The following is a 72,089-nucleotide window of genomic DNA, read 5'->3' as shown; positions in this document are numbered from 1 at the left end:
ATGCTAGGTTCCAGTTTGGCATTGTGCAAATTAGTTACAAAATTATGTGCAACAAAAACAAAATTAACAACTTATAAAACTGGCTGGATAGAGTTCATGTTTATCCTGTTTTTTAATCTGAAACCTAGCTGCTATGAGGAAGCAAGCTCTGAGCTAGAGGATAAGGTTTTTTACAGGAAATAGGGTTGGTTTTATGTAGCCCTAGGGATATGGTTGTGAGAAAAAAGAATCATTTAGCCATTTTCTGCTTTTCGGCTTTAGATTATGGAGAAGTTTGAAAGGTTCTGATGGCTGATTGAACTGGTGTAAGAACCTCTATTAGGTGTGCAAAGTATATAATTAAACACAGAAGAAAATGCTGATGTAAAAATGATGTAAACTTATGTAGGGAAGTAACAGTGTCATGTTAGTACAACAAGTGTCAGATTTTAAACAACTATTAACTATTAGTATCACCCAACTAGTGGACTAATTCAAATCCTGCATTTTGATTGGCTACGCTACTAGGGGACTTTTAGTGATAGTCATCGAGTAGCGAAATTGGCGCCATCGAGCGTGAGGCTTTCTTTCGTTTTATTCCCAAATAAATATTTCTTCAACTTGCATTTGCTAACTTTATTATTACCTTTTCTGTCCGACTAGTTGGGTGATACTAAAACAATTAGACCCTTCGCCCTCAAGGGCCACGGGTCAATAGCCCATTCGGCTTCGCCTCATGGGCTATTGACCCGTAGCCCTTGCGGGCTACGGGTCTAATTGTTAATTAACTTAATTAGATAATAGCGTGCTGGCTTTTTAAGTGAGAATATAATTAACAAGTCATGCATTTAAGAGTGTTAAGGGAGGCATTGTGGCGTCATGGTTAGTGCGCCCGTCTCCGGATCAAGCAGTCTGGGGTCAAGCCCTGGCTGGGGACATTGCTTTGTGTTCTTGAGCCGGACAAGACACTTTGCTCTCACAGTGTCCCTCTCCACCCAGCTGTATAAATGGGTACTGGTGAGCTTAATGCTGGGGGAAATCCTGCTGTGGGCTCTAGCACCCCATCCAATACTCCTAGCTGCTTCATGCTACTCCGGCCTGATGGGCCACTTTGCTCGTATACAGACTTTACTTTTACCATGCATTCAAGACAATAAGTAGCAGATTGTGAGGATGAATGCTATTTAGAACTTTTTATCTCCAGCAAGGGCCATGCATGTTCTACCTGTGATGCAATAAGCAAAATCTACTAATATTCAGCAATTTGTTAACTTAGCTTTAACTTTTTTTGTATTCTCACAAGTTCCTGTGCGTTTAAATGGTACAAATCTAGAATATGGCGGGAGAGTTGAAATATTTTACAATGGAAAGTGGGGAAAGATCTGTCCTAACAAATGGAGTTTTGAAGATGTAACAGTTATTTGTCGTCAACTTGGCTTCAAACGTGCAGTGGCTGAATTTGTTGTGGCAGATGTCAAGGATGAGGACAGTCCTTTTGTAATGTCTGATGTAGCCTGCAATGGAAATGAAACTGAGCTGGCATCCTGCCCAAGAACTGATGGAAAGCTTAATGTTGACTGTCAAAATGATGACAAAGGTGCTCAGGCATTGTGTGAACCAAAAAGTAAGTGACCATTTTGGCAAAGATTTGAAGGTCTTAATTTTTTACATGTAGGTCTTTGCATGTCTTAGTTTTTAGAGATCTTAGTTGGTTATAACAAGAACGTTTTTCACAACAGATTTTTCTTTCCATTTTGTTTGATCAGCATGCAACCATGACATAAATTGATAATACATTCAAGTCTTTTATTAAGCCCACGTTAAGTGAATTGCAATTTCTAGTAAAAGTTCAAAAAGGCAGAAGATAAATTATAAGGGTATATCATATTTACCAAGTTTGAGGGTCATACTTGGAGAGTACCTTGTCATACTTGGAGAATACCTGCCTGGGTTCTTGACAGAATGGACTGAGGGCAGCGGGGTGTGCATAAAAAAGACCGAGGGCCACAATCATGGACTGTAAACATCGAAAACTTCAAACACGCAATCCTGGTTAGGAGACGGCCAGGCTTGTACACGTCTGTCATGTCTGATGTTAAATAAAACAGAAGGGAAAGAGAGTTGGAGCAGAAAGAACGGGAATCTTGTATGTGACAGCACTTTCTTTCAAAACTGTAAGCCTTATGGCTTACATTTTTGAAAGAACTTGCTGAAAAACTAGAGAAAATCTTCAAGAGTGATTGTCTGGGATCATTGGACAGTGCATAGTCCAGAACTTAGAGAATACTGGACTAGCAATTGAGCAATCTGATTGGTTGGTCTTAATTGGCCCCTGAACTAACTTTGTTTTGCAATAAAATAATGCACATGTACCATACCTTTTTGGGCATTTTGATGCGTACACCAGAACCCAATTCAGTGCAATGATGTCAATCAGAATTTTTATACCTGTCATAGGATGGAAATGTGGGAAGACATTAAGGCAGTATATTATTATCTGAATTTCTTAGCAAAACTATGTGATCACAATATTTAGCTTATTGGCAACAAGTCAACGTACCCCCTTGTAACACAAATGGTTGCTGACTCCTTGTAGTATTTTGTTTCAGCAAAATCTATTTTGTGTCAATTATATTTAAAGCATGCTGGGATTTTGAATCTTGTGCATATCACAATGTGTCAAGTGTAAGTCTTTTCTTTCAGAGGACAAAACTATCTTGGACGTGGGTCGAGAGTTTTTGGATGTCGACAGCAGTGAAATTATTCGCTGCTCCTTAGAAAGTGAAACCAATCACATAACTTGGTTCAATAACAAACATCAAGAGATTAATTCTACATCTGAGACAAGGATAAAGGCAAACAAAAATGGTGAATTGACCATAAAAAACGTTCAGTTTTCTGATGGAGGAACGTATGAATGCAGGGGATTAGAATACACTCGATACTACACCATCTATGTCAATGGTAGGCCAACTTATTTTTGCTAGGTACAGTTATTGGATCATTTAGCCTATCCATATGTGTCTGTCTGAAAATGTGCACCCTCACTACCTTTGGGGGGAATGAGATTCTCAAATGAATAGGTCGGGGATGTTCATCAGAAAGTATGAATTAAACCCCAAAAGGAGACCAATCTGGTCATTGCTCGAGCTTTATTTGACCCTTAAAAGATTTACATGTAAACCGGAATAGGCTCGATTACCAGCTGCTGTTCAGGAAGGAAGCCCGTGTCAGTAGACCGGACTTGTGAGACTGGTGGAAATCGAGCTGAACAACGGAAATAAGAGCTTTTCTTTCGTAATAACTTGTTCAAGTGGACACTAAAAGATACTTTGACAGCTGAAAATAATGGCGTTTTGTCATCAACACCCTAAGTGAGACCAGAATCCTTGATGTATACTCCTAAATGAGAGCATCCCGACCTTTTCACGGGGAGTTCCCTCAGGCTGTAAATGCATACGATTTTGTCTCCATAAAGCCAAGCAATGTTCAACAGATTGTGTACACCTGTCACACATAAATATAGGTGATCTCATTTACAGGATGTTCAACAACACAATTAACCAATGGTACAGTAGAAAACACTTATTTATCTTAAATGAAGGTAACCGATAAATTGGGCTAGGTCAGAAAAGAAATAATTAACAAGTATAATACTTTTCAACTTCTTCAGATCTGGTAGTTAAATGATTGACATGCATTGCATAATGTAATTAACTTTTTAAAGCAGTTTTCAATTAAGTGCTGGTTTGGTTAAGAGCTTACTGAAATAAACTTTCCCTTAGCATAGACACGTTTTTGCTCACTGTAAAGGATCTTCATTTGAGCAAGGAAACTTTCATTTCATTTTCCTTGTTTTCTATAAGTAAACTTTTATTTATACTCCAAATGAAGTTATTGTTCAGTCAAACCAAACTTTGGGAACATTTGCTGTTTAGCTCAGCAAAAGGTCACCAAAATGTAAACAACGTGCGAAGATCTGCAAAGTCTCGACAAGATTTAGGGTTTATATTTTGTCCCTGAAATTGCATAAACTGACGATTTTACTTCTGATGCCCTTAAGTCTGATTTCAATAAACATTAATGTTTCTCTTTTTCAATAAGTCCATGTAAATGTAAATCTAAAATTCAATTAATTGTTAACCACTGGGATAAAATTAAACTTGTTTCAAGATACAGTAGCAATCGAAGGCTTTTGAACTGCAGATATTTATCAAAACAATGTTACTGTTTCTTCTAATAGCAATGTTTACTGAGGTAAACCCTAAACAAATTATTAGTGCTGGTGCTTCTGGGATTATAAGCTGTAGTGCTGAGGGAACTCCAACCCCGCAGATTGAGTGGAAGAGACAAGATAAAGTACTACTGGACCAGGGAAGATTTACACAACTTTCTAATGGAAGTTTGTACATCAATCCAGTTCACCCACAAGACAAGGGAACATACATCTGCACCTTCAGACAAAGTAAAGGAAGTAAAAGGGTTACAACAAAAGAACAAACCATCAATGTTCTTGTCATAAGTGAGTGAGAAATACAGCGTACTTAAATCAAGCATTTTGACAGACAACTTTATAAATGATATTCATGAACAGCTGTATTTAGAAGGCACTACCATGCAATGTATGGATGGACTGAGAGTTATGAACTGTTGTTTATTGCTCAAAAGAAATCCTTGGTTTAATATTTCCAAATAGAAATAAATGATTCATTGTAGAGTAGGCATATTGATTGCAATGAAATTGGAAACCTAGAATGGGGTATGGGGAGATTCTACCTATTCTCCTTTTTTCATACTGGAGTTTCGGACTTTTTATTTAAAGGGCCACTCAGTCCACGATTGTAGAAAAGGGATGTAGTGTTCCTACCATCTAGATATATGAAACGAAAGGGGTGCCATTTTCAATGGAAGATATGTAACAGGGGTACTTTTTCCGTCATAAAGGATATATAAAAGGGTATGATGGAGCCCTGGGGGTAAAGTCTCCATATATTTAACTTTTTTCCATAAACCTCCTTGGCTAGAAATCTAGTTGCTGGTTTTGGACATTGCTTAAACCAAAAAACTTATCAAGATTTATATCTTTATCTTCCAATGCTGTTTAATTGTTTTACTGTTGTTTTCTGTAGTTCGCCCAGTTATTGAGATGTTCGGGCCAAGCAAGCCCTTGCAAGAAGGAGAAAGTGCCAACCTGACTTGTAACATTATTAAAGGCTTCCCTAAACCAGAACTATCAATTGTTAAAACTGGAGACCCTGAAGGACAATCAACCATTTCTAAATATGGATACCTTCTGGTTGACGAGTTGAAGAGAACTCTGCTCTTAACAAATATAACAGACAGAGTCGAAGGGAGATACACCTGTATAGCACAAAATGCTGGTGGTAATTTCACTGACAGCAAACTTATAAGAGTTAAAAGTAAGTTAAAAATAATTATCATGAATATACTAACCATCACGAGTATTATTTAGAATTTTATGTTGCTCACTCCAACAAATTAAAACCTTACTCCCAAGAGAAACAAGGGTGCTTTTCATCAAGGCCACGGCAATGCAAATCCTTGACTATGCAGATGTCACTTGGAGGGGGTACAATTGAATGTCACACTCATGGGCTGCCAAGATTACTCGAGACAAACTTAAGCACTTCTTGAGCAGCAACCAATGCTCTTACACAGCTTGTCTAGGTTAGCATGGCCACAAGGGGTAAACTTCACCATTTGCTGCTGTTTTTTAAAATTAAAATTCCAGGCAACCAAGCAATTTAAAACCTTAAAGGCTTTAAATTGTTTAGTTGACGGGAATTTTAATTTCAAACATTCTAAAGATATTCATCCTTATAATACATGCCAAAACATAGGATCTGTAAACCTGAAACCAGTTGAAACCAGTTAAATGCAGGGCATGCGTAGTTAGTAAAAAAAGTGGGAGTGAGTGCAGAATAGCTTTCTCGGAAATAAGCCTATTTCTTAAAAACATCTCATTAGAATTTCACAACATTTTGGCAAGAATATACTTTTGGAAATACGCAACTGGAGTATTGAAAAAATAAAAAGAAATTTAACAGGAAAAAATTCCAGATATTCCTGTTTTCTTTCAACAAGGTATAATTAAAAATCCCTTTATCTATTATTATTAAAACAGTTTAACTTGTGGGATTGTAACGAGCTTGGTGCATGCAAATAGTGAATTTTATGCAGAGACAAAACTGATTTTTTTACGCCTGTTTATATTTATTTGTGTCGCCATGGCAATGGCACATACGTCAGCTAAACTATCAAACAAACGTCAGTGTTGTTAACTTGGGTGTTGCCAATTTTGGCGACTATAGTATCAAGGGTTTCTAAAACAAGATAGTGAATGAAACACGGGTATCATAAACTGTATTTGGCCACCTTGACTGAGTTAGTGTACTTATTTAGTTTTAAAAAGCAACATGAAGGCTTGGAAATTACACGAAAACAACAAATTCAATTCTTCAGTTAATTCTTTTGCTTTTCAAGCTCCACCTGAACTACATCCTGAACTCAGAAATCGATCCGTTGAACTGAATTCCACATTTACTATGAAATGCACTGGAAGGGGAGATCATCCGCTGCAGATTAACTGGACTAAGAATGGCGTGGATCTTGGTAACAATAACACATACACTGTAAATCACGTGACTTTCGACCATGCAGGCTTGTATGAATGTACAGCTGTAAACTGGGCAGGGAAGACTAACGCATTTTTTTGGATTGACGTAACAGGTAATGCAAATGACTTGTGAGTAAAAGTGTTAAGAGGATGGTTTCCTATCAATTACTGAACTGGTTTAATGGAAACTTTGGTTCAGTTGTTCAAAGTTATTGCACTTTCTAATCAAGTGATGTCATCAATAGCTTTAGTTTAAGAATAGGGTTGGTGTACTCATTGTACACAAAAAGTATACTTGTGTAGCATTTTCATTTTCCCCCCCATTGGAAACTGAACATTATTTTTAAACTTTTATCTGTGCCAATCAAGACTAATTTTAATTTCTTATAAATGTTCAAAGCAACAATCCTCATTCCTTTGAATAAAGAAATCTTTTCTTACTACTTTCAGGGGTTGGAGAAAAGGATAACCTTAAATTTTAATTAAGTTAATAAGTTACCGTAACAAAGGTGAAAACATGTCACCTGATTTTGATTTTATAAAGACATTGATTTGGTTTCTAGGATCTTTTGTTTTCAATGCCATTTGGAAGAAATTGTTCCTTTTCTTCCACTCTTTATCCTCTTATAGTTAAGTTTAAGTGAAACTTGTATCTTTTGTAAGTTGGCTTTAGATAGTGCTGTGAGCTTTTGGAACAAGTAAATGAAATCAGAATTATTATTTTAAACTTGGAAAAAAAACATAACACAAAACAGTGGACCTATGGGCAAGGCTGTAAGCAAATATTTTGTACTTGGCCATATTGTTAAGTAACCCTATTCACCTTGAAGCGTGCCTAAAGTCCCTTTTGATTTCAAACTTTTCTAACTTAGACAGCATTGAAGTTATTTGTGATGTCAAACTTTTTGACTTTTTCGTGAAAGTTAAGCTGTGTTAATGGTTTGGTTAGGTTTCTTGACGCGTCTTTGGCAACCATATGTTTTCAAAGGATGTTTTATTCGAAGTTTAAGCTCAAATGTATGTTTCAGGCTCACAAAAAGAACAAAGGCGAAATATGTTTAATAGCTGAATTATTTGATTGCCCTACATGTAGCTTAGACCATCAGTTTAAAATAGTTTGTTTGGCCAATAGTCTCTCCTCAGATTTGTGTTTCTCCAAGAAACAAGTCTGTTCCTGAAGGCTACCCAGCAGACTTTAGCTGCAAAGCGACAGGTGTTCCCAAGCCAACACTGACCTGGACATTCAATGATGGGGACCTTCCATCAGCTGTCAATCAAACCAGTCTTGATAAAGGATCATTCCTGGAGTTACCTCACACTACGAAACAAATGGAAGGCATCTACAAGTGTTTAGCAGAAAACAAAGCAAACTCAACAACTTCCTCTGCATATCTTCATGTTTTTGGTAAGCAGAAAAACAGTCTACCTTATATACGATCATTGTAGTTACAAAATAAAATTAATTAGTTCTAAAGAAAGATAACTTCAGGCCTGGATGTATCTGGATATCTAGTCAATCAGAAGTTCATGTAACTCGCGCGATACTTTCAATTGCGTATAGTGTCGTTTCAAGTAAACCTCAAGAGTACTTACTGATGTCTTATTCTCCTAACTCGAGTCTTAATTTTAAACTTTTTCCTTTGTCTTTGATGTTCACTTAATAAATGCATGTAGAATTCATAATATTATGCTTAGAATCTATACTATACCTTAGTCCACACTATACCTTTGTACACTAACCTTTTTCATACACGACATCATTTCCGAATATAAACCCAAATAGTTTTGAGGTGCAACATTCCAAAAATAAAAATAAAAAATAAAAAAATTGCCCCCTCTCCCTTCACTTTTTATACTAAGCTCTTCCCAAAATAAATGCACCAAAAAGTCTTTTGAACATATATGCCCATGAATGACTGGAATGTTTTGAATCTCTTAACCTTTGTCTATTGTTGGATTATTTGACTAAAAAGAAAAACCCAGCGCCGAAGTGAGCCCAAGGCCTTATCCAAAACTGACAGTAGGAGATGAGCTCAGATTAACTTGTAAAGTCAATAAAGTAACTGTGGCAATCAAATGGAAGAAAAATGATGATGAAGTAATCCCAAGAGCACAGATTGATACACGAGTAGATGATAAATTGAGCGAACTTTTTATTGAGGATGTTGTGGAAGGTGATAGCGGGGAATATTCTTGTGAAGCACGTAACAGACCAGGTATTGGGGCCCGTTCCACTGTGAAGATCAATGTCAATGGTAAGATGACTTTTCCATTCATTAAACACAGAATAATTTTTAATTATTTTGTCCACAGAGATACATGCAGTGAAACATGTTGCAATTGGTCTTGCCCTGTCACTGTTAAGTTATGACTTAATGGATAGAACTAGCTGTGACTAAATTTTGTAGAATGATGGCAGAGGAGTTTACAATGCTGTAATATTACATATATTATATGATTTCATAATGTACATGTAATCAACTGGGCATTAATGTTGCCTTGTCCTACATTTTTGCAAGCTTCAGGCTATCTATTAAAGGAACAACCCTTTTTATCGTACCTTATCAGTTCATGTTATAGTGTGACTAACTGCCTTCTATTTGAAAATAAACTATGTGGATTTTGTTGTATGGGAAGTCCAGACACCTCCACATTTAGGTTCCTCTTGGGTTGGTTCTAATTAGCTTTTGAACAATCAAGGCTGGGTTGACAGTGGCAAAGTGAGTGTAGAGTGTCTTTCCCAAGATCACAATGTAATGATCCTGGCCACGACTGCTTGGTCTCAAGTCCAGTGGGCTAACCATTCAGTGTTTTTCCCACTAGAATAACAATAAGTAGCATAGAAAACTTTGAAAATGAAGGCTTGTATAATAATACTAAAGGCTCCCTTTTCAGGTTCTATTGCCAGGCTGGCTGTGGAGTGGTATTATATTGTGGGATCCCTGTTTGGTTGCGTTGTTATATTTGCCGTTGGTTGGTGCATTTGCAAACGTCGAAGAGCAAGTAAAAACCATAACTGATTAACATTTTTTTTTATCTTAGTTTTCTGTTTTTCTTTTCAGATTTTGTTTTAAGGAAGAAAAAGTCGATGTTGATTTACCATGCACACATTCAACGATTCATGACAAATAGACCATTTTTGAGTTGCCTTTTGCCGCTATGTCAAAACAAGTCTGTGCGAAACCATTCAAATGAAAAAGTGTTTCCCTTACAGGTACATTTTCATGCAAATCCAACTCATTATCATATGAAAGTTTTTGCACAAGCACTCGTTTTGAAACAGAGGCTCAAGGTAACTTGGAAATGGCGTATTCAATTTCAGTGTAATGTAAAACACATGACTTTAGTAAAACTGCTTACCCTTAGAGATAAATTGTTGCCCGCTGATTTAGCTACATTATATACAGCAAATACCAATTTTTAGAGCATGGGTGTCCTTCTCCATCAAATGTCTTTGGCAAAATGATAGTTGTTGTTGTTAATTAAACTCACCCTCTGACTCTGTATAGAGTATTTCAAGGTCTGGCCTATATTAAACCTGGTTTTATTGTGTTTGTTTCTTCTGTTTCTTTCATACAAACGTATCTTTCGTTATCCTTCACTGGGTATATACAGCTGTGGCAAGACTGTAAGTCGAAAGTGAACTCTTATTTTTATTTTACTACTTTTTTGCTTCACTCTTTTTGCCTATCCACCTAAAACCACCAATAAACATTTATTTTCAAAGGGGCACTATCATCAGAATGTCTTCGAAGTGACAAAATCCAAAAGATACATTCGCCTCAATGATAACCTACATGTAAAAGCAGTGGTGTCTTTTGTGAGAAATTACTATACCACTATACACTGAAGCTGTCAAAGAGGTGTTATCATGAGTTCTGATATTGAAATTCTAAACCCTTGTGTTTTAGAAAAATATTACAAAACTGATCTGAATAATTGCCTCTACCTTTAAATAAAAAAGCTCTTTAGAATTTTAATAATTATAGGTGCAGGCTAGGGTCGACCTTTCGTCTTTGAGTACTTAGTCATATATATTGGCCGAGCAAGATTCTCTTTAACAATTTATTCAAAGAGTGATGATAAAGTATTGGGTAAAATTGTTTAGATTTGATCAAGAGCAAGCAGTTGAGATGCAGTTCTGTAACGTTGAAGTGGATGAATGGGAGATTGCAGTTGGCCGTTTACAACTTCAAGAGGTCATTGGTAAGGGGGCATTTGGAGCAGTCTGGAAAGCACTTTTGAGTGAACCGGATGGAAAACCTGGAAATCGGACAGTTGCTGCAAAATGCTTTACACGTAAGATCATGTAGGAGTGGCAGGTTAAACTCAGACATGTGCGATTCTATTTGGTGATGTACACACAGACTCTATCTGTTTAGCAGTCAGGCAGTCAGTGGCTGTTTTGCATCATAGCACAAAAATGATTCCCTTGTTTCATTTCAGAAGCGCTGGTGACAATGGTACTAATTTCACACTTGTATCTATTCAGTTGTCCAGTTACGCTCCTTTCCACTGTAAATTCCATTTACAGAAGCAGGAATATTTTAAAAATTTTGTTGTCTCTTACTACAGGCTTACTGTCCTCTGTGTGTGGTCAAAGGTCTCCAAGATACTCAAACTTCTTAGTTATTGTTCTATATTAAATATATATTAAATATTTAATTACATTAAAATGATATTTATGTACAGCAGTGTAGATGCAACGAAATGAAGCAAAAATAGTTGTGCATTGTTTTTGTTTGCTTTTTGCAACTTGAAGCATATGAGAGTAGTTTTGCGAGTTTAAAGCCCCGGCCAAACGATTGCAACATTTCAACGCAACATTGTTGGGTGCAACGTGTTGCACACTATTGGCCACCCTGTTGTGGCATGTTGCGACGTGTTGAGTGTTGTTGCATCTAATTTGACCATATTCAAACTTGTAGTTTTGTAGTTCTGATTCCCCATGACCACAAAAAGATGATGGTAGTTACAGTACTCGCTGAACCGTTGCATGGCAGTTGTATTTTTTCAATAGTTTATTTAACAACTATTCCAAGAGGGCGCATCGAATATGAGATGGTAGATAGCCAATGAGGCGTATAGCGTCGAGTTGGCTATAATCATGTCATATCCAACAAGCGCGAGTGGAATAGTTGTAAACACCCCCAAAATATAGAAAACTAGACTAAAATAAAAAAGAGACCGCCCCAAAAATTCACGCGTATGCTCACCATATTTGTGGAGCATGGTATAATGGCTCATAACCCATGATGGCTAAGCCAATTAAAACTCTCGAATTGTATTATCCAATGATTCAGTTTTTAATGAATAACTACATACCATAAGTGATTTGTACCTTATTTTATATTGTGGTCTTACGTTGTAGCCACTTCTGGGAAAGATGGAAGGAAGTCTCTGATGAGAGAAATTGAGCTGGGAAAACTTCTTGGAGTTAACCGTCAGGCAAACATTGTTCAGTTTATTGGCTGTGTTACAACCCAAGGTAAAAAGATGCAATAACTGAGATTAAATGTTAATATTTTTAGGTTTATGCCCTACTGTCACTACATTGAAACTTTAGTTTAACCATCTGCACATGAAACCTAAACTGGTAATTTTTTCGGAAGTATCTGTTTTAGCTTGTTTTAACGAGAAAAAAGCAGGAAAAAGACTTCAAATTAAAAGACTTCTGTGGCCACTGGATTCTGTAGCCACTTAGTTATGTTAGTTAAGTCACTGGATTCTAGAACCATTTGATTCTGTAGTCACTTCATTCTGTAGTCACTGGATTCGGAAGTCACTTAATTTTTTTTCCACTGGATTCTGCAAGAAGTGACTTGCACTATTGCTCCTTCCCCTGAATCGGATGATAGTCATTTACAGTTTACCCCCAACGTGGCCATCTTACGTTAAGTTGTTTTTCTGTAAATAGTGTGCGATAATAATAATAAAAAAACTGAAATATGAAAACGTGGCCAAACACGGTCCTTCTGTATATTACGTCTAAGTAAGTAGGTTTCATGAGGGTAAATGTCTTGCCCAACCGCCAGCGCATTGACATCTCCGAGGGCCTACACCTGGACTACTTGATCCTTTGTACTTAACAGTACTCTTATCATTAGGCCGCTTCTTCTATCAAATGTCGCAAACATATAGAGTACCTCAAAAGATGACTTGATTGTAGATAAGTAGTGTTTAGTGTTTACCACTTTCTCTGCTCTCAGTTCATCCAATGATGATCATGGAGTACTTGGCGTGTGGTGACCTGCTGGGTTATCTGAGGAAAAGTCGTGGAGTTCATGATAAGTATCATCTTGGACAGGGGGGTGTTCCAGAGCTGGAAATATATGACCTAGTGCTGTTTGCCAAACAAATTGCTGCTGGTATGGTGTTTCTTGGATCAAGAGGCGTAAGTAAACATCTCTCAGAAATCTGACTGCGACAAAATTGCACAAGCTAAGACTCCAACACTTAAAATTCCTACTGAATCTGAATTTTACACCACATTTGGACAAACCCTAAATCTTTAACTGGTAGAACAGTATGTTAGTTGTTTTGGGATTTTCTTAAGCTTATTTTCAGTTATTTGCAGTTTTCAACTGCACATGGTGTAAAGTCTGTGTCAGAGTCTATTGACCCACTAGGCCAGTGACTAGGAGTATTTCTACACCCTCCTGGAAGGAATGGTAGTCCTTCGCAGATTTGCCCTCAGCATTAAATTTGCTGGTACCCGTTTTATGCACCTTGGGTGGGAGAGGCATTGCGAGAGTAAAGTGCCTTGAGCTGAAGGCACTACAGGATGTTGTAGTCAGGTCTGGATCCCACACCAGTTGATCTGGAGTCCAGCACAGTGATATGTACTGGAAGTGGAAATATATTACCTTGTTAATGCTCGAACATTGCAGAGGTTGTTAAGTGTCTTCAATCAACTTTTTAAAATGCTGATTGCAGCTTTTGCAATTATTTTAGTGTTTAACTCATCTCCTATCCCTGAATTGTAATCTACCGCTGACTTCTTCGGAAGATTTGATTAAGAATTAAGGTCCCCAGTTCCAAACATTATAGAAAAGGCATAGGCTTCTGTAAAATTGATGTTTTTTGTTTCAAAAGGGTAATAACTAAATGATTCTTTTTGACAAGAGTTATCATATTCAAAATCTAAGATAATACCTTTTTGTAGATAATCCATCGTGACCTTGCAGCTCGTAATGTTCTTCTTGATGACAACTTTGTTTGCAAAGTTACCGACTTTGGTCTGGCTTATCAAGATTTCAAATATGGACATGGAAATGCTAAAAAGGTATCTCAATTTGTAATTTTAAACAGCCACATCAATTAACACAGGGGAGCTCACAGCTGTGCCCAGCATTTTTCAGTATTTCTTTGATGAATACTACCTCTCTTTTTAGTTGAAAGCTGGTGCAATAGTGACATCAAATGAACATTCAATCATTCGTAAACGAGTTGTAGTTCTTTTCCTTACGTAAAAGGTTACCATAGGAATAGCATAGGCCGTTATAACCCTCGATTTTATCTTTCAACTGCTCATAACTCAAAAAAGGTTCCACAACCTCCAATTTTTTTTTTATCAAATTGTAATCAGCTTGTGTTACATCCATTTGTTTACCAAGCCACTTCGAGTTTTCGAATATTTATTTGGTTAATAAGATTTCCAACAGGTCGTAGTTCATGGGTTTATATTGATTGTATTTTCAGGGCTGTATGCCGATTAAATGGACTGCACCTGAGATTCTTTCAGGAGATCTTTCTGCGCTCTCAACCCAAAGTGATGTGTATGTACAATATTACCCTTCCAGTTCTGCCTCACTGAGTTAAGACACTGCTACACTACACGATTTTTTTTGCAAATTGTCTCGCAATTCTGTCGCACCGTTTCAAGACAAGTTGCGCGAGACGTTGCGTAGTATAATGCCTCCTGAAATAAACGAGTTTCACAACATTTTCTTCCCAGTCAACGTTGCAAAAAGTGCAATATGATTCTACTTCGTGCAACGTTTGCTGCAAGAACAACGTTTCCAGACATGTTTTGTAACATTCCTTGAAATTTTAATTTTAATGTTACAAAAGGCGTTTTCAGGCGACTTTGTTGCAACCAAATTGGAAGGTAAGTTGTAATAAAAATTACCTAGTGTAGCCGCGCTTTTAATCTCCCTATAACTTGCAACGACTCTACAAATACTGCTAGCCATTACTGCAACACATTCTCGCTGGATTTGAAAGCCAGACTTGATGAGGTAAGGCAATACCAACACAATGAGCATGCGTGACGCCTGTTAGTTAAGACCGTAGGAGGCAAATTCATGGTTAAATAATGATGTTTTTTTGATAGTCCTAAGTCAGTGCAAATTAGTGTACTAGGGATTCCATCTGTAGTTTACCATTAGCTGAATAAATTTCGAAGAATTTGAAAAGAACGCGAGAGAAATTAATTAAAAGCCATAATTTTGCTATAATTTTACATTTCACTCTCTAATTTGCAGAATGGTAGTATACAATTTTGCCTCGTCTATAAAGCCGCGCTTAATTATCATCCATTTTATCTCTTCCGGTCTTTGTAAATAGTACACTAGTATATCCAGCTCTGATCTATATTACTAATCTACAGGTGGTCTTATGGAATTGTCTTGTATGAGATCTTCACCATCGGTAAGTTTAAAAATTTGTTGAATAACGACTGCAACAAAAAAGCGAAACAGAACAGAACCCAAAAGCCAAACAACTAGCCAGCAGATCGCAGCACACTTATATTGGCAGATAGGTTGATGAAACATGAAAGAGTATTTTCCTAAAGAATAACTTGTAACTGAGTTAAAACACACCTGTATTCCTTGACAGGAGGAATTCCATACCCAGGATGGTCAGAAGGAAGAGTGGTTCAAGCAGTCCTGAATGGATATCAAATGCCAAGGCCTGACCATATTGACGACCAATTGTAAGTCTGTTTGCTAGCCATTATATACGTTTTTACGTTAAGTTATACTCAGTAACTGTGAGCGCGTTGCGATTGTTTAACACGCCCACGAGAAATTTTCAAATATTATCATGTTATCTGGGAATCTGATTGGGTCTGTCTCCACTGAGTATTAACCGCCTACTGACCGAACATGAGGGCCGTACTAGGGAATGTTAGTTCTTGTGCAGCGAGGTCCGTACAAAAACGACCGAAGGCCTGGAAATGTTGGGCCAATATTTCCAGGTACGACCGGAACAAGCCTGGCAAGTAAGTAGTTTATTATATGGCACTCCATGGAAGTTGCTAATTTTGAATTCGCCGGCTTTCAAAAACGGAAAATACATGATTTTTGACCTTTTCCATGGAAAGGTCCGCATGGAAAAATCCCAACTAAGAAAGGACCAATCAGAATGTTTGGATTTTCCTCAAGACTGCCTTGCCATATTACAATTGCCGTATGCCACGATTTGCACACATTGCCCTTGATAGGGTTTGTCTATTCTTGACTTTGGCTAAAAAAAAAATATCTAAACAATTGTATTTATCTTCCTCATTGTCTTCAGCAGAGGTCAAGCACTTTTCACCGAATTGATTATTTTCCCAGTCTAATTGGCTCAATATTCAAAGGATGTTGAGAAGTCCGTGACTATTTGCTACAGATGTTTCGGTGTCTTGTTAAATGTACGCAAGTTTTTGTCAATCATGCTATGTGGCAAAAATTGCTTAACTTAAATTAAATTTAAATTGCTTAACCCTTTGAATACCAAACTTTCGCCAAAAAATACCGTTTTTAACCGTTTAGTCAGGTTTTTTAGCTGCCACGACGCTAAATAAGCCTAAGTTTTGCTAAAAAAGCTTTTTTTACTAAAAGGAGAGATTTTGCGAGGATTAGGTACAAAATTGAGCAAAACTTCAATTTCGGGCATGCGCATAAGCCAAAATTTGGACTTCTTTTTTATTTTTTGCCATTAACCGTTCTCGATTTCGTTTGTTGGCCCTTTCCTTTCTGTTTTTCTCGGCCCTTTTACACTGGCTACCTTTTGCATTGTATGTTCTTTCTGGCTGTAGTGAAAAGTTGGATGTTAATTACGGGCAAAGCCTAGAAATGGACCTTGATCAATCATAGGCGTAGTGGACCATTTTACCACCGTTTTTGCACCAAAACTGATAACGTTGTTTTTCGATTTGCGACGTCGGAATGTCGTCGATATCTAAACCTGACCATTGTGCGGAAAGGGCTAGCCTAGCACTACTATTTGCTTATCAAGAATATCTGACGACATTTAAATTGATGACGTCACAAGTGGTACAAAGGACACGACCATTAATTACGTATATATGCGTAGTTGGTATTCAAAGGGTTAAGGGGAAGATTATCAGTCATTTTAACTTAATCATTCTCTCGGGCTGTTTCAAAATAAAATGAGTCTGGCAATCATGGGCAATGGTTATAACTTTTTTTGTTTTTTTTTCTAGGTATGATATAATGATTAGGTGCTGGAACTTAAACCCTGACTTCCGTCCTCCTTTTGAAAACCTACGACAAAGAATGGATACATACCTTCGTGAGGAGGTTTGTAATAATGAGTCAATCAATAATCCAGGTTAACAAAATCTTATGGACTTGCTCTAGGACCATAATGATGATAACAATTGTAGAAATATTTTCTGATTTAAAATTTTCGAAAAAAATAAGCTTCCTATTGTAGAAATTTTTAAGGGTAGAAATCAACAGCTGCGAACAGCCAAGATTTTAGCCACTGAACATTTTTACATTTTCAATCACTAACCCCATCCGGTTCATTCTGCGTTAATGATTGATACTTAATACCTTTTGTAGTACTAATTTTTTACTATTATTTCTTTCAGACATACACGGAACTGGTCAACATGGGGAAATATGACAGCGTGAAATACTCCAAGGTTGAAGATCTTGGAGCTCAAGATGAACCAGCAAGTGAGCAAGTCAAGACGAGCACCACTACAAAGAAATTAGGAAAATGGTCAAGTGTCTGTTAAATAAGAGTAAATATGACTTACTGGTGGCTATTATAGCTTTTATGCACGGCAATCGTTAAGTGTGTGTGTGTGTGTGTGTGTGTGTGTTGTGTTCAGGATGAAATAGTATTTTTATTTAACAAACTTTATCCTTGATGAGCTGTCACTGAGTAAGATATAGTTACATATATATCAAAGTACGTGTTAAGTTTAACGTGTACACTTCATTAAATGTAACGGTTTGCAAATGTTAACTTACGATTTCAAGTCTCAAGTTTCTTTATTTCCACGCAACAAAAATATAAACTAAACAGAGATTTAAAAAATGTGAATTTGCCACAATTAGTTCTTGGTCGGTGTATAAACACGTTTTGATTCGATCTCCCACGTATGATATCGGTGAACATCTCTGGTATTCAAGAAACAGAAGTCGTAGATTCTTGGGAGCAAATTATTCTGGTGTACATAACTTCACCCAGTTACCTATTACTTTGCCATTGTTATGGAATAGTGTTATCCATATAGCATTTATTTAGTCAGCCTTGTTTTATATAATACCAGATTGCTTGTTTGCTCTATAGTGATTTAAGTACGATTTCGTTGCTGATATTAACTGCAGTTTGCTTTTGAAGTAAATACGATTTAAATTTTCACTAACTGATCAAGTCAGGAGTAGGAAAATATTTTTTAAATAGTTTGTAGAATTTTTATATCGCAACTTTCAGTTTTAGGAACACTTCTTCCATATATCAGTAAGCAGTAATAAATAAGTAAGTTATTTCTCAGGGCGACAGAATTCAGGATTATTCAAGAAAATATTATTAGTATAGTTTCTAGAACTACCACGTTGTTATTTAATGATGCTATCCGTATCTGACTTATTTAATCATCATGTTCTTGTTGTTATGAGTATGCTGTTACTCATTTGTCGCTCATTGAAGTGCTTTGTTTCTGATGTTAACCATTTTGCTGCAATTCAATAGCGATTTGCTTAAACAGAGGAGAACCTCCTTAAAGAGTGTTATTTAAGCTAAAATAGCTATTTTTATTACCGGTTTTTAGTGTGTAGAGTAAAAACGCCTGTCGAGAGAGCACATAACAACTTACCCATGCGAGAGGGATTTACTTAACATCAACAACGACGACGACGACGACGACGACAGCAAAATTTTATTTCACTCCAGAGTAAAAAGAGAAAAATAATTAAAATGTTATATCGAAGCAAACATGATAGGGGTGTTCAGCTGGCTACCCGAAAAACCTGAGAGTCGAGGGGAACCAGAATCTGAAGAGGTGTTTTGATCTGCACACTATCATTAGGTAATATCTAACTCTTGTAGAACACTCTATGTAACAGCTTGAATGAAAACTTAAATCTAAAAGCTAACTTTGTCTACAGATATTTCACATATATATGATACTTCCCATCAAAATCAAAATCAAACCACAGGCCTAGGAAAATGCAACTGTTGTGGCAGGCTTACTTTTGCGTTGGGGAAAGAAATAGGACACTTCCTGTCCAAAAGGAGGAAATAGGGAACACATGTTACAAACTAAACATTGCAGGAACTATGTGAGATCTGTACATCAGAAGCCAGAACTATTGAAATATTGATTACAAGTGACCACATCTTACTGTCTTTCTCAGTGTGACGTAGGCAAAAGAGGTGTGCCCAAAAAGGTCAGTAGTTATTACTCACAGTGACGGATCAGAGCTTATTTCAGTAAGCTCATTTTTGAACCTGGAGGCCTATCAGGCCGGTGCTTATCCCCGGTTTCCGTAATTTAAGGCCGCTATGAGTATCCCCACTCCTCCCTGGATAGGATGCCAGTGGATCCGCAGAGCTACCACTCGGAATCATATTGGCGGATATCCAGTTATACACCATATAAGCTCAGCAAATCATCCGACTTCGACTCAGAAAAAAAGTACCTTTCTAACCAACGCAACGGAACAATTCAATCTGTTCAGCTCGGATTGACGGATTTTCGAATCCTTCTAAAGCTAACAATATGCCTCATGCAAAACGACTGTTCAACCAGTGAGGTACGCTCGATTACCAGCCGCTGTTCGGGAAAGAAGAGTGGACTCGAGAGAGCAGCGGAAATCGAGTCTACCAGCGAGAATGTGCGTGATGTTGATGGTAAAATCAAAGACTCTATAACGTAGTTTTTATCCTCGAATATCAAATAGAAAACTTTTTTTGTGGTTCTTCTGAGAAACACGAGTCGAAGTTTGGGAGAACGGGAAATGATGTGGGCAGCGAGTGCTTCCACCAATTTTCGTGTTCTCCAGAAGGCTAGCCAACAAATTGTTTGAGGCAATCTCAAACCTATTGAAGATCTACATCTGAATGGGTGAGTGGGTAAAAAATCGGTAAAACATCGCACCGACTGTAGAAAGTCTAAAATACTAAAATAAAGAAACATAAAGGATTAATGAGAGAAACGTTTTACCCTTCCAGGAGCTTAACATAATCATATTTTCACTGGCAAAATGTCAAGATTTTTTCTTAAACTGAATTAAACTGGCTTAATCCAGCTCCAAGATTTGAATAGAGGGTAACAGCCAGCCTGAACGTCCCCTTTTTACTCCGTCCCGCCGCCCCTCCGCCATCCCCGGGGTGGGAAGGTGAGGCGGGGGTAAAGGTAATTTTCACTCTTTCTTATTTGAGTTAAAACAATAAAAAACTTAACACCTGATAACAGATTATTTTCGCTTTAAGACTTTTTACCCCCGATAAATGGTGAGACTAACACAATGTTGTTTAAATTTACATTTAGACCTGGGAATTCTAATCTTGTATATCAATAAAATTTGCCGAGCATCTAAGAACAAAAGAAAATTCGTTAGAATTGCAGATACATTTGTCACATTATAAACATTCAAGTATTCGACTTTGCTATCACACGAGTAAAGTGGTGGCGAATGAAGCTAATTTCAGCGTCGTTTTGTAGTTCTTTTGAGGCAAAGGAACCTGCAAGCCGATGTAACTATAGTCAGAAATGGACATGGTAGATATCTTATGGACAGACATTGTGAAGCTTTGATTCACAAAAACTTTGTCTTCAAACGATGGCCGCAATTAGCGAGCATTTAACATCTAAGAAGTTGAGGATTTGTTTCCTTGGAAGGGTCTTCTTGTGAGGTAATTAGCCAAGCTTTGTATTCACGACATTTATACTTGCCCTCGAAATGTATAGCGGTGTAACAAAATGTACTTTAAATAGAATTTTAGCCGTAGAAAATTTAAATTACTTTTCAGTTGTGGCCAGCAAACAGATAGTTGCATGTTTGCAAGGGATCATGGGTGATTGGTTTGAACATGGCGTCCGCGAAAAACTCTCCGCTCTGGAATAGATTCTGTAATAAATGTTTTTTCAGCTTTTACATCTTTGCAGTTTGTACAGTATAGATAACAAACTCTCATTTCTGGGGTTATTTAGATTTCATGCGAAGGAATTTTCGTTGCTGGCGCTTGCGAGGGGAAGGAATTTTGTGTTTCAAAATGTTTCGACTTCCATTTAGCAGGATTTTGCGTCACAGAAGTTTTAGGTTCAAAGAATAATAGATGATAAAATATTAAAATAACGATGTGAAACGCAAATAAGCTCTACAGTTGCGAGATAAACATTAAAAGTTTTCGTCCCGGCAAAACTCATATCCCCACCGTGCTATACAAGTAGGCTTTGATAGATTGTGGTGGCATAATGTTTGGCATAATTCGTCAATACGAGCATAATTTTCATCGATTTTCCAAAAGAAGCACTCAGCATAATTTGCACTTTAGCCAGTTGTGCAGCACAAAATTGTCATTTATTGATCATGCAACCATTTGTTTTGGCCCGAGATCACTGTTACAGGCAAATTTTTAAAATAACAAAATCAATTTTTTGTCTGCTTATTGTCACGTTGTTTTGAAATTTCTGGGGTAGGGGATAGAGAAAGGGACAACTGGTGAGTCGTCTTTTAACTGCATTCAGGCCGTCTTTATGATTATTAGAAACGATGCGATGACTGTTTCGTTTCACTGCATAATTTGAATGGGGATGGTCTGAAACAACATTGGAAGATTTTGAACTTCTTCGTTTTCTTGTTTTTAAATTTGGTTTCACATAGTAAGATACAGATGGTAAAACAAAACTATAAAGAGCTTTATTGACGGTTTACAAAGACTTAAATTTTCGCCAGTGTGGATAAATGGCGATGCATTTATGTGGAGGTACCGAATATTTCACTTTTTAAAACATGCTTGCTTTTTTTAAAGGTCAATTAAACTTAATTGCTTCGGATCTTCGGCCATCTCGACAAAATCTCCTGGAATATTCGGGGTCTTTAGAGTTTGTCAGAAATTGCCGGAAAGTTAAGAAACAATGTTTAATTTGCGTTCATTTTTCCATAACTAATGATATGAAGTTTTTTTTTTTATTTCAACTTTGAAATACTTGTATGCTCATACAAAAGACCTCTATCGTTTCAACAATAAATCAACCTCTGCATACATCATGTAGCTAATTCAAGATTACGTTTACGTTTAATGCAGGATTTGACGCATCAGAGGAAACCAAGAAAGTAAGAGAGGCAAGAGTTTGAAACAGAAATTGGAACCGAAGACAATGAGCCATCAGATCAGAGGTAGATATTAAAAAAAAAAAATCATATTTATTCTTCTAAATTACTTGATGGTCTGTTTGTTGTCGTAATAGTGCACTATGTCGACACATCTTTTGCAAATTAGAATCACGAGGAGCGAGAGAGAAAGGGATTTTTCAGTTGTCATTTGACCCCATATTACGACTGAGTCGCAAATTACGGTCCTGATTCGATTTTTGTTATAGAAATTTAACGGAAATTTTCCGAAATACCAGAAATGACTGATACATAATTCTTAACCGCGCGGTGACCAAACCCGTGCCTCCTCGGCCACATTCTAAGTCACGTAACTTTTTGATGTGTAATCGTCAAGAGAAATTTATTTATTGATGTGTTGCAAATTCTACCAATTGTTTTCCTTTTACAAGATGAAAAATGTTTTATTTGTTTTGAATATTCACGTTACAAAACACAAATTTGTCTAGACAAAACAACAATAATAGGGAGCTTAAGCAACGACGACGGCGACGACGACGACGAGGACGACGCCTAGTAGAAAACGAATTTATATTTTACCAGCAAACTTTGCGATTGTCTAGATCTGTTCGGTGCGCCAATGGCTCTAAAAACGTGCTCAGGCTAAATATGCAATGACATCGTTCAATTCCAAATGGAAATACGAAAAATTAGCCGTCGTCGTCCAGGTTCAGTAGACGACGCAGAATTTGGTCATTTCACGTTGTTGTTTTGCAGAGGACGGCAAAGAAATGTACAAAGATTTATAACGCACGTGCACAGCTATTGTTTCGCTCATTAAACCTTTTGTTTAGTGACGTTCTCGTTGCCGTCGTCGTCGTGGTTTGCTTAAGCTCCCTAATAATTCATTTGAGGCCACGTACTAAATAAGATCAAGCTTAGTTTTAATTTTTATTTCGCTGGAAAGCCGCATTCACTAATTTGAGAGAGCAATTTTCAATTATGTTCCTATTTTCGACGAAGCTTAGATCATAAAAGAAAATATACGTGGAGAGTAAGGCGGTACTCACTGTATTTGTTCGATTAGTTTTTGGATTTTAAATGACGCTGTTTACTACAAAACGAAGTTATTAACAAAGGCTTCGAAGAAGGGAAATTTAAAACTCTAACGCACATTGCGTGACAACTGTCACGCTGTGTTTGAACAAAAGAGAGTTTATCTTTAATTTGACCGCGTGGTTTAAGGTATTCCTGGAGGCTAATTTGCATATTTTTCTACCATATTTGCATGCATCAAATCATTAAAAATATTGGCTCAAAAATGATAAAATTTTTACATCTAAAACGTTGTTCTATGTATTTACTTTAAAAAATAATTTTCTTCAGCCAGAATGAAAGTAGTCCCTGAAATTTGATATTTAAATGGGCGTGGTCGAAACCCTCTTGTTTTGATTATTGCAAAATAACTCAAAGAATATTCCTTCAATGTTAGAAAGGTTTGGCCAATTTATGCACGAGGTTGAAAACTAAAATTCCGTGCGAGTACGTCAGAGAAAAGGAAAACGGGAAAAAATTATGTCTAGAAATATGTTTTCACACCCTTATAAAAATGGCAATGCTTCTACGAGTCTTGTATTCAAAGGCATTTGACGTACTCGCACAAAAAAGTCCGTTCACATACGTAGTTTTTGTCTGCCAAGTTTTAAGTCGTAGCGATTAACCTATGAAAAGAAAATGAAATGAACAATCTCCCACATTTATTTATACCATTTATTTAGACACAAGATCGAGCTTTAATTCGAAAATTACCAGTCGGAAAGCTCTCCCTTCGTTGTTTTCCTCGGCAGCCATCTTGTAAATGCCTACAATAATAGTTTCCAGCGGTATATCGCCTAAAACGGCCCTGTTTTGGGCCCTTTTTTCCTTTTACGGGGTGCTATTTTTCCCGCGAAACCAATCGGAAAAAGCGATTACGAACAATAACACCTTTCCATAGCAACGGTACCCGCAACGGCATCCAACTGTTAGTGTTGACAGTGTGACTGCGAGAATTGACATTCGAAGCGAGCGAAAGATAGGACGCGCGAGAGAATTTAGCGAAAAAAAAAACGAAAGAAAAAAAGAAGTAGTCGGAGTGATGCCGCCGAAAAAGCGACAGAGAGAAACTAGCGAGAAAGCGGCGAAGGCGGTGAAGGGTAATGCGATTCGTGGTTCTGGAACACAATCAAGAATTGCGTTAGATTTTGATAAGTTGAGGGAAGCTGGCTGGACGATAAAACAGGAGGAGAGGGAGTCGTCCTCGGGAGTTAAGGTCTACCTACGCTACACAAACCCTGGTGGAAAGACACTAAAAAGTGCGAAAGATGTAGAACGGCAACTGAGAGATGAAGGGGTCTTGGAGACCTTTCAAACAACTAAAACCATTGTCAACGCCAAACAAGAGCAGAAATCAACGACCGATTCTCCCCACGATGACTCTGACTACGAACCACCGCTAAAGGAACTTCGTGAGGAAAGTAATAGGGAATGGTGAGACTCCTGCTTGTATCTTGATTTGTAGCTTACAACAAACCGTCTCAATTTCATAACTTTTTTCATTGAAGATTGATGGCTCGATTAGTTGTCTTGTCTAGCATTGAGATTTTCTCACGTTTCTATGATATGTGATCTGTGAGCAATGAATACATTCTCATTACATAAGCGTCCATAACATACGTTTATTTCACTTCCCCTTGGTGCTTCCCAGTGAAATTTTTGATTCATGTTTTGTTAGCTTGTGTAGCTACAAATTTTATGTTAAAACATTAGCTAACCTTGACCGATGATTTTCCAGTGCGCTTTTGTTTACTGTAATTACAATGACTCTGCCAAAGCGCTGTTACTTACAATTGCTTTTATCTTTTAGAATCCGTATCCTAGAAGGACTGTTTGTGGCCACGACGTCAAGCATTATTTCTTTTGTCCGCGAGTTCAATGCCTATTTTATTTTCTGAAAGTACGGTCGAGCGCATTTACTGCTTCCTCGGCTGCCATCACGATCAAAGAGGGTGTCACATTTCGAATTACCAGGTTTTATTGCGTTGAGCTGTCAACAAGACCATCCTTTGGGAGACCACAGCAGGACATTTTTTCGTATTTTTACCGCGAAAACCTACATAGAAACGAAACTTCGCATGCCAATATCTCAGACGGGTTTGGTTTTTCTGACCTAAAACTTAGCATACGTTTGTGTTTTAAAATTATCTTCCAGCGGACAAAAAATTTTGGCAAAACAAAAATGTCACTTTAGCCTCCAGGAATACCTTAAGGTCTAAGCATTATAAGCTTCTTGTTATGTGTCAGTGACGTACATTTTACTGGTCCTGCGGGCATATATAGATAAAAATGCATCCATGGCTTATGTCTGTGGATGAAAAATTCTGTATCACTAGAAATTCCATCAGACCGACTTTACCAAAACAACGAAAGGTCCACAATGACTTTTATTCAAAGTTGATCACACCTATTTTATAGAATGTGTGAGTGGCAATCTCTCATCTGATAAACTATCAAATTTACATTTAAACTGGCTGCTAGAAAGTTTAATGTTAATTTGATTTCTGTTCGTTAAAGCAAGTGAAATTAAGAACTAAACTCACGAAGGAATCTTACTGTTCCTTTGTGCAAACACTATGTGAAGGAAGAAGCAGGCTGTAATCCATTCGAGTGTGGATAATTTTTCTGTTGAATATATCCTGATTAGTCTAGCAAAGCGCGATGTCAGCGACATGTGGCATTTAAAATTAAGTTTGTGAAATTACAATTTCGGGCTGGCTGGAATAAACTTCAGAATTTTTAGGTGATTTTGTGTCAATAATTTTCGTTGAAATTGCTATCATGATAACATCACCTTGAGTATTTTAGTTTTTCCCTGGAAGCCGGGAAAGTAAAAACCTGATATTATTATAGGAAACTGTCTACTGTAAAGACTGAACGATTGCATTTGCTGATTATTCGTCTTCTTGTTTCAGGTTTCTGGATGCCTTAAAAACCCAGAATGAAACAGGATCTAGCAAAAATCAAGCAAGAAATACAGTTATCGAAGCGAACGTTAACACAGAGGTAGAGTCTACTAATTTTTTTTTATAAGATATCATAGGATAAAAAAAAGTCGCAGCCGAGTTTCTTGTGGGTCGAGAAGTACTCGCTCAGAGTTTGTAGTATTTTCAAGTCAAGGATATCGATCAGCCCAGTTAAACAATTTTTTTGTGCCATTCGAGTATGATTACCTTCGAATTGGTCATTTAGTTTTATACTAATTTTTCGTGACGGTGGTTTTGTCATTACCTGCGATTTAGATAATTTTTATTTTCCCGCCAAAAGACTTAAACTACGCGTGCGCCAATTTTTTTTTAAAAATAAAAATTACCTTTCTTTAACATCTGTTTGAAAATTTTTAATTTTCCCGCGAAAAGACTTAGAAAAATACGTTTTGATCTTTCAACTTTTTTTGCTCGAGATATTGTTTACTTGTCAACTATATAGTGAAGCAACAGGGCAAGTGATGTCCTGCTCTACGACAAGTTGACTCAGTTTCTAGATTTTCTCTTTACCAATAACCAGAAAAAACAAATGAAGTTTCAGGGTGCCACAACCAGTTTCACCATGATGAAATCGGTGGTGATGCCACGAAACTCCCTTTGTTTAATCAGGCTATATTTCCAATCCACCTTCGATTTTCAAAATTCTTATAACCTGCCATGTTGTCTCAAATAAAAGACTTTTCCAGCCGACAATAATGATCTGAAGCACAGGAAAAATTGAAAAAACGAGATACTTTAAAATATGTGGCCCAAGCAAATCGAAACTGAAAACTTCCGGAGCAAACTCGCGACTATTAATTTAGAAAGAGAAAATGAATTAAAGTCAATCTGATATTTAAAATGCATGAGCTAATCAAAGTTCAAAACCCTTTTTGGAGCAAATTTTAAATCTCTTAATTTAGCCACAGAGTATAACAATGTAATTGCTTGGCTCCATATTCTCCATTAAATCTTGTGATAGGTTAGTGTTGCTAAAATTGAACGACAAAACGAAGAAAAACTATTTCAATATTTAAATTGCCTAACCTAAGAAACGGCAAGGTTTCAAAATACTCTGGAGCAATTCAACTGTAGATTTAGCCGCACAATAAAAATCTAATTACTTAGCTCCTCGTTTTGAAATTTCTGAATGAAATCTCTTGCTGAGTTCATTTTATTTTTAACAACCTATTTAACAATCCAAAACTCGGATTTACTTGATACAATTTGTATCACGTTGTCCTGTGCTTCATCGAATGCCGGCAGAAAAAGATCTCTATCCAATGAAACAGTAATTATTCAACAAAACCCAGTGCCTGGTCAAATGAAAACAAGCGCTATTCCGAGTTCAGCTGCTCCTCTTCACACGAACCTTTGTTAATCAATTGACATGCAAAGTAACCGAGTGAAGCTTATACAGACCACAGTAAAGATAAAGAAACAAATGTAAAATAACTCGCTGCGAAATCTTTTTCGTTCATTTTCCTCTATCTTGAACAACGTTGTTTTAATTTTTCAAAAACTGTTCTCCAAAGAATTTTTGCCGCTTTTATTTAAACTGTGATAAACAGTTAAATCAGTTCTCCTGTGAATTCATGTTTTGGCAGACAAACAAAATTAAGTCTCTTGACGAAAAACTAATGAAGTATATTAACATCTTCACAAGACTTTCAATAAGTTGCTTGTCTTGATTTGACTTGTGTTGGGACAGAAGTGAAGAACAATTTAATTTTGTTCCAGCAGGACAATCTGGGCCACAAATGTCTTTTCAACTTCGACTTCACTTTAATTCGTACTTAGTTTCAAATTCCAATATTAGCATAAAAACAGAAAAAAGCATATACAATAATTAAAGGTGACAATGGTCTATAGTTTGTGCATGGAGGCTAATAGAACCGCGAGGTTATCGAGCTAGCCTCCATCTCGTTTGAGTGAACATAAAAAAAAACTTGGGCGTAGAAGGACTGTTTACTAAAGGAAAGAGCTAGAAGAATTGTGGAAACGTACGTTTGATATCGCTGAGATAGAATATAGTTTTTAACACTTTTGGAATTGTGGAAACTTGCGTTTGATATTGCTGAGATTGAACATAGTTTTTAACACTTTTGGAGAAAGCAAATTGATTTAGATCTTTAAACTTGTATGGTATTTCTTGCCAAAGATTTGTAGAACAAAAACACCAAATTTCCGCAAGACTTCTCATTCTCAAAAAATAGCAAGTTCCTAGTCTTGTTTGTGTGGAGCACGAGATGTGAGCTTGTTAACAATAACAGACAAGATGGCTTTGGTTCAGCAAGACAATTGGGGCAAAATAACTATCTTTTAGTCGCTGAATAACGCTTATGATATCCGAGATAATTCAAAATGGAGATTGCTGTATATTCCAAACAACAGTCTAAACAGTAGTTCAACAATTTCTTTCCTTCGAGTTTTGGACTAAAAGGCATTGGACTAAAAGGTAACAACAAGTTACAAATAAAGTAAATTTATAATTTTCTGGCGCATTTAACACTTGGGTACAAAATAAATCAAGATTTAAACAATGTTGATAATTTACAAAGCTGATTTTCTTTCTCACAAAACACGTAGGGGCCAAACCACCACCCAAATGTTTCGTCAGTTCTTGGGTATTTCACATTATTTCGCATTAATTAAAACGTATTGACTCTTTCTACACCAAACTTGGCAGATGAGCAGGAGACCTATTGCCAATTATATTTACGTGAAAAATATCAGTAAATGTCAAAGTTGTGACGTCACAGTGATGACGTCATGTTTTTTGCCACTTTTGAAGTTTTTAATATGCATGTTTTTTACAATGTGTCCGAAAGAGCACATCAAGGGGAGATGAAACCTGAAAAAATTTTATCCATATCACAAAAATTGAATAAAATATGGCATTTTTAAATATGAAAAATAACTCTGCAAGATATGGCCCCCCCCCTTGAGAAAAATCCCCAAATTGGAGCCGTAAATTTGTTCCAGCAAATGAAGCTATGTTGCACATGTGATGTGCCAGATGACTAAAGCAAAAATAAAGAAGAAAATCGGAATAAAAACTCATCCCTCTAGTGTTATTGTGTTAAAATTAGTTTTGTTACGTCATAGCCTGTGACGTCACCCGTTTTTTCACTGTTAATACCATCCTAACAAAGCCGAAAATCAAATTTCTAAAACCATACGATTTTTGACAACATCAAGCTTTCTATTTTTCTAGATTTTTAATCTTCCTGGAAAACAATTGAAAAAAATAAACCAGAGAGACTGACATAAGGAGGACAGTATGGTTAAGCAAATTTCGTAGGGGACAACAAAAAAATATGTAATTTACCATATCTCAAAAAATAATCTTCATAGCAAAAAACGGTTTCCGGCATTTTACTCCTCAAGTCAAGGCCTTTCCAATGGCATAATCTTTTTTATCGGATTTTACAAAAACTTATAGCACGTTTTGGTGACGTCATCAATTATGACGTCATAATCTGACATTTTGTCACAACTTCCAAATTAAAATAAACTGGAGAACAAAGAAAACTCATCTGCCAAACTTGGTTCAGAAATATATAAACCAAGCAAATATAGCCTTCATGAAACATTAGGGGGATGGTTTGGCCCCTACGTGAAAACCAAAAAAAGCTGTTTGACTCGACTATGATAACAGAAGTTGCATTACAAAACACTTTGATGATAACAAAAAATAATTTTGAATAAGCAAGACTACTGCAGCGTAAAAACTTCGCCGGATTTAATCATTGCCGGTTTAGTTCTTGATATTTGTAAAAATGGCACGAGGAGAAACAAAATGATTTCAAAAGTTTTGATCTTGGTCTGTATAACAGCTAATCCTAAATCGAAACTACATTGTAACATCCTATGAACCAGACGTCAGGCCTTTTTATACTTAACTATTAAACTACATGTAGATGACAGGAGAACATAGAGACACGCGTTTTAAAAATTTCCGTTCGCGTTGTTAGAAAATGTAAGCCAATTCTTAAAAAATAATCTTGTAGTGATTTTGCAAAATTAAAAGCAACTTTACAATGATTTGCAGAAAGGAATTTGTTCCGTTTTACATTGAAAAAGTGAATGTTCTCTTGTCAGTTGTACCTATGTCAGTTGGCCTTTGGCTAATAATCAATGATTTTATTCCTCCAAAGTTGTATAAGAGAAAAATACAATTCATTCAACTGTTTCAAAAGGCAATGACAATTTGTGTTTCATTTTGTTTGACAGCAGAAAAAACAATCTCTGTCAGATATGTAAATATAAATTTCCAAATACAGTTGGCCTTAGGCTTATAATCAATGATTTTTCCTCCAAACTAGTAAAAAATACAAATTAATGTCACTCATTGTCTTCAAAGGCAATGAAAATCTATGTTTAATTCGTATGATAACAGCTAAAACCATCTATGAGCACAATTAGTCAATTTGGAAACGTCCCATTTTCTATTAGAACCGTAAAAAATTTTGTTGCTTTAGCGAGTTGATTTGTTTTACTTAAAGTATTTTTAAAACTCTCGTTCGTCTTAGAGTGACACCTTCAGAAATATCCCCGCGCTGTGACATCAACTGAGGATGTAAATAGTGACCGAAGTCTAACAAAAATCAAATCAACCGATTCTTCAACATCGTTGTACTTATTTCCGTGTGATGTCGACTTTTTTGGACTTGCAGCAAGACAATTGGTAATACAGACAAAGAGTTCACTTCCCTTACAGACTTAAACAAATGCTAAGCCACCATTTCACTTAAATTATTTGAAATTTCAAACTTCTTATCTTTGTAGTATTCCTTCCAATTGAGTGATTCCAGTTTGTCCTCTTCGTCGATAGTTTCCTTCAGGGTTCCTGAAATATTATTTACAAATTTAATGGTTAGCAAATTCCAAAAACATTGTTATACTTTAACAGAGAAAACTCTAAAATACATTATAGCAAAAGAAAGAGTAGCTGTCTCCGTGGAGGCCGAAGAAACCGAGATCAACAAAGGCTGAAGTGCAAACAATTCCAAAATAAAGTTTCTCAGTGAGAAAAGATAAAATTTCGCAAGTTGTCTTGACATGCAAAGCCCTTTACGCTTTCAGAAGTGAAACGTTAACACGCCCGGTCGGCTTTATCTCAGCTTACAACAGCCAAAGCCTTCCTCACCGAAAACTTGTAAAAATTCCCCGTATACTTTCCATACTTTGAATTTCAAATTTCAAGTTTGCCAGTTCTATCAAATACTGTAGAGCGTTAGTTCAGAGTGTATAATACCGTGAACGAAACAATATATCATGATCACTTTCTCAGTTGAACAAACTCGAAGCGAACAGTCAGCGCACGTGTTGGCGCTTCAGCGACATAATGTCACTTTTGTAACTTTCTACGCAAAATTAAAACAATATTCCCCATAAGTAATGCTTACCTTCAGGTGGACAAGCGTAAATACTTTTTCCAAGCTTCAATCTCTTCTTCTTCAAGCATCTTCTTGCCTCAAGAGTTCCAACTCGCCTTCACGTGGACGACACGTCTTCACACATCAACGGACAACATGGTTTGACGCAGATTCTACAATTTGTCATGAATATGGATTAGAAACTCAAACTTAACCAATCACTGACGAGTACGCCAAATACTTGACACGTATTTTGTTTGCACGCTTTCTTAAAAAGCGAATCAAGAATCGCGAGAAAAGAAAGAGTGTATTTTCTTCAGTTTATTTGTTATTCCCTGATCTTCATATTTTCAATGAGAAAAAATAAAACTTTACGTGGAAATCGAACTTGGCTAAAAATGGGTTGGAAAAGAAGTAAGAGAAAAGGTCAGATTAGATCTTGATAAAGCTGTTACGTTGTTGTGATAACAGTTAAATGACGTTCCATATTTTTCGACAAGTAAAGCTAGCGCATTTTTGCTTTAAACAACTGAGTCTATATGTCTCAAAGCTTATACCTGAGCTCTAGGAAATCTTCAGATTTTCTTTAATAGGCCTTTTCCAGTATATTAAACTTCTAGCTTGGCTCCGAGGCTTAAAGGGAATAAAACAAAATAAATTAATTATTCATTACTCAACCTTGATGTGATTTATTTTGTTTTATTCCCCTAACCCTCGGAGCAAAGTTATAATAAAATATATTGAAAATGGCCGATTAACTTCACTGAAAAAAGAAAAATTTGGACAAGATAGCGAATTTGATCGTGCACAGAATCAAACGGAAAAGTTTCAACTGTATTCACCGAAAATGGATTCTAAAAGGTGCAATATTTTAATTTTCCACACGTGGGCGAAACACAGGAAAGCAGTAACTCTTCCGATAACTATCAGACGTAACCATGATAAGCCTATAGAAATTACAAAAAATTTCCTCTTCAAATGTTAAAGTGCGCTAATGGCTTCGGCCTGTGCCTACAAAACGGAAAAAAAGCACCTCAAAACCATGTCAGTATTTTGTTAGCTGAACGCTTAACAACAGACCTTTTTCGCTTGGGCGTTTTGTTTTCTCATTACGGACCACGTAATATTCTCTAGAGGATTGTTCTTTTATCCATCTAAAAATTATTCATTCATATACGCGCAACTGTTTGGCAATTTGAAGGCAAGAATTATCAAGAGTATCATCACGTGGTCTAAAATGGGGCAACAAACCACTCAGTCGAAAAAGGTCTATTCATTTGCAACTCAAATCATACAACTCCACGTCTTAGCAAATATATTGTGGATATCATGGCCATTGCTTGTCACTTGCAAGAAGAAGAAGAAAATGACATATTCTCCTCTCACCCCCCCTCTCTACACCAATACTGTCACTCGTCATAAAGCCTCCTTCCAACTCCCTAGGACACTTTCCTCCCCAAGCTCCCCCTCCCATTTTCTGAATTGCGCATGGCGCTCGTCAGATCGACATGGACTCACTTTTCAGACTTAGTCGAGAATTACGGAAATTTCAGTCCATTCCAACGAAAGATGATCGTAAAAATGACATTTCAAAAAGATAGTCCCAATAACTAAATATTTATTTTTCCTGCAGTAAGTTTTCATTGGGACAAACAGGATGACGCGTTTGCAATTCACCTTTAAACTAAACTTTGACCGAATGAAAGCGCCGCAGATACCTACCGGGGTCGGCGGGAGAGAGAGGTTGGGGGGCGTGAGTTCTCTTGATAAATCCCCTTTCAACTTTCTGCTATTAATGGGTTCAAATACAACGTATCTGACGAAAAATGATCTGATAAAATATTTAAAAACGACACCATCACAAAAACAAAGTTATTTACCAACGGAATAAGCTACTCTACAAAAACTGATCTCCTTCTAATAACACGAAAAAAGAATTACTTTGATTATTACTAGATGTTGATCATCTTAGCGTTAGCAATAAAGAGATTTATTACCTTTTTTTAAAGCGAATAAATCAACAAAGACCCTTGACATGAGTACAGAGACCTCGATGGACAAAAAAAGAACCAACGCCAAAAAAAGGAAAATCAAACGCCACCAATATTGAAAAAAGAGAACTAAAGCAAGCTCAAATCAAAGAGAATACAAACTCCTCAAGCAGCCTCATCAACACGGATTTCTTAATTCTTAGTTCGGTTTCTGTTTAATCCACACGTTTTAATTGTCTTGCGTATTTACATACCACAATAAGCATTCTTTACAGAAGGAAATGTTACAACCCGGAAAGATACCGCCGTCATAAAAAAATTCTAAAAAAACTTGGCGCTAACGCGTTTCGAATATGCTTATATAAGATAAAAAAACGTCTACAGCCAAATCAATATTTTATTGGCTGAACTTTCCACAATTCATCTGAGACTCAAATCATACAAATTACTACTTTAGATATCACGGCTACCATTACGTAACGAGGAAGAAGAATAGATTGGAAGAAGAATTTTCATCTCCCCCTCCCTCCGGTCTCTTGTCATACACCCTCACTCCTACTCCCTGGGACACTTTATCCCTCCCAACCTCCCCCCCACCCTCCTGGTCCAAGATGGCGCTGGTTTAATCCATACTCGCTCGCTCGTACGCCTGTATTGCACACGAGAGGCGCATTCAATTTTGTTAAATATTCCAGCCCGAAACGTCGGTGCGGAGGAAAATGGTAAAGGCTCTCTTGGTTCGCCCTGCTGGAAGATTCACCCCTCCTCCCCCCCCCCCCCCAAAAAAAAAAAAAAAACCCGAAACTTTATAAAAGTAGATCCGAGAAGCACCATTTTTTCTTGAAATTTTCGGCAAAGTAACCAAAAGCAACACTCAACTGGAGAAGTCGCTTAGTAAGGAAATTAGCCGCCCCTATACAACTGTCTCGTTCCAAAAGCATCAGCATTGCGAAAGAAGTGTCCAGAATAACACTTACTCTGATATGTAAAAATTATATGCCGAAAGGATGCGTGCAGGCACGATTTCTCTTGGGTTACAGAAAGAAGAAAAACAAAGGAAAAGTATCCTCATGGCTTAAACTGTGTCTAAAACAGAAATGTAAAAAAGCTACATTTTTATGAAATTACCCGAAATTGCGGTCAGGCAGTTGAATCAGTTTTCAATTTTTTTTCTGTTAAAATCTGAAAATAAAACCAAGAGGTAAACCAGTTTCATTTGACCTAAATGTATGTTTCTAAGTTGTATGGTAAAGATTTCTGCCCCAGCGATGGAATTAATGATTTATCATTTTACCAAAAAGAAGAAAAAAATCAAATGTGTCAATGTAAACCTATACGAGTCACCGTTTCACCCAACCCAGTGATTTTCACGTTATGCTGAATTTATGAATTAACCCTTTGACCCCCAAGGACGTATATATACGTCCTGAATGGTCGTGCTCTTTGTACCACTTGTGACGTTATCAATTTAAATGTCACCAGATATTCTTGATAAGCGGATAGTAGAGCTAGGATAGATCTATCCGCACAACGGTCGGTTTCGGATATTGATGACATTCTGACGTAGCAAATTGAAAAACAACGTTATCAGTTTTGGTGCAAAAATGGTGGCAAAATGGCAACTGATCAAGGTCCCATTTCCAGGCTTTGCCCATAATTAACACCCAACTTTTTACGGCAGCCAGAAAGAATATGGAACGCAAAAGGTAGCGAGAATAAAAGGGCCGAGAAAAAGGAAGGGAAAGGGTCAAGAAAAAAAATTCGGAACGACAATTTGGCTTATGCGCACGCACCAAATTGGAATATTGCACAATTTTGTACCTAATCTTCGGGAAATCTATCTTTTGGTTAAAAAATAGCTTTTTCAACAAAACTTAGGCCTATTTAGCGTCATGGCAGCCAAAAGCTGATTTAACGGTTAAAAACGGCAATTTTTGGTGACAATTTGGTAGTCAAAGGGTTAACTTGATAGGCACAAAAAAGACACAAAATGGAAATTGACAAATTTTGAAGCAAGCTCTCACCAAAGAGAGAAGAAACTCCTGAAGCGACCTCAATAACACGGACCTCAGTTTTACTTTCTTAAATGTTTTAACTGCTGTAAACCCAGCTCTATTGGCCGAGAAGTATGTTTAAAACCAACGATTTTTTTCCACTCATTTTTCTGAGACGAAATTTTAACGAGGAAACTTAATAACAATAGCAATGACATTTATTACTTATATTGCGCTTGTTCTATACTGAATAGTCAAAAGTGCATTACTATTAGATTAATTGATACAAATTACAAATTGAGAATTAAAACTACCAACGCATCTTGAAGTTTAAGACATAAAATCCTATAATATATTCGAGAATTGGACTTAAAATAAAATCTTAACAAAAGGCTTTAGAGAACAAATGAGACTTTACGAAACGCTTAAAAGTGTTAACGTTCGTAGCTTGTCTCACTGACAAGGGAAGGCTGTTCCACAAGACTGGGGCTGCAACCATAAAAACGCGATCACCCAGTGATGAAATTCTAAGACAAACTGCTCTCGATAGGAAATCTAGCGGAAATCTGTGACGTCAAGAGAACAGGAAATTACTGGCGACCCAGCCATTCTCCGCTTTTTAGCAATCAGTTTGCAAAAAATTTCTGAAACAATTTCCAACAAAGCTACCGATGAATAGAAAGCAAAACGCGACGAAACAGCAGGCATATTAGCATACTGAAAAACAGAATAAGCCATTAGCAACCGCAGTTTCGGTCGAGCAGCTGTGAAGAGCGCCGGAGGTTTATCCCGTAACACAGAACCAAACCAGAATCAAGCAGTCAGGAAACTAATTCTCTTCAATCATCCATTTTAACGAGGTGTATCGATCATGACAGTCAAAAGTACAGAATCACTCGCCAATTCCTCCAACGAAACCGGGTCAATGTTTTACTGCCCGGAGTCACCACAATTCATCTGGGACTTACATCACATAACTTCTTTTAAGATTATTGTTGCCATCACAAGCATTGCTTGTCCCGTTACCATTCTGTTAAACCTCTTGGTGATAATAGCTGTGAAGACGAGAAGAGAATTGAAAAAGACTTCAAACATCCTGTTGTCTAGCGTGGCCTTAACTGATCTTTTGGTGGGCGCCGTATCTATGCCACTGTCTATCACGTTAGACACGTTAGTTATCAAGAGAGTTTTAGATGTGGATATTATCTGTACGATAGATTTCATAAGTGTCTCTGTACTGCATATTGGTTGCTGGGCGTCATTTTTTCATTTGCTTCTAATTGCTTGGGAGAGGCATGTGGCGATAGCAAAATGGACAGAGTGCAAGGCTATTGTTACAACAGGCCGTGTAAACAAGTACAGGAGAGTTGTATGGCTGTTGACATTACTAATAGTTGTTCCAGTAGTTATGATGGGAGCTGCTGGCCTTCGTTATGAGCTCTTATTAGTCGTAGACGTCATTTTGAGCATTATTTGGTTTGTCTGCTTATCACTTATAGCATATTTTTATGTCAAGGCTTATCTCACAGTGCGAAAATGGAACCGAACAACAGTCCGCTCAGTGAATCATTGTGTTCCAGTCAAAGAGAAGCTTGAAAGCAAGGTTGCTCACACGTCTTTCTGGCTAACAGTTTTCTTTGCAGTGTCGAGTTTTCCGACTCTCGTCGTTTATCTCTTTCGGGGAGTTCTGCCTTTCTTCCGCCAGGTTTCCACTATACGATGGGTAGAAACAATATTTCAGTTAAACTCTCTGTTCAACCCACTATTGTACTGGTATAGAAACAGCCGCTTAAGGAAAGCTACATTGGAGCTGTTAAGGTGCAGAAACAGGCCAGCAGCCCGCACGGCGCGTCATATTAGGCAACGTCGTTATTCCGTGGCATCGCTAGATGTCGAAAAGCTTCAAAACGAGCAAAGAGGGGCCCGATTATCAAGGTCAGAATCTCTCGGTGCTATGTTCTGTTTAGACACCTTTCGGCAGAGGCGGAATGAGGCAGTGAAGGAAAGACCCATGTCGGCTCCATCGAGGCTAGCAAGCGACGAGATATTCACACAAAAACGCAACCAAGTAATAGTAAAAGTTGAGATTGAAAATGTCCCAGGAGGGAAAAGTATTCAGCGAAATACGAAGTTACCGAAAAACACCATGGAGCTTGGAAGATCTCGACGTCATATCGGTGGAGAGATTGTGCGATCAAGTTCGCTGAATGAAAACTCCTTTGCGTCACAAACTAAATGTCATCATAATGCGACACAGAGGAATGCCCAGAGATCCAGATCAGTGCCAATAACATTATTAGTAAAAAACTTACACAAACCGAAGGACAGAGCAACTTTTGATAAGTTACAATTGACTAATGAGAGAGAACTTTCGTATAATCGTTACCAGGAAACAAAACTATAGTCCTTTAAAATTAGAACATCATGAAATGTTTCAAAATTCTTTAGAGACAATAAACAACAGATAAAATTGACCAGTAAAAGTAAGTGTGTGTATGCTTTGACTTGCCTTTTTAGACTTATGTAACGTTATGGGCTCGGTAAACTCATTAACCTTCGAGTCAGTCCCTCTTTCGCTTAGTCCGTCGCGCGTGACGCGAAAGAAAACCACGAGAAAAAAATGATCGCGCGAAATCTTAAGGGCGAGACGCGCGCGAAAGGAGTTCGCGCGGCCGGGGGTTTTCTTTCACGTCACGCACCACGGACTACTCGAAAGAGGGACTACCCGTAGTCTACAAACTGATAAACATGCTCGGTTTGTTCTGCAGAGGAATGGGGGTAAAAGAAAAACCATGGGCTACTTTGCTTCAACGCAGGGGTTAGATAATTTCTACTATCTCTGCGCGCAGACAGCGTTTTTTATGATTTCTTCGAGTGCAACCCTAAGAGATACCTTGACGGCTAACTATAGAAGTGAGACCAATATCCGTAATTTAAATTCCTAAGGGAGACGACTAGTATCTCCGATCTTTTCAAATAGGATCCCCCCCATCCCTTGCAATATACTTAGATTATATAGTCCGACTGGATTACGTCATGTTTTAACATGTATAACAAAATAAAATGAAATAAAATATGAAGTAAAGCTTTGTAATTAACTGCCAGGATTAAACATTTGCAAAAATAAGTCGCGGCGAATATTTATTAACTACATAAAGTATAGTTAAAGCCAGCATCCCGGATAAATATTTTGAGCAATAACAGAAATTGTAATCGTAATATTATTCTTACTAGAAAAAGTAAACATTGAAATTTTAGTTTTATCAATGGAGGAACATGCTACTCTTTTTGGGAAATTCCAAAATCTGCCAGAAATAGTGAATAAGACATGACAGTGCCATGGAGGGGGATTCTGAAATATTAGGCCGTTTTCAATCGCTTTTCGACATTTTAGCGAGTATTTCGAGTATGACTCAAGGCCATAGCTTTTTTTTCCGTGGGGTAGGGAGGTATTGTTAGACTGAAATATTGATATAAACTTACTTCATGACTGACATATATACATTTCGCCGATAAAAGTAAAATATAAACCTTTAAGGTAAAAAGCTCTTAAAATTATGAGTCTAAACGTTTTCGATCTGTCTGATCATCATCAGAGTGACTCTCTGATGATGATCAAACAGATCGAAAACGTTTAGACTCATAATTTTAACAGCTTTTTACCCTAAAGTTTTATATTCATGACTGACGTTTCAAATGTCTATAGCTGTTGCTACCAGATATTTGATCAAAACACTCAAGTAATTGAACACAGTGAAACTTAGAAATGACAGATGGGCGCACTGGAATAGACAGATACAGTTTGCTTTGTTTATTATCCCATTTGGTGATAAGTTACCATGGAAACTCTCTGTTTATTATAGACATGCATGTATGAGAGGATATCTTTTTACTAAGATGGACTATTGCGAGAACATCGATCGTATGGTCATGGCGAAAATAAGAAATTAAAAAATAACATAAAATTATAATATGAAGGTAATTGGATGTTTTTCATCTATGGGGAGGTTACTGTTTTCATTCTGGCACCGCCATTGTGACTGTATAAGAAAGCATTCGCTGACATTGAGTTCGCTTATCAAATTTCCTGCCAAATTTTTCCTTTTACAATGCTCGACGTACTGCGATCAATAGCTTCCATGTGTGCTTCAAAGTAGGGCTGAAAATACAACTGACAATATATTTTTTAGTCAAAATAAATTGAACGGAAATCATTTGCAAAGGAAATTGACCATTTCATACGACAATCCGTAATTAAGCGGCGAAATAAAACAATTGCGTGGAAAATTATTAGATGCAAATATTAACTCGCAGAATTTAAGAGTGTTGCCTAGGTTCTCTTCTCTTCAGTTAAGGTTGCATCTCTAGATGTTTGGATTTGAAATGAGAAGACTAAAGCTAAATATGGAAATATCTTTTTGGGTAAAAATGGGCACGAAAAAATAAAAATACAAGCTTTAAATGTTTGGGAAACCACCTGGTATTTCGCTGGATGTCAAATGAATTTCCAATTGTTTTTTCGGATATAAAAATTTGAGTCAGAAGGACAAAGATAATAAAGTTAACTTAAGCAACAGCTAATGGCTTAGGGGTGTGCTTTGAGGCAAAAGTTTATAGCAATTTTAAAATATGCTCAACCAGGCGAATAAGCTATGAATTGTTGTTTGACTCACTGCACACTTTGCACCTTGTTCAAAACAGGTGGCGAGCTCTGTGCAACGCTGTGAACAGGAAAAAGGAAAAATAATACAGGCTGACAGGACATTCACTGCTCTTAAAAGGATTTCTCTACTGAATGGGACCTCTGACGTCACACAAGCAGCAGCACTCAATATGAAGATTGAAAACCAACGCGTGAGTTAAGCCATTAGCAAAATTCATGTATTTTATGCTTGGTCGAGGACAGGTCAAGACCGGTGAAGCTTTTTAGTAAAACAAATCAAAACTGCAATCGTACGCGGTTAAGAAACTAATTCTCCACAGTCATCCGTTTTAACGAGGTATATCGATCATGACAGTGAAGAATACAGAATCATTCTCCAATTGCTCCAACGAAACCAGCTGCAGGTCAGTGTTTCATTGCCCGGAGTTGCCAGAATTCATATGGGACCTGAATCACACAACTTCTTTTAAGATTATTGTTGCCATCACGACCATTGCTTGTCCCGTTACCATTCTGTTAAACCTCTTGGTGATAATAGCAGTGAAGACGAGAAGAGAATTGAAACAGAATTCTAATATCCTGTTGTCTAGCGTGGCCTTAGCTGATCTTTTGGTGGACGCTGTATCTATGCCACTGTCTATCACGTTAGACACGTTATTTATCAAGAGAGTTTTAGATGTGGATATTATCTGTACAGTAACTTTCGTAAATGCCTGTGTAATGTATTTTACTTGTGGTGCGTCATTTTTACATTTGCTCCTAATTGCTTGGGAGAGGCTTGTGGCGATAGCTAAATGGATGGAGTACAAGGCTATTGCTACAAGAGGCCGTGTAAACAAGTACACGAGAGTTGCCTGGCTGTTGGCATTACTAATAGTTGTTTCATCGTTACTAATAGAAGCTGCTCACCTTCGTTATGACCGAATATTAGTCGGAGATGTCATTTTGAGCATTTTCTGGGTTGTCTGCATTTTGCTTGTAGTATTCTTTTATGTGAAAACGTATCTCGCAGTGCGAAAGTGGAACGGAACGCGAATCCACCCAGTCAATGCTCTGGTCAAAGGGAAGCTTGAACGCAAAGTTGCTTACACGACTTTCTGGTTAACGGCTTTTGTTGCTGCCTCGGGTGTGCCGATCCAAGTCGTTTATATCTTTCGGAGAGTCTTGCCTTTTTTCGGCCAGGTTTCCACTTTACGATGGGCAGACACAATATTTCAGTTAAACTCTCTGTTCAACCCACTATTGTACTGGTATAGTAACCGCCGCAAAAGGAAAGCTGCATTGGAGCTGTTAAGGTGCAGAAACAGGCCACCAGCTCACACTGCGCGTTACATTAGGACACGTCGATATTCTGTGGCATCGCTACATGTTGAAAAGCTTCAAAGCGAGCAAAGAGGCGTCCCATTTGTGAGGTCGGATTCTCTTGGTGCTGTGATGTGTTCGGATACTTTTCGGCACAGGTCGAGTAAAACAGTAAAGGAAAGACCGATGTCAGCTCCATCAAGGATAGTAAGCGACGAAATGTTCACACAGCAGGACAATAAACTGATTGCAACAGGTCAGATTAAAAATGCCCCAGGAAGGAAAGGCATTCAGGGCTAAACCACCGGAAAACATCACGGGGCTCGGGAGATCTCTGCGTCATGTCAGTGGTAAAATTGTGCGATTCAGATCATGGAATGAAAATCTTTTCATGTTACAAATGAAGGATGCGTAGTACAGACGGTTGCACAGGAATGAACACATCCAAAGTTGTCATAAATATTTTTAATTATTGAGGCGAAACAACCTGTATTTACATACGAATTATACATTTAAGACTTAAAAGCGAATTAAAAGAAAAAAAAATGCAACTGCTTTACATATGCTATCCATTCACAACGACCGAACATTGAACAATGGTTACTTCACAGTTGGCGCACAATCTAGGATATATTTTCATGTTAGCCGTTCGCAGTCTGTCTTAACGTTCTTAATAATCCATGCTTAGTTTTCCTGTTTTCTTCTTTGTCAATCTATTATGTCGTCGTTGACAAATGTTGTTCCCTATAGGGGAAACATTTCTTATTCCCAACCAAATTATTTAACTAGCTTGCTGTGATTGCATTAAACACGAAATAGAATGAAGTTTTTCTCGTTAGGCTTCACGTGGTCGGTGAAAAAAAAAGAAAAGAAAGTGTTTACATAGGATAAGAGTTCAACTCCAACAGGATTGGTTTGGTACATCAACATGGCCGCCGTTTTGATTGTTTTGAGACACCAATATGGCTGCCGTGACGTCATGTGAAAACACCCTATAATAAACTTTTGTCATTGGAGATGTCATTGTCCCAAATCTGAGCCTTAGAATGGAACGAGCCGCTTCGTATTCCTCTTCTCGAGGACATAAAATTTCTCTACGATCTTCACAAAACAAACAAACTACGTCATGAAAACCCTCCCCAAATGAAAAAGAATTTCCTAAATACTGTTAATATAACTTTCAAAGTTTTCATACGATCGACATCGAAGCTAACTTTAAAGATTACCCAATCAAAATTCAAATTTCCGCGCTTACGACATGTGTCAGGACCTTTAACATACAATGGAAAAAGCATAGCCAGACTCTCTTAAGAAAAAAACTCAACTGAAATGAGATTTTTATTCAAAATTTCACTCATAGAAGACTGGAACATTCACTGAACACTTCTCAGTGATTTCTCCTAAAGTGTGCGTTCATAATCTACAGTTTGCTACGTGTTGACAGGGGCCGTGTGCGCTTGAGTGAACTTTGAACGTGGTGTCACGTGTCCAGTTTGCAGATGTCTTCATAAGGGATCCTGTCTATTCTTTTCCCTCTGTGGGGTCCCTACAAGGGAGACAAATAAAGGCACGCAATGCGTACATACTTTTCGTGTTTGTAACGGGTGTTTTCATTTTAAATACATCATTTACTTGTGATGTACTGCCGATCCCGTCCAGAACTCGAACCCAGACTTCTGACTTCTCAATCGGGAGTGCTATATGTCAATCTTGCCAAGCTGAATCTTTAAACTGTCGCGTTTGCAGTTTTCATAGATATAAATTTTTCTTGGAGCTTTCCTATCATCCGACTGCTCATAATTGACAATTAGATCACGACCTCGAGATTTCTATCGAATGATAGTTGACGAGGGCGTAGCCTGTGTCAACTATCACGCATAGAAATCGAGAGCGAATAATCTAATTGTTTTAGTATAAATTAACTTTTCATTCAAAATTTTTATCTAAATCCTCCAAAACACAAAAAAGACGCCGCCATTTTGAATACAATCACACACTGCTAGGCTACTCACTATCTACAATAGAATAGATGGTGAGTAGCGTAGCCAATAAGAGAACGGCATTCGTGACAGAACGATAGTAGATTATACTAATATTTAATAGCAGCGTGTCATAAACTGAAAATTAACATCCTCGGGTTAACGTTTACTTTGTGAAAATTAATCACATGAGGATATTGACTTGTCAAAGTTTCTCACGCACTACAAATGGTAGACTGCTCACAGTCTCCTATTTTTTGCGTGAGATCGTAGATGTCCATCATTGAGTTCAACGAACTGCCATCTTGGTCTCTTGATGCCAGCGCAACTGGAGAGCGTACAAAATACCCGTGGGTAGGGGTGGCGGATGACACGGCGGGCTAAATGGTTAACATTGAGGGTCACTGAAAACTTGGACAATTAATCTTAATTTTCTCAAGATACGCCTGCAGGGTATTTCTACATAATCCACTACCTTGGGTTTTAGTACACTCTAAGACAGAAGTTTGTCAAATAGACCATATTCGTATTCTCGGTACTGGACTGGAACTAGCCTGCAATAGAGGCTCATGCAGAGGAATATCATTTGAAGACTTCCCCCTCAGTTGGAAGTAATTGCAGCCCAATACTGAGAATACAAATATGGCCTGTCAAGCAAACATGGAGCCGGCTTAGCTTACATCCTTAAGATCCCCTGTAACTGAGAAGCTCTTTTCATCCAGGGACACAAGCGAGGCTGTTGATCCTCTGTGGATGCCATTTACAATCAAGACAGTCTTCCCTGGAAAACAAATTGTACATGTACACACAGCCAGTTTATTTCTGAGATTCTCCATACCACGTTTGATATATTTTGCATGAGGAATCTAACTCTAGGTGAACATTTCTTTTTCCCCCTGGATGGGCTGCCCCATAGTTTGCTGTACTCATTTATACACCTGGGTGGAGAGAGGCACTGTGGGAGTACAGCGCCTTGTCCAAAAACACAACATAATGTTCCTGGACAGGGCTTGAACCCAGCCCTTTCAATCTGGAGTCTTACATACCAATCATTAGGACACTGTGCCTGCCTCAAAACATGTGGAAGCTGTTGAAGCTGAGCACAAAGACTTGGACTGGACTAGCTGGAAAGAGGTGGAGAGAGGCCCTGTGGGAGTAAAGTGTCTTTCCCATGAACACAACACAATGTCCCTGGCCAGAACTCAAACCAGAACTGCTTGATCCCGAGATAAGCGCACCATCTATGAGGCCACAGTGCTTCATACTTTCCTATAAAAAGTTTTGACTCTTGAGACCCCTCCCCTGGAATTTCCAGCGACCTTTTATGGGGTGGGTAAGGATACTTTGCTAAGCTGCACATTCTGGCTCCTACAATACTAGACTACTGCTTTTAGAAGTGAGACTGTTAACATCAAGCTTGACTAAAGCATTACAAGTACATCTACCTAGGGCTGGTATGACTGTTTCCAAGTGTTCTTGGTCAACCTTGATCACATCTCCACTATCAGACATTTTTATTGTAGCAACAAATAGATTGTGAATATCCTAAGTTCAGAAAGAGAATGAAAACAGTCAGCATACATATGCATTATTTTTACACAACAAAGTTACTTCAGAGAGCCACAAACTAAAATCAAGCAATCAAAATGCATGCTCTAGATACCATCAGTCCAACACAGTCCAAGTGATTTTAATTAGTATTGGACTGTGATTGTCCTGAAGGTCCTTGTGCGACCTTTGCTTTCGTAAAAGAAGTCCGTTACATGGGAAAGATTCGTTTTCTTTACTTTCCAACTTTTGCTTCCTTCCTTGTTTTCTTTTTTGAAAAATCATGTCAGACGTAGGAGTAAATGACCGGTTAGCTCTCAATCAAAATTCTATGATTTTAAGGTGCTAATTTCTAGTAGGTAAGTGAAGTCTGACTGAGAATTTCATGTATGTTTGATAGAGCTGTAGGAAAAAAACCATCCATATGAATTTTTTTTTAAAAAAGGAAACTCAGTTCTGCATACTGTTGTAAGTTTGCTAGAATTTACTACGTTTTTCAAACTTGAGCCAGTTCAAAAAGATACATTTTTTCAGGAAAAGTTGCTTTCCATATTAAAAGCAGCTATTGTAGTATTCACAATGAACAAAACGTTCCTTGCCATAAAATTATATCAACTTAAAAATTTATTTTAAATTTAAGATTGATAACATAAACTTTCATCTTTATTACTGATTATTATACAAACCTTTATTGTTCCTTTCTTTTTGTAGTATTTATCTCCAAGTCTTTTGGTCACAACTTTAACAACGATTCCCTGTTAAGGAAATGTTGTCTATTAAGCAACTTCATCATACATGTAGTTAATAATCATAATATGCTTCACATACTTTAGATACCTATTTTATTGCGCCTCCCAATTGGGGCTTTTCAGGAGCAATAACTTTAAAAATAATTCAACCATCAATATAAATTTGTACACTGAAGTGACAAAAATAAATAAAGAAACTAAGATTACATTGTATGCTTTCCAGTTGTTCATACCATACACAAGCAGTGGTGCTAGTAGAGATTGTTTTCATGGTTCTTTTCTTACAAACATTTTGTCAGAGTTTGACAGCAGGAAATTGAGAAGCTTTATGTGTATAGTTACAAATGTACAGTTACACAGGAAGCATTCTCGGAAACATTCCATAAATAAATTACAATAGCCTAAGCTGGTTTTCATGTGGGTCTTCTGTCCTGGTGGAATTGGAATTTAAAGATGTTGGTTTTTGTGGAGGGAGGAGAACTGACGTATCCGGAGAAAAACCCTCTGAGCAAGGCAAGAACCAACAACAAAACTCAACCCACATGATAATTATTTATGAAACCTGGCCAGAATTGCACTGGGGCCGCACTGATGGGAGGTGAGTTCTTTGCCACTGCTCCATCTGGCATCTCTGCTCCCAGCTCCTCACTGTTCACTTCTCTGTTGGAGGCTTCCTCCCTCCCTTCAGTACCATACACTACAATGTACAGCTTTACTTACTTTTGCTATCCAATTGTCTTTGCGGCTTGTTTTCTTCTTTTTTTGCTCCTCCATCTGCAGAAGAAAGATCCTTATAAGTTACCTTCTACATCTACATCTACATCTACATGTATCTACTGTGATATCAGTATTTAACTGGGCAAAATGAAATAGAGGAAAATCCATGGCAAACAAAAATGCTTCGTGAAAGTTCTAATCAGCAAAAAGCTTTGCTCAAATATTTCTATCGGCAAGAAACATGAATTTTTCTAAATGATGATAAAAATATTGAACAAACAACTTCCTTAGGTCAATACCTTACACATTTACAATGCGCATTATATCCAGATTGATAATTTTGACCTTTCGTGTTAAATGAACGAAATAAATTGACATCAGCTCAATGCCATCTTCATGTTATACAATGTATACTGAGCTATGGATGCACTTGGGAAGTTTGGAGAGCACAAAAGAAGCGTACATGTAAGAGTTGCTCGACATGATAGTCAAGAGCAACTCTAGCTTCTTGAGTGCTCTCCAAACTTCCCAAGTGCATCCATAACTCGATATACACACAGCTAAAAGCATGAACCAATTCTTTTATAACATAGTGAAAACAACTTGGGTGCTAAAACATGGTTTATTTGTGATTGACTACAGAAAGTTCTCACAATGCACAGTGAAGGGAAACAAAGGTCATTAGGATCCTAACAGGCCACAATCAGTTGAGCAACAGTTGAACGAAAACGCTTAGCCTAGCTTTCTAAAATTGTGAATAAAAAATTCGCTTCTTTGAATTAATTACAATGAAAAAGTACAAATGTAGGCAAGCAGAGTAAAAAAAAAACTCAATGAAAATGTAGACAAACAAAATCAAAATGCTCAAGTTTAAGTAAACATCTTACATGTAGCTTGGCAAAAGTCAAAGGATCGAAGTAGAGTTTGGGATCATTCAGAATAATCTTCACATTGCCGAAACTTAAACAAAAGGAACTTGCACTAAACTCAATGGAAATTTTGCAGCCAAATTAAAACTGCACACATCATCTTATATGCCCACCGCCGTGCGTATATAGAGATTTTGTTCATGATGACTCAATAGGAATTAGGTAGGACTAGCGTGTGCTATGTTATAAAAAAAAATTATTACTATTTCTAACAGGGGTTTTCAATATGAATTTAGAAATTTCAGCTACAGTAAAAATCAAATAAAAATTACAAAAGGTAAAAGAATCTATAAGGTGTTAAAAATACACAGCCTATGATAATGTTTAAAGCATACAGAGAATTGTAATTGTACTAATAGATTGATATGTACATGTATTTACGAATAACTATTCACAGATCTCTCTGGGCTAACAGTTTGAAACAAAAGAAATGCTGTTTAGCTTGAGTAGTACAGTATGTTTATAATGGTAACAATGTTTACATGCACATGTACTCACTTCCATTATTTCCTCTAATGCTGATTTCCTTTTCACACTGAAAAGCAGTCACATTTATTTAGAATAAACTTTGCCATGTTCTCTTGAATTTTTATGCATAATTTACATTTCTGGCGCAGTTTTGAGACAAAATTGATATCCAACTAAAAATAATGTAAAATTTAATGTAGAACAATTAATTAATATTACATTGTCTACTTGTTATTGATTTCTAGAAGACTTTGTGATTGATTTTTAATGGGGCTCAGTCACGGGTATTTTGAGTTATTTTGGCCACATACAAAATTACCTTTAAGTATTAGGAAACCTGAAAATAACAGTTTAATAAGATAGAAAAAAACCAAAGAGATAATGATAAACCATAAAGGAACGAGGATGGCTAAGGATGGACAAGATTGACATGGATTACAAACGACGAATTTGAAAAATTGAGGCTAAACTTCTCAATATGAGCAAACCGTGACGTAGCTCCTTTTAAAATAATACGCCCTTAGGGTTTAATTACCTTTCTTTAGTCTTTTCCTTTTCTTTCTTCTTTCCCCTTTGATTCAAGCTTGCTGAACTCATGGGATTCTGCAGGCCTGTAGGTTTTGACTGAGTGACTCTGAAAATTAATGGGAGGAAAGCTTGGGTGTTGGTGCCTGATAGTTGTGAAATTAAGAGAAGCAAATGAATAAAAATAAATTGAAATAAACAACAATCAAAGTATACCTGTCAGCCATACCAGACATCTACAACATTTTTGGCAACCAAATAGTCAAAAAGAAACTTGCTGCCAAAAGACAATATTTACATGAACTAACCTGCCTTTACATGTACAGTCTATTCTTACATGTAAATCAAATCAAGTTTTCAATACATATTTCTGGAAAAGATACATTTTAATTACAAGTGAGTTGCACAACAACTGTCTAGCATTGTAGGCTTGCAATATATGCAGAGAGCTATTACTGGTCTACAGGTATCCATTCATGTGAGATTACAGTTTCACACAGTTTCATCACAGTTGCATGTGTACATTTGTATGAAGTGATACTGCTGGTATTTAGTTGAGCTAACAGTAATTAGTGCATGAGATTTTAAGATCATGCCAACAAGTTGTTTTCTGCAATGTCTTGATTCTAGGGACATATGCCAATTTGGTAGTGCCAGCTGTTTGTTTAGTTGTTTTCAGTTAAAACCATGAAAATGTGAGTATCAAACCTTCACGATAAAAACAAGGATAAAACATTAAAATCGGTCCACGATCCTAAGGAGGCATCACATAAATACACGTACACCAGAACAAGAAAGCTCCACACAAATCAAAATCATGGCAAGTTGGGTGTCTGTGATTACAGGATACCGAAAAGAGAGTATGGTTAACATTTGTGAATCATCGGGGATATTTTTTGGGGGGAGGGGAGGCATCTTTCCAGGCATAGTTGCTTTTTACTTCTTCTTGGTCATGAATCACTCGCTCACTCACTCACTCACTCACTCACTCACTCTCTTCACTTGTGGGGAGGCCATAAATACTGTCAGGTCATTTAGTTACATTATACAATTCTACCCAGTCTTTTGAAGCATATTTTGAAGACCTAAACAAACTTTGCTGTCAGCTGTACACTGTTAGTCTATTACAGTACAGCCCAAAAATAATACACACGCAAGAACTTCTTTATGCGTCCGCAAGCCGGCAACTTCTTGCGGCTTCTTGCGGGTCGCTTGCTATCTTCCAGTTTATTTTTACGTGTACTAGGTTGATCATCTATAATAACAGTACATGTACATGTACAAGTTTAAGTTCGTGTACAAACTTCTGCAACCTTGTTTAACACTCTATAAACCATCTACTGTCAATTATTTACTCACCCGCTAGGTCCTGGAACAGGTTCTTTCTTTTTAGTTGTGGGCATACTAAAAGCCACTAAAAGAAACATAATGCAAGTTAATAAGTAACTCTGTCGACAACAAGCCTCTGACAGACCAAATTAAGGTCTAAATTAAAGGTACCTGTAAATACTTCTGTGAAATACAGGTTTGTGTACATGTACATGTATGTCCATGTTCGAGAATAGTGGCCATACAGCCAAACCTTGATTCCAGTCTCTGTGGCTTGAAGTGACTAGGAGTAATAATAATGTACAATGTATTTCTACATTTCCCCTGGATGGGATGCTTTTCCATCGCACAGTTCCCTGCAGGGTCACCCCCCTGGGTGGAGAGAGTGAAGTGTCTTGCCCAAGAACACAACACAATGATCCTGATCTTGGCTTCACCCTGGATTGCTTGATTGACAGTCCAACACAATATCCATTAGACCAGCAATCTTCCACTGAGAAACAGCTCTATACTGACAGGCAGTACTCCATACTGAACAGTTATTGCAAGGGTTTCAATGAATTTTGAAGTAGGAAGTTTCTCATGGTACAGTTAGCAGGTACCCCCATACACACAAGGGCCGAAGGACCAAGCCTTTCCCCCCAAGAAAATTTTTAAGTTAGACTTGGATTTGAATTTTCCAACACATTGAGAGCTAGATGGAGTTATAATTGTTATTTACGTCCTCATTTCGTCAACCAAAATCCTGAATGATTTACAGTGACTGCACGGGAAACAATAAATACTGTTCACAGCCTTGTCCATTCAGTGACTTTTTTGACATGCAAAACAAATTGATCATTTTATTTAACTGCAAGTGCTGGTTCATTATTTTGAAAAGGCGGATTGTAAATTATCAATAACTCACCTTTTGACCTCTTCACCACGAAACTGTCAAGGACACCTTGTACATTTTTTTTGCCGCCATTTTAAAAATTACACTGTGTGCTTTTCTGTCGCGTGAAATGTGCTGCATGCATATGTTATGTAACAGCTTGTAACAGAGGATCTTAGTACTTTCCTAGTGTAGATGATGGCATTGGTTTCTCGAAGAAACACAATGAGATTAAACAGTGAATTTCCTTACTTTGCTTAAGAAACCCAACTGTAATTTGGACAAGAATGAAGTGGCCATGACAACAATGTGGCTGTATTAACAGGGTGGCTGTATAAAACAATGTGGCTGTATTACAAGGTTGCCTTAATAACAAGGTGGCTGCAAGGTGGGGTGAAAGATTATTTTTCTCTGCTGACTGATGACAATTTGTTTTCTCATAAAAAATAAAAACAGACATCTACAAACCTTTTTCCTCTTCATTTTCCCGTTTTAGTTCTGTGAACACTGGCTCTGCCTGTATTGACAGCAAAAACAATGATATCAGTGAAAAATATGGAAGATGAATGAAATGAAAAAAACAAAACAAAACAAAACAAAACAAAAAACAAAACAACAACAACAACAACAAAAAAACAATTATACTAATAGCTGTTATCAAAGCTTAGTTTGCATTCAAATACATACAGTATACAAGTTAAGGTGAAAGAAGGGTAAATACAAAGCAGAAATGACCCTTTCAAGCCCTTTGTATACTGTCAAATTGCTGATGACTGCAATGACAGCTATATTAAAAGATGCTATCAATGCCAACCTTCCATTTTACAGACCTCATCAACTTTTCTTGCTCGTTCTCTTTCTATTTGTCTTTCAAGAAGCTTAGCTGTTAAAAAAATACACAAAATAATTTATAAAAGTGTGCAAGAGTTTATTTTAGCTCAGTAGAGCAAAAATCCTACCATTTGTCTTAAATGAGTTTTAGTACCAATCTAGAAGCATTGATTTTATCATGAATGTAATTCTCTTAATTGGCTGCACAACACACTATGCATTACAACTGTTTAAGATAGCAAGTACCCAGCAGTGTGCAGTTGTTACTGTGAAGATGATGTACATAACATTTTGAGTGATTTGTAAAACAGTTACAATTATAGGTTATTTGCATGATACTGTAGCTGACTAACACTGCACCCTTACCAACTACTATGCAATAGAAATACTGCACTCTTGAGCAAATATTGTTAAATAGAAAATGTAATGCACAAGGCTAATGAATTTAAACACAGGCAATTTCCTTGCCCCTTGTACAGCGTACATGTACATTGTTAAGTTATTTGTCATGTAGTACTTGAAATTTCAAGAACACTTGAGAAGTACTTGAGTTCCCCTTGTGCTTCTCTATGCACTACTTTCATGTTCTTAAAAATTCCCGTGTCCTTACATGTACATAACTGCATACTGAACAGTGCATTTATTTAATACTTTGTCATTCTTCCACTGTATTAAATTGTACATTTTGTTGTACACTCTATGTCCCAACCTAAACAGTACAGATCATTACTTTTTTAATTTGATAATACAGTCGAACCCCTATTTTAACAGGCCACCTATTAAACAGCTATCCCTATTAGGCAGCCAGTAATCAAAGTCCAATGTGGGCTTTTCTATTGTTTTTTACCTCTAGCAGCCACTATCCATTTCCCCAAAGGTGGCTGTTTAAGAGGGGTTGCACTGTAATGCTGCTGTAATTACATACACTAAGTTAAATTCAATCATCAGAAATCCTACCACATGAATCCAAATTGTTTAAATGTTTGTGATTTACAGCATAAAATCTTGAAGAGAACACGACATGTTGGAAACAAATTAAGTAAACCAGAAAACACAAATATTTGAGCTGACATAATAATACTTCTTTCTAAAATGTGCAGCATACCTCGCCTCTCTTCATCATCCATATCCATTCTTTCCTTAACTTCAGCCGCCTGTGAATGAAATGACATTTACAATGTAGACATGTACATGACTTGTATACCTGCCAGCTCTCATGCCATAGACATGAATCTCATGCCTGTAAGGTGATAACTTTGAGGTTATGTGTACAGACTGATTTCTCAAGCATTACTTAAAATTTGAGAAACAGTACACTTTTTTGCACCATGCTAATTCAATCTTGGTTATTCTGAATTCCCCCTTACATGTATTTCGAACTTAAAACCATTTTCCTTGGATTTGCCCTTCAGTCACCTACTATCAGTAATTGGATGCTCTGGCTATTTTAAACTCTATTTTGTCCCCCCCCCCCCCCCCCCCCACACACACCCCTGAGAGTTCACAATAGCAGAGTTCAACTGTATATATACTGTACACTGTAGGTAGGAAACTTGAACCAAGAAGAGAAAACAGTAAACTCCCCAAATGCCTTGGAAGGTGTTGCAGTGGCCTCATGGTTTGTGCGTGCATCTCCAGCTTGAGTGGTCTGGGTTCAATCCCTGACCAAAGACATTGTGTTGTGTTCTTGGGCAAGACACATTACTCTCACAGTGTCTCTCTTCACCAGTTGTATAAATGGGTACCAGCGAATTTAATGCTGGGGGGTAACCCTGTGATGGACTAAACATCCCATCCAGGGAGGAGTAGAAATACTCTTAGTTGCTTCATGCTACTGAAACCGGAGATAAGCATGCCCTCATGGGTCACTTGGCTCACAGGCAGACTTTTCCTTTTCTACAGGTTATGAGAAAGCCATTTAATTATCCACTTTTGAGTTAAGTGAGACTGCTGAACAAAAAGAGTAACTTAGACTCATCTGTACAGCGTTTCATTGTAGACTCAACTTCTGAAAAAAATCATCCACAAAATACCAGCACAAAAGTGATGAAGTGCAAGATGAAACAATACACAGAGTTGTCAATAGTTCATGCTCTCACTGGTGTTTGCTAATAGTTGACTTCAGATCAAGACTAACCCTGTACATATGCATCATTCTTTTTATTCAGTTGTTTCGGTTAACTCAAAACTCACAATGTCTCTGGCCAAGGATGGAACATGGACCACTTGATCCAGAGGAAAGTGCACTGTTACCATGAGGAACCTGTAAGCATTTAATTTAATGTTGTTTTTCCTCTTTTTACCTTTTGTCTCTCAATGGTTTCAGGATCCCTGTCTATATATGCTATAAACCATCCCTTTTCAGTTTCATCAACTTTGCAGTGTCCTGAGGCATATATTAGAAAAAAATTATATCAATGATTAATTAGACGTATTACACACTGTCTGCAGCAGTTATAAGTAACATGCATCACATATACATATGGACATGTACACTTATTGTCTGATAATAAATAATAAATGTAAAACTCAAAAATGAAGATTTGCATGTTCTTATTTTTGTACTTTCTTTTGCAATCCATAAGTTTCCTTTAATTTTTAAAATCACATATTGAGTGTAAAAGGTACCGTAGTAATACATGTAACTCCTCACTGGGAACCATAAAAGTGTTATTATCCATTGTTTCAGCAGCTGGGAACAACATCTTAATCTTTCAATTACAATTTATGATACCATCTTTCATTGAATGTGAGGTTACCTCTTCAAAAAAATAAATATAACAATTAAATGTATTTACAATGTACCTTCTCTTCCAAGCCATTTAACAAATTGAGTCAGAGTTTCCCACTGTAACAAAGATAAAAACAGCCAAAACATTGTCATAGCTGAAACAAATTTTATAATTATACATATATAAAAAAATAAAAAAACCTGTAACATTAGAATACATGTACACTGGTTTTTAATTTGGAGAGCAAGGATGGCACAGTGGTGAGAACACTTGCCTCCCAGGTTCGATTCCAGCTCGGTGCCATATGTGTGTGTATGTGGGTTGAGTTTGTTGTTAGTTCTTGCCTTGACCCGGGAGGTTTTCCTCTGGGTTCTCCTGTTTTTCTCCCTCCACCAAAACCAACATTTCTAAATTCCAATTTGACCAGGATAGAAGACCTGCATGAAAACCAGCTAAGGTCAATGTCATGTGGCTTCCTCTCTAAATATTGTGATTTTTTTTTATTATTATTTTTTTAATCAACTTCAGCCAAAATAAATTTGAACCGCATCATACACAAACTAGAATTTTCATTTAGATACATGTACACACTTTTCTTCCTTACTTTTTTCCCCTGCGCTTTAAAGTTATCACACTGACCTGGGTAGCATTCATGTGTGTATGGTGTCTGTCACTGATGTAATCCTGGTAAACTTGATTTGCTTTAACTCTGCGAGTTCCTTAAAAACATGTAAAAAAAAAAAAAAAAAAAGAAAAAAACTTATCAATAGATTACATTTTCATGACACAAATGTATGGTCAGGGTTTGAAAAAAGTGCCATCCAGTTGTCCAAGACAAACTGTTGATTTTTCTGCCAGGCAAGTAGCTTTAATTCATTCTCACTTGCCTGAAGGGGAATTAGGCCCTGGCAAGTTGTCTCCCAACAAATTAAACAATTTTAAGTTAACTAAGACTTACCCAGGGTAAACAAAATTTTAGAGCTGCTCAAGTGTCTAAAGGGCAAGCTGGGATTCAAGTGTTTTTGTAGCCCTGGAGGTTCCTTAAAGTAAAATTTTAATTTTAATTTTAATTTGCAACTTGTGCAGTGTAACAGAAGAGTAACGGATGAGGGAAGACAAAAGTAAAGGAAAAAAAAACAAAAAACTCTGTAATGATTGACTGATCATGTGGATTCATGACTGACGTTTTTATTCAGTTGTGTGGTACCCAAATACAGACTAATGCTCAGTCATCAGGAACAGTACAAAGAAACGACACCTTTCTTGCTCGCAAGTGACTGCTTGGTTGTTATAGTATCATGAGATTACAATATTCAACTACTGTATATAAGGTAAAGTCTGTGTCAGGCCAAGTGGTCCTGAAATCACCAGATCTCATCCTGGTTTCTATAGCACGAAGTGAGAAGGGAATAGGAACACTGTACTGTATTTCTACTCCGTCATGGATGGGATGCTTCATGCACACGTATGTACATGTAGTCCATTGGTGCGTTATCCCCAACAATAAATTTAGAGTAATCGTTCGGAAGTCCAGCATGCTAACCATTAGGCCACTACACATCTGACAAAGTACACAACTATAATTATACTGTATTAAATGGATGTGGAAAATCATGAAGTACAAAAGTCGTGTAAAAAGTGCACTCATAATCAGTAAAAAAAAGTAGTTACAGTTCACATTAAATACACCGCATACCAAATTGTCTCTTCAGAAGCTTCAAAAAGTCATCTTGAAATTCTCTGAAAATATATTTTGGGGTAACGCAGAGTAAGCATTCAATGATCAAGACAATAAGGTTCAACCATTTCATTTTATACCTACACCTCTTCTTGATAATGTACAAGTTTAAAGGGTCCTAGACAGCCACAGCTTTGCTTTTGTTTACAGAGGGTCCACAATAGGGTTCTCAGATTCCACTTTCCCGCCCTTTTTTTCCTGTTAATCCCGCCATCCCAACCTTTTTTGACTGGAAATCCCAATCCCGCCTACTTTTCAGACGTTTCTGTGTTAATTATTGATTTGTTAAATTAATAATTAGTTTAATTATTAACACAGAAACTTTTTAAAAATAGATATCATATGAAAGATTTCAAAAGAATTCAATGGGTAGCAGATACATGTAAGTAAGCACAAATGATTATAACGTTTCTTTCCATAAATGGTTTACTGTTTTGTTTTCTTTTGTCCACGTATCAGTGAAAGAAATGGCCTGTATACACACTTGACAGTTTCTTTCAAAGCTTTCAGCCTCTTCACTTTCCTTGAAATCTGGGCTCAGAACTTTTCTTTCTGAATGAAGGCATTCCTGCTCGCACATCCTTTTCGTAATATATCGCGATGCATACTTTGAACAGTAAATCACTGTCACCGCCATCCGGTGTGGCTATCCTGGCTAAAACAAACCAAGCACTCTGGAAAAGGTCGAAAGACTAGAAAAACTAGGAATGATCGGGGCCAAGATTGCAGACGCAAGCGTCGAAAATGTTGGAAATGGACAGATGTCATTGATGTCAGAGGTCAACACAAATGATCGCAATCAGTAGGAATAGGACTGAAGGACCTCATACAGTCTCATGACGCTAATGTAGTCAAGTGAAATGGATATGTTTGACAGAACCTGACAGGGTACAGATCCGTTGCAATTCATTACTTGAAACCTGACACAGCTATAACGCACAAAAGGTTTGTTTCTACCAGCTTGTGGTTCTTGTGCTGGTCAATAACAATTTATGAGGACACATAAGAATTGAAATCTCATATCCCGCTCTGTTCCCCTTGCGAATCCCGTATACCAACCCTATAAAAACACGAAATCCCACTCCCGCTCGTAATTGTAATTCCCGCTTCCTGTCCCTGTTTTCAGCTCAAATCCCAAATATCATGGCGAAAAAAAGCCAAATCCCGCATCCTGCCAAACCTATTGGGGACCCTCTTTATATGCCAGAGTTTGGTTAGTATACTTTACATGGTCGAGCATGTCAAAATGAAGGACATCACTGTGAAACTACTAAGGATAATTAGACATACTTTCAGGAACACAGCTTACAGTAAAGCAATAAGATTTTGCTTCACCATGCAATATCAATCATTTTGATGGCATCGAAAATGGTGGAGGGTAACTAGGGTTTGCCCTGCCCCTGTCTGCCCCCGAGATAATCCAATTTATTTATCTTTAACCCCTAAAGAAAGAGCCAAATTTGTTCCAAACCATCCTGAGAAAAGTCTTCAGATCAAAGATTACTGACGGATCAACACATGTAAAAAAGACTATCGCAGCCCATGCAGAGAATCTCGAGATAGCATGGGATGATCCTAAACAGCTGAAGTTAGTATTGGTAATCAAATGGTGACGAGTGAAATTAGGAAATAATTCCATGGGTGTTTTGTCAAAATTAATCATTAGAATTTTGACACAATGCTAATGAAATTATTTCTTAATTTCTCAAGTATACCATTTGATTATCTTTTAATGTTATAGATGACAAATTACACTTACAATCAAGGGCTTTGTACTTGTTTATTGTATCACGAAATTTCGCGCCAAACATTACCATGGCAATTTGGTCATTTCACAAGTAAAATTATAAATTAACCCTGACATTTCGCGCCAAAAAGTTAAGGAGTAATTTGTCACCCAAGATATTATCTATGAAATACATAGCAAAGCATCAACTGCCTTAGCCCGTTAGTGCATTACAATTATACAAAGAACTGGTTTGCTTGCCATTGACAAATCAACATACTCAACGTACTCGCGATGTCTGACATCACCTGATAGGCCTTAACTACTTCACTGTAGAACCTGCAGGCGTACTATACAAGCTGAAGAGGTTTTCCCTTCCCTGAATTTTAGCTTACCTCGAGAAACTGTCCATGTACTTATCAACATCTTCCGCTAATAACAGAAGCTGGCGTTGATGAGATTCTGACATTGTGTGACATTTAAATCCATTCTGAAAGGAAAAGAACGATGTAAAAATATGGCCCGTCGATTTCTTTCAATGTAACATAAACGCTGACGTTTTTCAATCGTTGACGTTTTCAAGCCTGCAGCTTACCTCGTCTCGACACTGTTTCTGGCACATTTGGCAATACCATCGCAACTTTTGCAATCCTTTGGCTTTAATCCTGTTTGCTATGGCTTTGGGAGTTAATGGACCAGCCTTTTCTTTCCCCATGTTGTAAATATAAAGCTACAATGTCTCAGTTCTTCAAAATACCTCTATTATTTGTCCGCCATGTTAAGACCAGCATGCAATGCGTGCTATACCCAGTTCCAGTTTCTTCGCGTCATCCGACATTTTGCTTCTTTAGTGGCTGATGGGAAGGGTTGTGGCGGAAACGAAGACTTAAAGCCCTGGCTAGACGGACTCGCAAGTACATGTAGAACCAACTTGAAAACTTGGGTCTACTTGCGACTCCGTTTAGCCAAGCGTTGCGTGCACTTGCGTTGACTTGCGGTCTTGCGCACGGCACGAAAAATTGGATTTACTCTAAATTTGATCCTGATCAAAGTCGAAGTCAAATATGATCATAGCTTTGATCCAAACTTTGACGCGCGTCAAATGTGTGTCAAAAATGTCATGGCTTTGCCGATACATTTGATCCATGACAAAGAGGAGGGCAAATGTGATCTTAACTTTGACTCCACCTTTGACCCACGTAAAAGGGAGAATCAAATATCTTATGGATTTGCCATACATTTGATCCCTGCCAAAGGCGAGGTCAAACATGTCAATAACTTTGACTACAGTTTTGACGCGCGTTAAAGGCGTTCAAAGACACCACGACTTTGCATACCTTTGATCTCTTATGTCAAAGGCGTTCAAAGGCGGCATGGCTTTGTACAACTTTGATCCTACGTCATGTCATGTCAAAGGCGAGGTCAAATATGGCCATATCTTGCGACTCCGCTTTTAACGCCCTAATAACCTGCGTTTTCGTATTTTTTTGCTGTTTTAACGATAAAATGAAAGCTTGCTTTTTTGTCGATGTGTATTTTTTTAATAAAAAAGTTTTCACTTGACCTGGAGGTGGCACAAGGAAACAACTCGAAAACAGCGGGAAAACGCGGCTGCCAGCGGCTTCCCGCATTTTTCTGGCCAATCGGAATAAAGGTCAACGAAGTCGGCTGTGAGGAAAGCAGACATTTTTCTTCATTTGGCTTCATTATGGCGGCTTTGGTGAAATTTTCGTTGTGTTTTGGACCAGGAAAAGGTAAGTCTCTGAATTTCGTTCATTTGTTTTCAATGTTCAGAGAATAACGGAGTTTAAAAAGTAAATTAAACGCAGCAATGGCTACATAAAGAGCTGTGAATTGCGTATATTTATGGCAAGACAGATCCTCGGCAGTGAAAACAATTTGGTCGATGATTAATTGCACTTGACTGAATCACAGTTGATCGGCAAAGCTCTTCGTTAAGAAAGACCAAACTTTATTTTCAATTCACATATACTTATTTACAAAAGTTGACAAAGATAATTTTTTTTTCTCACTCAGTCAAGTCTTGTGCATTAAATTGAAGTGTCTGTCATAGCATAGATTTTAGCATGATCAGTGCTTGAAATAAACGTAACTTAATAATTAAGCTTAAACTTAACTCTATTTACGTATAAATGGTTGTGCACAATGCCTCTGCTAATTTCTGAGCTTAAACAATTCCCTTGAAAGAAAGCTCATGTAAATATAAAGGAAATTTGCATTGAAGGAAAAACTCAGTCAGCCATGCATGACAATCCATCACGACCTGACTTAATTATCATATTCATTATACCATTAAAAGAGTTGTTGACTCTGAAAATTTAATCTATGGATAAGTTTCTGCTTTTGTCTCTAGTTACCATTCTATTGAAAAAAAGCTCTGTTTGTTGCCACAGTTGAAGTTATGATGATGTTTGTTCATTAATGTAGATAAATGACTTCACTGGGTTGAATTTAACAAATTGCATGTGGTTTAGTGTGGTCTGTACTCTTATCGACAATGATACGCACCATCACAGTGGTCAAAATGTTGTGGACTCACGAAGCGCAGCTGAGTGAGTCCACAACAAATTTTGACCACTGAGATAGGCGCGAGATCAATAGCAATTGTAGTAAAAATATGTTTTGATATTTGTTGTATCAGGCTTATGGATCAGTCATTTGGAACTCCACTATCTCCTGCCCAACCACCCCACCCTGAACCTGCCAGCATTTGACATTTTGAACTGTCTCCAGGGCTAAGAATGGTGTCATACCAGGTGATCAAATGCACCTACCCTGTGACATTTGCAAAACTGAGTAATAGAAATGTAGATTGAGTGTCAACCGAGGTGTCAATGGAGTGTTGATTGAGTATCGATCGGGTGTTGATAGAGAGTCGATTTAGAGGATCGATCAAGGGTATCAATCGACACTCAACTACGGATGCCTTTAGTACACATAATCCAGCTTATCCGTTAGTAGGTGAAATTGTTACAATGTTTGATAAAAAATCAAACTTGCCATTAGTTGCAAATTAAAAAGCTGATCCCATAATAATATTATTACGCGACCTCTCTGGACAATACCAGTAGTTTTAGAGTTTCATGTCTTGATCTTTTGAGCAGTAGACAATTAAATGCCAATAAATATGTGACTAGTGGAAATTTGCTTATGAATGTTGTTTTTATCCTTCAGCTAGCCACTCTAGAAGAACTGAAGAAATTAACAGAATAAATTCTGGGAGAGGATACAATATACAACTCTGTAGTTCATAGTCAACTCAGATGCAGTTAAATCATGCAATGCTCCAAAGTGTGCAAACATCAGAACATTTTGTTAAGTAAAAGGCTGGAATATTCATTTGTTATTTCTATATTTTGTAACATAGACCATCTTATAATTTCTTCAGCCACAACTTTTAATATCTTTTTCCAGTAAAGAAAGGATATAAATAGATTTTGAAAACCTGGCTATAGCTTATTAATGTTATTTTAATTGATCATTTTTATTACAGTCTCACTCTGTGAAAAAAAAAAGTTGTTTCTTTTTGGTTCATTTAAGTGCAATTAGTAAGGAAATGTTGTCTTTCTTAAGGGACAAATACATCAACTGGCTCACCTGGATGAAAATTAAGTAATTAAAATGTTATTGAAAACATGCAAGGGGTGGGAATCTTTTTGGTAAATGAATCAAAGTTGCAGAATGTTGCAAACCAGTCTCAGGAAATGTTGGTTTTCGACTGGTAAAAGCTGCGTTTTGAATCTAAATTTTGAGTGGTTGTCTGCAATATCGACTGTTTTGGTTTGGCCATCAGGTTTCCAAACCAAATTTTTCCAAGCAAAATTAATAATATGATTAATTCATAACTATTTATGGGATCAGTAGAGAATTTAAGGCATAGAGGATTTGATAATAACTTAGTAAAAGTAAATTGACAAAGACATTTATTTGCTTTTACTCAATTTAAAATTTTGTTGGCAAATTTGACTGGATAATAGCCATTTCCCTCTATGAGATGCGGCTGCACTGGGAATCATAGTGGTTGTATTCATCATCTTGGACTGGATTTTTGTTTCAATGAATGAGCCATGCGATTCCATGCAGGCATGTCTCATGTTAAATCATTTAATTTCAGGAATTTTTTTCAGTGGAAAAAAGTGTACAAGTAGTTGCTAACTGTTCACTAATCAAATGTGCAATTATTTTGATATGTTTATATGCTCCTTTTCACATATGATCTACAAGGAAAATAAGGAAAAAGATTACACCACTGAACATGAAGAGATCTGTGGAAATTACACAGGAACAGCAATACTCCCAAAGGTGTGTGAATTCCTCATTTCTTGTCACAGTTTATGTCAGATTTGTTGATTTTTAGATTGCTATTCTGCAACCATGAAAGATCTTTGTCGTAAGAGGTCTGTAAGATGTCTTTAAGAGACAGGCAGACAGATGGACTGGTAAACTGGCTCTAGGCTTTTTGTTTATTTGTGCCAAGCTGTACACTTTTAAAATGACCCCAAGTCTTTGTTCTCTTATGAAATTCTAGCTGCAGGGGATAACCCTTGTTCAGCTGGTGAAATTAGCTTGTTAAACTGGCTCTTAATGACATACCTGTGTGACCAAATCTCTGAGTAGAGTGGAGAGAAATACAGAAAAAAGGCTACTATTGACAGAAGCACAAACTATTCGAAGGAGGAGTAATGATCTGATTGGTCACGTTTTATTAATGTGATATTAGCAAAACTACTATAGGCAAACTTTAAGGAATAGAATGCCAAGATTCACCCTTAATATTCATTTCCAACGTTTTTGTCTGTTTGCTTCTGTTTAGACAAATGCGGACAAGCAGTGGTCGACAGGATGGACTTATTCAGTGAAGATGCGTTGATTAATTTCGTCAACGCCTTAGACTTTGTCAAAATGTCTCTTCCCTAGAAATAATGGGGATTTAGTTGGCATTGACCCCCAACAAGGCAGTTTAACCACTTTGATGAGAAAGAAGTGGAAAACACTGTATTCCATTCCACTTATAATGCAAGAATGAGCAAGTGCAAGAAGCAGAAAAGGAGAACTGCCAAAACATAAGGAGTTCCATGCAACGGACTGTACGTGCCATCTGGAAAGGACGCTTATACACTAGTTGACATTTGTGCGAAGTTTGCTATATCTTTCCCGAAATTTTGCGGTTGTCTTCCCTATTGTCTAGTCTGGTCTAGTAAATTTAAGGAACTGAGAATTTAGCCATAGTACTTCAATGTTAGATAAATGCACTTTGTACCATGGAAGATTTGTTGACTGTTGTTTTCACGATAGACAGAACAATGTTTTCCTTCTGATCAGTCTCATTACGTGTAGTTTGAAACCAAGCCTGTAACGTGGCTTTTTGAAACCTGAAGCCCAAAACATTTATGTAAGGTACTTGGATGTATTTACTCTTGATAAAAACGGGGAAAAAATTGAAACTGAGATGAAGTTGAACATATTTATTTTCTTAAAATTAGGCGCAATGATCTTTCCGGGCCGCTTTTCCGTTAACATTTGTCAATAGTTTGGTACAAAATAACTTTATTAAAGCTGATATATTCTTCAAAACTTGTCAGACATAAATCAAGAGTACGGATCTAATAGCATCTTTCGTATGCGGAGCTACAAAGCTAGTGTAGCAAGCAGAAAAAAGCGTATAAGATGTGGATCGCGCGAAACGTGATCAACGGTCGCGCAGCGCGAAAGAGGAGCGCGAGCGGGAAGTTCGGGCGAGACGCGCGAGCGCGGAACGCGCAGAGTACCTTTGACAAACCTTTGGCCTGCGTCACAGGCATCTTCGACCACGTCTTTAGCAAACCTTTGACTCGAATCGCAGACAAATTTGATTACACTTTTGACCCGCCTTTGACAGTGCGCAAAGGCGTATCAAAGGATCACCTTTAACCCTAAAAACACAGGCGTTCAAAGGTGAGTAAAAACGGCCTTTCACGCCTTTGATTTGGTGGTAAAGGTTTATTCACAGATGATCTTTGATTCGCGTCACAGATCGTCAAAAGCGTGCAAAGGCGACCTTTACAAAACCTTTAACAACACATTTGACGCGCGGTAAAGGCGATTTTTCGTGCCGTGGCGTTGACCTGCACTCTACGCAAGTTTTTCACCGTTTGGCCACCCAACCCAAGTCAACGCAAGTCGAGTGACGTCCATTAACCTATTATCAGCCAATGAAATACATGATATGCCTGTCTTGAAATGGGTTTTTTGCAACTTGCGTGTACGTGCGAGTCCGTTTGGCCATCCAACTCAAGTTTCTACGCAAGGTCAACCTGCAGGTCGCACTCGAAGACCCGAAATCAAAGACCCGAAAACGAAGACCCTTTTATTTTCTTTATTTTACATGATCTTATTATGTTTTTGTTTTTGTTTTTTGCCGGAAATATCCATTTCTGGTTTTAATCTTTCTAATAGCGACAGAGCATGCAATCAAACACCGGTTTTACATGTATTTCTTTAATTTCTCTCAATTGTTCCCATCGAACTACTATGCCAGTGAGAACCGTGGAAGAACTGTTGGATTCTTGTTCTTGTTGATTCTCAAACGGCCTTCATCTTTGAGTGTGGTACTATAATGGGAATTTTCCCAGCAGAACCAGTGTGAAATTAAAACTGGGAGCTACTAGAAGATCGACTGAATTATGGCCTGGCTTCACTCCTGGTAAATATTGATCGACGGTGTTTGTGCAAAATTCCATACAAGCCTCAAAAGAGTTTAAACATAACTTTTTTTGTTTTTACGAAAACTAAGACGTGGCCCAAAATAATTAAAATAAAGGGGCCTGCGTTTTCTGGTCTTCGCTTTCGGGTCTTCGTTTTCGGATCTTCGGTCTTAGGTCTTAGGTCTTGCTAGGGTCTTTGCTTTCGGGGGTCTTCGTTTTCGCGACAACTTCATGGGAAGTCTCACCAAACACAAGCGTATGCAATCTTAAAATTTTTGTTAATTCTCAAAATTCGACGGTTAACAGGAAAAAAAATTACATAAAAAGAAAAAAAATACACGCCAATGTCATTAATTAAAGATCACTGAAGAGGGATACAGTGAAACCCAGGCTCTCGCGCGTCCTTGACAATGTCTCGTTCACTACTGACCTCTCTATCCTCAGTCCCCAGTTCATTAAACCAGTAAAGTAAAATTTAGTCAGTTTTAGTTCACATTTTTCCTATTAACAGAGATTCAACCTTGTTTGTGAATCGTCAATTTAAGCTGCTTCATGATATTTCTTTTGCTCCAGTGTTGTAACAGTATTTTCTTTCTACATGTACAGTTACACTTATTGACCAATCACACGCGAGATTTTTTTGTTTTCAATTAAAAATTAAGCCAGCTATCACAACACAGCTTTGTCATGATAAATATTTGATAGAAAACAAACTTTCTTTTTATTTTCTTTATTAAAAAAACTTTCTTCGGCCATGTTAAAATTAAATCTAGCTTTTGCACTTCTTGACGAAAAGTTAGTTTCCAGTTTCTGCGGAAAAGCACCAGCGGGTAGTTACATAACTGAACGTCACCTTCGTGGCGTGTTAAGGTTATTTCGTGCATGAGATCACGAATCAAACGTAGCTTCTTTTTACGATGCTTCGCGAATAGTCTGTTGAAATAAATGGAACGCTAACATATTCCTGCCACGGAAAACGACTTAAGTTCTAATAATCACGAAATCAGCGCACGAGTCACGTAAAACGTTTAACGCATTGCGCAATCATTTTTCTGGGTCAGTGACTATCGCCAGAAAATACAAAAAAAAAAAAAAAATACAAATAAATAAAATACAAATAAAAGTGATCCTGGTTATTATCAAGTTAATTATATCCATGCAAAGATTTCATGAAGCTGATTGGCTGAGAGCACGTCAATTAATTCCAAACAGTGCAAAAAGTTGAAATTGCGGATTAAAGAAAGTTGATCAAATTACACGTATGCTATCTACAAGTAATCAAATAATTTTTCCCGTGCAATGAGGAATAGACAGAGACTCGTAAATTTTTGAAAGACTACAAATTTCACTCGGCCTACGGGCTCATGCAATTTTTTTTAAACTTTGAAAAATTTAATTTACTTGTGTTTACTTATTGAAACTGCACAGACTCTAAACAATTATTGGATGAGGCTTTTTTGATATCCAGACTAACCAAGGTCGAGGTAGGGTTTATCAGCCTCAGCCTTCGGCTTCGGCTGATAACCCTTACCGAGACCTTGATTACTCTGGATATCACAAAAACCGAATCTAATAATTGTTTTATTATGTACTGAACGAAAAACAAAACAAAAAAAAATGGAAGTCAAGTTTTTGCTTCTTCACTGACGGCAAGCAACACAAAGCGCGTGAACTTGACATGATAACCCCTAGAAATCATGCACCGCGGTCATACATGACATGATTACCAGTGACCTTGAGTGTCCTTGACATGATTATTGCATAATCTGCAGCTAGATGACGTCACAGGCGCAGTGAATTTCGAAAATTCACTTTACGCGTTCGGCTAATCAGAAAAGAGATAGTGAGTTCAATGTATAATATTTCACAGTATCTTGACCAACCTCGTACTCAGAGTCTCTCTTTTTCCCGCGCGGGAAGAAGAAAGACCCTGGACACAAGGTTGTATCTTGACGGTCTCCCTTTCTCGTTTTACATGTTATTATTCTTTTTCGATCCACTTGTCATTTACAGTATCTTGGCATTGACCCTTTTTCGATTGACATTTTATTTACAATATTTTACAAACTCCCCTAATAAGATGATACATTCACATATTTTTCACAGGTTCACATTAAACCATTATGAATTTTTAAGCTGTTTGCAATATTTACAGGAACAATTGGCATGTCATTTATATGATCTTAGCCCATTGCTCTGAAAATTTAGTGCTTTGTCCATCATTCACATGTTTCACTTAAAACATTTACATGGTGTTTAACAGTCGGACGTACAAGTGGGTGTGGATGTCAAACCCCCCCCCCCCCTTCCAATACGGTTTTTTCAAATTTTGGAAAAGGCGATTTACTCTAAGAGGCTGAAACTTTTAGTAGCTATTCATTCATCTCACGCAGAAGTTTTGCAATGTCAATTGTGTGTCCTCATTTTTCGCGTTGCGAAAACGGTTGCCATAACCGTCAATTTCATGTAGGTTTAGCCAAAAATCAGGTTTTTTTGAGATAATTCTGTAGTTTTTTCCAGTTTTCATCAAATTGCAGAAACCCAGTTATTTGTACATTTTATAAGCATTCTGGCTTAATTTTGTATTAATTTCCGTTATTTCTCGAGTTTTCAAGAAGAAAGTAAAATCAAAGATAGCGGATCCAAGATGGCGGTTAAGTGATGTCATTTGACGTCATATAACGGCATAACTAACAAAAATGGTATCAACTTGTAGAGCAAGCTCAGGGCTATCTAATCAATGTAAATTTATTACTCTGTGCCTTAACGGAGCGAAAACCCAAGGGGGGCGGGAGCTCCATCAACCGCCTGCCCCACTTGTACCACGGTGGGATTATGACCTAGCTTGTACTTCCGAGGGTTAAGATGGAAGTTCAAATACATGTTAAAGGGAAAAAAGACATTGACGTTATTCTTTAAAGTCTGTTTTTGATGACTTAAATATTAAATACATGTTGTCTAAATACTATCTAAATTTTGAATTATTCCAGATCCAGTATATAAAAATGCTCTCCTAAAGAAACAATATACATAAAGGACAAGACCCAAACTGTCTGTACTCATTACTGTCAACCGAATCCACTCAAGCGCAAAATCTGGGCTGAATTCAAAATTATTTGCTTCTTGATTATCCTGAAATCTTTCAGATAAGTTTCGATTACAGTATATTAGGGAAACTGCCAGGTCTGTTCAAGGTAAGAGAATTGATATTTATTGTTTTATTATTGTTATTATTATTATTATAATTATAATAATTATTATTATTATTATTATTGTTATTATTATTTGCCCCTGCATGTGTCCTTCTAAACATAATTTAAACTTTGGTTTCGGGTGAGGAGGAAAAACATAAAATAACAACCTCTTACATATAATATGGGGTTAACAAGACTCTACCGTTTTCGCTATGATTCTTGAATAAGCTCATGTTTAATTTTTGTATTAGATACATCTAAGCAAAAGGTTTCAGTGCCATCTCTCAGGGGCGTAGCCAGTCTTTTTGCATAGAGGGGTTCCTAATGTATATTGCTTGCCCTATTCACAATCGAGCGCCGGAGGCACTCTTTACTGGGGGCGTCCGGGGGGCATGCTCCCCCGGAAAAGTTTTGAATTTTGGGTCTTCATAAATGGCGTTTCCGTGATTCTGAGCACAAATTTCAAATAATTTCAGCGCCAAACATAGCTAGCATTTCTAAGAGAAGATTGTAAATCTCGCTTCGTTTAACATATTACATACTCAGTCATCAAATGCTGCAGACTTGTGATTTACCGTTTACTCAGCTAGGATATCAGAAAGAAGGAGGCGCCGTGGATGCTTCTATGCAAAAATGTCGATTGTTGCACGATGTAAATTTGCCTACCATAATGGATGTTCATTAGCGCAAGTCCAGACTCTCGCTCACTGGTCATGGTCGCCCTCAGATAAGTTTTCAGTCGCCGCAATGCGCTGAACAATCGCTCACGTTCTGCAGAAGTAATTGGCAACGTACATAAGATACGCAGCAACTTATGTACGATTGGAAAGAATTCATGGTTGCATTCTTCTGACGCCTGAACTGCACTGCTGGGTAGGTCTTGATCCACGTTTAGCCACTTGCCCAGCCAACGGAAAAGTTCCACATCAAAAACCTGGAGTAATGGTAGGCCATCTGCCTAGTACTGCAAAGCGGCTAGTACAGGTTTTCCTTCTCGAGAAACTAGCAAGGCTGGAAGTAGGCAGAGAGGCTTGTATGATCCGTCCAATTCATGCAGCCTTATAATATTGTAACCTGCGATATAGCATGTGATGCCTTTTTAAATTGATTTTCTTTTGTTCTTATTCAAAAACGAAAATCTCGTCTCGCGGAATTTCGAAAGGGGGTTCCGATACTTTTTTCCTCTTGAAATAAAATCCATTTTCATAACCCAAAAGGGGGGTTCCAGAACCCCTGGAACCCTCCCCTGGCTACGCCCCTGATCTCTGTATTTTCTGTTCTATTGAACAAACTCTAAATGAACGGACTCTGTGCTCGTCATAACCAAAGTTTACGAAGCCATTCTTCACCGAATCCACTTTACTACACCCCAAAATATAGGCTGATTTACAGCAGTTCAATTGTTTGATCGTATCCTTGGCTACTTGTCGTACACTTCTGATCTTCCAGCAGTAAAGAATCGGGTTTAGAGACGAATTCAGATAGACAAAAGTTACTGAAACGCGGCTAGCAATTTCAATTTGGCTTTTAGGTATTATGTCATACGTCGTGAGCATTACCACAACTGCCAACGGAACATAACAAGCAAGTAATGCCACCTGCACCCATTTTGCGCTGGAAACTGAGTTCTTGTATCGTGCAATATTCAGTGGAAGTTCTCTGCCTTTAGGTTGTCCTTGTGTTAATGAACACATTTGAAGCTGATGTCGTCGAAACTTGACATAAATCGCCGAGTAGCAGAAGACAGAGGTTGTTACAGAACATGCTGTAAGCGAAATACCTGCAGTAATAGCAATACTAACACTCCAAAAGGTTATCGATTCAACTGAAATACCAATCAACCAAAAGCAAGCGATAACTGCACGAACTCGTTGTAATGTTACAACTTGTCTGTATCTCAGTCCAGATAACAGGGCTAGGAGTCTGTCTACGCTTATTGCGCTGGATGTGTAAATCGATATTTGACCCAAAACAAAACCTGAAGCGTTAAATAACTTATCGATGTAGTAAATAACTTGCCTGCTCATTCCAGTTGTTAGAGAAGGGAAAAGGGTAACGGCGTAGAATGGTTGCGTAATAACTCCAACACAAAGATCAGTGATCGCCAGACATCGGAACAAAAGTTTGGTTGACGGATGAAGGGAAGTCACTTTATGAAGAGCAACAAGCGTCAAAGTATTGCCAAGTGATGCAGTGATGGACAGCAAAATATTCAAGGTTGAAAGAAATATGGCTATCCCTGTTGGTATTGACGATTTGCTTGCTTCGTTCAGCTGGATTGTGGTGTTTTCGTCGGTTACGGTGAAGTTCGCCATACTCGTTCACTGGCTCTTGCTTATTATAAGCGTGTTGATTCTCAAATAACTTTTATAATGTGTTGTACGCTAGCAGGTGACACATTTCCTATATACGGATATATTGATTCAGAGTTCCCGAGTGAACAACATTAAGATGACAGCCAAGAACAAACAGTAGTCGGACGAACTTTTGCCCTCAATTAAACCGATTTTTTCAAACTTCTTTTTTGAGTCCGTGTTGTTGAATTGACTTTTAAGCAGCACTACAGGATGCTTTCCTTCACACTATGTAACATCACTTTATAAAGTTCAATTGCCATTGTAATATACTGATTCCTTTTGTATTCAGTCCGGAATGACTTAAGGAGCAATTCAGTCGGAGATTTTGCTAAAAGTTATGTTTTAGGCCTTCTCTTGGAAATTTTGAAAATATAAAATTTCAATACCGCCCAATGTGAGAGAAAATGGGTGATACGTGTTTATAAGTTAGTATCTCTTTTTGCACTAAACTGGACCTTGAAATTTCCCTCGGTAAAAGCAGATTTTTGTCCATTTCACCACCTCAAGATGTTGTCAGAGTAAACAATGTGAGTACAAAGGCTACAGTAAGGGCACTTCAAGCGATGTACTAGTCAAACAAAATCGTTGTCCTTTTCTTGCCCTATATTTTGTAAAGGAAAAACCTTAAATGAAAACTTAATGAACAGGTGGAAAAGGGAAGGAAAAGAATTTTAATTTTTTCTTTTGCCTTACACGTGTCATCTAGACAGAATTATTTTCGTTTTCAAGCGTTCGAAAAAAAAGAAAAATGCGAGCTCTTACACTCACGTTCGAGTGAAAAATATTCTTTTTCTTATGATTAATGAATAAGCTTGCCCATACTGGGCGCTTTAAGGGTTGCCTAGTGAACAAGAAAGTGTTATCCGATTATGAATTACAATTATTTATTCATCCGCACGAGTCAACATCTGATCTTTTCTGGGATGCTTTGAGGTTCAAGATTATTGGAGAAGGTTAAAAACTACGAGTTAAGCATCTTTAAAACTTCAAATTATAAAAGACTTCATTTCATAACATGCATTGAAGAGATTAGTTATTTATTTTTTTTAACTTATATTAAAAAGATCGATGGCTATACGTTAATTAAAGTTATAGCTTTATTTTTGACTCAAGTCATTAATTTTAGCTTGATTTGTACTCAGACGTATTTATAGAAAAACAAAACTGCGTCATTGTCCTTCAATATTGTCCTACTTCTATGAATATCGAATTGAGGAAACTAGAACTGCATCACTGAGCCCAGTATAATTTTAACCATCTAGACAACCATTTTTTTTAAATGATGTAAAGTCGCACATTTTCATCTTCTTACTCTGCCATCTTTAATCTGCATATTGTATTTTTCATGTTTTTATAGCTTTTTATAGCTTTTTCTCACCGCTTTTTACCCATTTTTTTGTATTGCAGGGCCTTTCTGGAAACCTCTGTTGTGATGAACGCACCCAGCTTAAAGATATATCATTAGTACATATTTCAAATGAAATACAATGAGAGTAAACTAGTCTTAAAATTAAAGTTTATTACATAATTTGCATATTCACAAAATAATTTTAATGCTTTAAGATGGAAACACGATGGAATATCAACCACAGTTTGGAAAAGTCTAACAGACAGGAGTTATACGCGAGTAACTCTGCTTGTTGCCATAGTTCAAAGAGCGATGTATTTCCTTTTTGGTTTGTTTCCAAGCAGTTAATTTGAAGTAGAAGCTCTAAATATTGTCTACATTCTAATATATGCTCCACTAAAGAAAATCCCTGAGACACAGGAACTTTTGGTATGATTTGATCATAACTGCCGGTCAAAGTTATCGAAGCCTTGAATGAATGAATGACAACTTTATTTAAGTCTCAGTCTTAATAGCTGAGCACAAGTGCTCTACTAGTTGGGGAGACTGAAATATAAAGTAAAATGCATTCACCCAAGATTTAGTAAAATTAAGAAAATATTAATATATTAAAATTGAATAAAAAAAAAAAGAACTAATTTGTTGATAAATACTATCATAATATTATCACCTAATAGTTATTTGACAACTAACTAAATAGATGAACAGTAAGAACAAGGCATACATCCCTCGTCCAGCAGAGAGCTACGTCAAACTTTCTAATAGTGTTTTTAAAGTTGTTCAAAGTTTTGGCAGATCTAATATTT

At 37.3% G+C, this 72,089-nt stretch overlaps 4 protein-coding genes across 4 annotated transcripts in view; 2 read left to right on the top strand and 2 right to left on the bottom strand.

The window, feature by feature from the left end:
• LOC145460362 (fibroblast growth factor receptor 1-A-like) overlaps positions 1 to 20,492 on the top strand; it is a 27,877-nt gene extending 7,385 nt beyond the window's left edge. The window contains exons 4-21 of the mRNA XM_081445145.1: positions 1,283 to 1,603; positions 2,683 to 2,943; positions 4,223 to 4,501; positions 5,109 to 5,399; positions 6,484 to 6,729; positions 7,749 to 8,021; positions 8,590 to 8,871; positions 9,512 to 9,619; positions 10,232 to 10,244; positions 10,725 to 10,915; positions 11,988 to 12,104; positions 12,826 to 13,010; positions 13,782 to 13,901; positions 14,318 to 14,394; positions 15,228 to 15,268; positions 15,458 to 15,554; positions 17,052 to 17,148; positions 17,445 to 20,492. Of these exons, the coding sequence (XP_081301271.1) occupies positions 1,283 to 1,603; positions 2,683 to 2,943; positions 4,223 to 4,501; positions 5,109 to 5,399; positions 6,484 to 6,729; positions 7,749 to 8,021; positions 8,590 to 8,871; positions 9,512 to 9,619; positions 10,232 to 10,244; positions 10,725 to 10,915; positions 11,988 to 12,104; positions 12,826 to 13,010; positions 13,782 to 13,901; positions 14,318 to 14,394; positions 15,228 to 15,268; positions 15,458 to 15,554; positions 17,052 to 17,148; positions 17,445 to 17,594 (3,149 nt within the window). The 3' untranslated portion in view covers positions 17,595 to 20,492. The remainder of the gene's footprint in view (positions 1 to 1,282; positions 1,604 to 2,682; positions 2,944 to 4,222; positions 4,502 to 5,108; positions 5,400 to 6,483; positions 6,730 to 7,748; positions 8,022 to 8,589; positions 8,872 to 9,511; positions 9,620 to 10,231; positions 10,245 to 10,724; positions 10,916 to 11,987; positions 12,105 to 12,825; positions 13,011 to 13,781; positions 13,902 to 14,317; positions 14,395 to 15,227; positions 15,269 to 15,457; positions 15,555 to 17,051; positions 17,149 to 17,444) is intronic.
• A 2,920-nt stretch (positions 20,493 to 23,412) lies between these two features.
• Positions 23,413 to 25,451, top strand: LOC145460272 (uncharacterized). The gene is made up of 2 exons (XM_081445021.1): positions 23,413 to 24,672; positions 25,049 to 25,451. Coding segments are annotated over exons 1-2 (393 nt in total). The 5' UTR covers positions 23,413 to 24,280; the 3' UTR covers positions 25,050 to 25,451.
• Positions 25,452 to 42,069: 16,618 nt separating this feature from the next.
• On the bottom strand, positions 42,070 to 58,470 carry LOC145502507 (DNA/RNA-binding protein KIN17-like). Its single transcript, XM_081481816.1, has 17 exons — positions 58,276 to 58,470; positions 58,076 to 58,170; positions 55,913 to 55,956; positions 54,856 to 54,935; positions 54,290 to 54,332; positions 53,788 to 53,870; positions 52,590 to 52,638; positions 51,484 to 51,536; positions 51,122 to 51,170; positions 49,810 to 49,864; positions 48,461 to 48,559; positions 47,956 to 47,992; positions 46,532 to 46,585; positions 45,749 to 45,817; positions 44,960 to 45,059; positions 44,195 to 44,295; positions 42,070 to 43,081 (listed from the first exon to the last, which is right to left on the bottom strand). Exons 1-17 carry the CDS (start codon positions 58,393 to 58,395, stop codon positions 43,016 to 43,018), a joined length of 1,197 nt encoding a protein of 398 aa, XP_081337942.1. The 5' UTR covers positions 58,396 to 58,470; the 3' UTR covers positions 42,070 to 43,015.
• Positions 58,471 to 68,828: 10,358 nt separating this feature from the next.
• On the bottom strand, positions 68,829 to 69,893 carry LOC145502125 (adenosine receptor A2b-like). The gene has a single exon (XM_081481404.1). It carries the CDS (start codon positions 69,891 to 69,893, stop codon positions 68,829 to 68,831), a length of 1,065 nt encoding a protein of 354 aa, XP_081337530.1.
• Between the last annotated feature and the right edge of the window lie 2,196 nt (positions 69,894 to 72,089).

The sequence above is a fragment of the Orbicella franksi genome, chromosome 11, assembly GCF_964199315.1.
Source record: "Orbicella franksi chromosome 11, jaOrbFran1.1, whole genome shotgun sequence".
Lineage (NCBI taxonomy): Eukaryota > Metazoa > Cnidaria > Anthozoa > Scleractinia > Merulinidae > Orbicella > Orbicella franksi.
The sequence above is the reverse complement of the archived record's forward strand: the minus strand, read 5'-3'. Positions and strand labels throughout refer to the sequence as shown.

What these genes read in the sequence shown, in the direction of transcription:
- LOC145460272 (XM_081445021.1), top strand. Translation starts at nt 24,281, where the DNA reads ATGCCGCCGAAAAAGCGACAGAGAGAAACTAGCGAGAAAGCGGCGAAG.
- LOC145502507 (XM_081481816.1), bottom strand. Translation starts at nt 58,395, where the DNA reads ATGGGGAAAGAAAAGGCTGGTCCATTAACTCCCAAAGCCATAGCAAAC. An exon ending in TACATGGACAGTTTCTCGAG is followed by an intron (nt 55,957 to 58,075) that starts GTAAGCTAAAAT and finishes ATATATTTTCAG; the next exon opens with AGAATTTCAAGATGACTTTT. An exon ending in AAAAGAAAGGAACAATAAAG is followed by an intron (nt 45,060 to 45,748) that starts GTTTGTATAATA and finishes TTCTGAACTTAG; the next exon opens with GATATTCACAATCTATTTGT.
- LOC145502125 (XM_081481404.1), bottom strand. Translation starts at nt 69,893, where the DNA reads ATGGCGAACTTCACCGTAACCGACGAAAACACCACAATCCAGCTGAAC.